The 72089-nt window shown below is 40.4% G+C and overlaps 2 protein-coding genes and 1 long non-coding RNA gene across 5 annotated transcripts in view; 1 reads left to right on the top strand and 2 right to left on the bottom strand.

Moving 5' to 3' along the window:
• Positions 1-7319: 7319 nt before the first annotated feature.
• LOC122667836 lies at positions 7320-27832 on the bottom strand. Its single transcript, XR_006333868.1, has 3 exons — positions 27821-27832; positions 20433-20437; positions 7320-7485 (listed from the first exon to the last, which is right to left on the bottom strand). It is a non-coding gene; the product is annotated as an uncharacterized LOC122667836 (long non-coding RNA).
• Positions 7520-38262, top strand: LOC122667835 (nuclear poly(A) polymerase 4-like). Of its 3 annotated transcripts, none has more exons than XM_043864284.1 (12): positions 7520-7719; positions 7810-7887; positions 19101-19208; positions 33731-33793; positions 33885-34046; positions 35825-35938; positions 36027-36089; positions 36178-36507; positions 36587-36751; positions 36900-37887; positions 38034-38120; positions 38222-38262. In XM_043864284.1, exons 1-11 carry the CDS (start codon positions 7603-7605, stop codon positions 38069-38071), a joined length of 2226 nt encoding a protein of 741 aa, XP_043720219.1. In that variant the 5' UTR covers positions 7520-7602; the 3' UTR covers positions 38072-38120; positions 38222-38262. The 3 variants fall into 3 exon arrangements, with proteins under 3 accessions (XP_043720219.1, XP_043720218.1, XP_043720217.1); XM_043864283.1 differs by having other exon boundaries at positions 36900-37883; positions 38044-38120; XM_043864282.1 differs by having other exon boundaries at positions 36900-37883; positions 38044-38262.
• Positions 38263-71326: 33064 nt separating this feature from the next.
• The window catches only part of LOC122669305 (protein DETOXIFICATION 52-like), a 1710-nt gene continuing 947 nt past the window's right edge, over positions 71327-72089 (bottom strand). The window contains exon 1 of the mRNA XM_043866051.1: positions 71327-72089. This exon is cut by the window's right edge and continues 947 nt beyond it. Coding sequence (XP_043721986.1) covers positions 71426-72089 — 664 coding nt within the window. The 3' untranslated portion in view covers positions 71327-71425.

Genomic DNA, 72089 nt, shown 5'->3' on the forward strand with positions numbered 1-72089 from the left:
CTCATATTAGGCAACTTGGATCTCAATCCCAACTCTCTTAGGCTCCAAGAAACCTTCCCTAAGGTAAGAAAACACATGCCCATATCTCATTGACTCTTGCCTTGACTTTACACCCATCGTCAATGCAAAGACACCAACTTTCGATAATCCGGATCACACCTAGCATCCCTACACGAATTTGGGAGTGCACAAACCCCTCTACATCTATAAATACACTTCCTCTCATGTTGAGAAGGGTCCCTAGTATTGGCAACGGTGGAAGCGAATCGATTCAAAATCAAGTTAAAAAAATTTAAGCACAAGGATCTCATTAAATACATGAACATCATACTAACCTTGATGGGGATGGAATTGTCACCTAGAACACACAAGTAGCGTGTTCCTCCAAAGGAATGCATCACAATGTCACGAACATCAAAGTTTGCTTTACTCTCCGATGGCCAAGGCTTGAGGTTGAAGAAGGAGACTCTTATCTTTTCAACCCTCAACTCTCTAAAATTAATAGCAATTGAGAACTAACGATTAGTCATTAAAATTGACCTAAGTCTTCTCTTTTAAAGAGAATGATTATTTTGAAAATTACAATCTAACGGTTCAAATCATCCCAAGTGGTGTGATTCTAAAGGGTAGCCCTTTAAGTTATCTATATTTGCACATAAAAGAATCTATACAATAAAGTTTTCCTCAATTGCATAAAAAAACATCTCTACAAAAGGAGTAACCTGAAAACCCCCAATCGGTAGATATTTTATTACTCTCTCTCCCCACACTACTGTAGACGCTAAATTTTGTCACCTCCCCAATGATGACGACAATCAAACGCAGAAGACTGGCAATGTCCCTGAAAACCAAACATTATATCAGAAAACATTTCCTCATGTCTTGTAAAGCGTATATCATGCGCGCGACCCCCCCAGGCAGTCCCAGACAACATGCGTAACCCCACGAAACAGTGTCACGGTCGCAACCCCTGCAAGGCAGTGCCCTGCACTGCAAGGGTTCAGTCCTAGGGTTCTAGGGGTCCAACCTTAAACCCAAGATGAGGAAAGATCAATCCATGGAGGTATTCTCATTTAGAGTATAAAGAGAGGGAAAAAGGAGAAGTGTAGCTTACCTACAAGGGAGAGAATCAAGGATAAGCTCTACTTCACAGTCCTCGAGCAAACTCCCCCTTCCATCTCTTCTTTCTCCTTCCTACTACTTCCTTTGGATTTCCTTCTTCCCATAGCTCAATCTCTAGCCCTTCCACGATCTCTTAGCTCCTCCCCTTCCTCCTTACTCAATCTCTCACCCTTTCCCTTCTCTATCTCTCGGTTTCCCTAACTCTCTCTCCCTCTTTCTTTCTCATTTTCGTTTTCAGCAAATGGAGAATGGGAACAAGCTAAAGAGCTCAAACCTCCCTTGTATAATTAAAAAGGGCCTTAGGGCCTGTTTGGTTATGACCAAGCTTATAGCAACTCATTATTTGATTAAGTTAAGCCTTGTGGGCCCACTTACATGGCCCAATAATGCAAGGGAAAGATAGGGGTCGGGTCCACAATGTTTGGGATGCAGTACAAGTGGGTCCCACAAGGTTTCCTTCATAAAAGGACTTAACAGCATGAATGGACTTTCGAACGGACTCATCAGCAGTGGGTCCATTCGTAAATCTGTTCATACTAAAAGTGTTAAACAAGAACAATAAAGTCTTTAGGCCTTGACCCGCACTTCAAGGACTTTGAGGAGGGTATGTATACATAACTTTTAGGGTTAAAAGCTTACTTTTGTGTGATCTCATTGCTTACCAAAACGGGGTTCCCATCCTTTAGTTCAAACTTTCCCCTTGACTGTCACGGCCCAAGGTCACAAGTGTTGATAGTTGGTAGCAACGCAACACCAACCAATTAAAATTCAATTTAGCCTGAAAAAATAGGGTGTATTTTGGGTGTAGGTATAACAACTTTATAACGAGAGAAACTACTCTCCAAACTCTCCATCACATTTATGAGCATCCAATGATGCCCGCCAGGAAGAGCTCCTACACCTATAGGGAACCTCGTCCCGATAAAGAACTCTTCATACGGGACTCTCCACATCAGAAATAGAGAAACACTCTGCCTCCTCATGATAGGAGGGCTCCCTCATTTATCACATTAGGACCTCTACCTTGTCGCCACAATCCAAAGGGATCAACCTATAAATGAGAAGGTAACACCCCACAGAAGGGGATCAAACTGTTGAAATTCTAATTGTTTCATCTGTTTGCTAAAGAGACCTAACTTAGGCATCGAAAAATCCCTCGTCGGCTCTCATCTCCCTTGTTTGTTTGCTATTCTATGCAGTTCCCCACTCATAGAGGACCAAATGGAGGTTTCTTAACGCAACAATAGCAGTTCATGTCCAATATGTAGTTGACTCCCTTTCATGTATTACAATGAGTTGTCATTCTCATGATGAACCCTAATATGGTTACTTTCAAAATTTTAGAAAATCAATCCTAATGATCAATTTTGAATCAACTTGATGGTCAATTCAAGGGTAAAATCTTTATTGCCTTGACACTTAATGGGCATCTGGCATTTCAAAACTTAAATTGCGCGTAAACTTGACAAATGACAAAAAAAACTTAAGGTTTATGAATCATCAATCTTAATGTTCCAACATCTCAAAGAAAACATCAAGTACAAAAGATTTACATGGGTCTCTATGCCTCACATGTTCTACAAATACATTAGGCGGATGCCCTTAGGGAAAGGGTCAACTATCATCTCATCAGTACCAATGTATTCTATCGAAACACGATGATCCCGAATATTCTCTTTTACAACAAAATACATGATCTCTATGTGTCTATAACAACTCATAGAGCATGTGTTGTTAGAAAACCTTACTGTCGTAGTGTTATCACAAAATATCTGTATAGGCCTTTCAATAGATTGAATAACTTGGAAGTCTATGATAAAATAGCATAACCACGATGCACGAGACATTGCCTCATAGCATGCCACCACTTCTGCTTCCTTTGTTGAAGATGCAATCTTTGGTTGTTTCAAACTTTTCCAAGAAACTGCTCCTCCAACTAGCAAAAATATGTATCCTGAAGTGGATCTTCTCGTATCTCCACATCCAACATAGTATGAGTCTGAATAACCAATCAGCTCTAAATCAAAAACAGGTCGATATGTCAACAAGATCCTTGGTGCCTTTAAGATATCTCAATATTTTTTTTGCTGTTTTCTAATATGATATACTAGGATTCTTTTGAAATCTCCCTATGACACCCACTATGAAGGTGATTTCTAACCTTGTACACACTTGTGCATACATTAGACTGCTTATTATAAACGCATATGTATTATTTCAATATAATCTCTTTGGGACAATCCTAATGTTTTGTTTGATCAGTCCTAGTAAATTTCTATGCCTAAGACATAGAAGGCTTCACCTATATCCTTCATATCAAAGTTACTTGTTAGGAAACATTTCATCTCGTGCAACAACCCAGTATATCATCTTCATATAGTTTCAAAATAATGAAATGACTTCCTTTTGTCTTAATGGGGATACATTGATCAGCACGATTCTCCAGAAAAATCAAATGAAGGTTATTATTAATACCTTCAGCCATCAACTCTTTTTCATTGAGGAAGAGAGCGCTTGAGGCATAGATGCCACATACAATCTTGGACAATTGGTGTGGTTCGGTTTCAATGGCATGTGAACTTTGTTGAGTGCCTTGAGTACTACATTGTGTTCATCGGGGGAGGTCATAAGCAACCCCCATATCAAAATAGTCGCTTGAGTTTTCTTTAATTGTTTGAATATTTCATTTTTTGGCTCCAATGGATTGTTGAGGTTAGCTTGCTTTTGTTTTTGTCTTGCTATATCGACGAGATTAGCCACATTTAGTTCACGTGGCTTGAAGGTTTTCCCGTTACGAGTTCCAATGTCATTACACTCCAAGCTTGGGCCAAAAACTAGCTTAGTGTCGAAAGCAGACTTAAGCTTATCTATGTCAGTTTCGGTATTAAATCTGTCACTAATATATATGATGTTGATTGAATCTTCTGACTCGAGGAGAAATCCTCGGTCTCCCATTTCCTTTTGCCAATCTAAGGGAGATTTGATATCTTCTAAGAACTCCATGTTTGCGATAGTGCTCCATATCTTGAAGAGCTCTTTGGTCTATTTCAACCTTTGTGGGTACTAATTGATGGGCCGTATAAGAGCGGATGGCTCAAGATAATCTTACTCTTCTTCTATTTCATTGATTGTAGAGCTTGAGGCTTCGTGGGCTAGTAAAGGATTACTCACCATATTAGGTTGTTGTTTGATGTGCATCGCAAATTGCCCCAAATCTAATAGATCTTGGATAGTACAAGTATAATGCAATTATCTGTACCACAAAATATAGGGAATCTTCCTAGTTTTAAGGTTGTAACACAAAACATTAATAATCAATGTGCAAACCGTATTGAAGTAGATCCACATAATTAGAATCCAAAGGGAAAAAATATCCTGCTAGGCAGCGCGACATTGTGCCTGGACATGGAGGGGATCGAAATGACGAACCACCCCTATGAAATGCGAAAATCCCACCTTTGTTGATGCCCAGATGTGTGCTTTCATTGGCCCTGTTTTGGTGTAGGGGCCACATAGTATCTTAGAAGAAACTTGGATGTGAAGAAAATTTACTTGCAATGTCCTGCTTGCCACAACACACCATTCCGTGTGCGTGGTGGACAAACGATTAGAATGATCAGTTTCCAAGTGGGACCTATTAGAAAATAGAAAAAAAAAAGATTATTACAATGCTGCCCTCGTGCAAATTTTTTTATACTTTTTCTCACATAATAAATAGTGGGCCATATTGACACACTTTCCTATTTTGACCACGTGATCTTATGAGGACCCCATATGGATGATACTATTATTCTATTCCACATTGGTGTTGCTGGCAGGATCTCTTATTTGCCCTTCGATTGTGTTTGATTGATAAGAAATTGATAGAAAAGAACAAAAAATTATAATAAGACAAAAATCATGACGACACAATGATTGATTGATTTTTTTTTCTTCAAATTCAAAAAAATGTTGAATTTTCTCTTCTTTTTTTTTTCTTTCTATCCAATTTTTGCCAACCAAACGCAGCATTGGGAAACCCTCCCTGAGAAAACAATATCTAATCCCAAATCTAGACCGTGACTATTACAACTGTCCTACGCGTAGGGATTTGGAATTATAATTTTTAATCTGATATTTAGATACAAGTTTTGACCTTAAAAAATGTCGCGAATAATACGAATAATTCTGTCCGAATCTGACTTGAAATTAAAAGTCGAAAAAAGTCACAATATTTTCAAACTTTTTTAAAAATCACGAATAATTCGCCCGAACCAAATAATTCGGTTATGTTTTTTTTTAGGGGGGAGAGTAGAGACTCAACCTCTAGACCTCCTGGTGAGCATGGGCATGAAAAGCACCACGGCTTGCCAATTTAGGCAACTATTGGTGAATAATTCTGCTATGTTAAAAACCAAATTGTATTCAAAATCAAATTAAGTATTTGGGGTTTGGGCTTGTACGGTTTCACACTTTTACTTTTTGCCTTTACTGATCCCAAATGGATTCCTCCTCTTTCTCCTTGTTTCTCCTTCTCTCCCTTAAATTATGGGTAATCATGGACCACCTGAAATGATTCTTGAATATTTTATTCCAAGCTCCCATCACAACTTTATCCTATAAAGTATTCAGCGTTGTTTGAAACTCAAGTACTCCACCAAACCATGTTTTATGTATTAAGAAAAAAAAAATACATACAACCAAAACATGGTCTAATAGAAAACATAAACAGAGGATGGATACGAAACTTGGATAACATTGATTGATGGGCATGGATTATTTTGACAAGCTACAAGCTGTGAGATAGATTAGACAAACTACAACTAAATGTTATGATTTTGATTTTTGTTATGCTTTAGACCATTGTAATTCTTATTATGCTTTTATGGATTATGAAATTGGATGAACTAAAAATTGTATGTATTCTAATTTTTATGTCTTTACCAAAAGTTTTTTTTTTTGTTATATTACTTATATTTTATGCATGTATGTTAATTGATAGATAGTGTTAAATAAAAACTATAAATATTAAAAATAACGTCCGAATTTTTTGCCCCATTTTTTTTTTTTTAAACGAATAATTCTTGAATCCAAATCCAAATTTTATTATGCCTGTGTTTTTTTAATCGAATCTTAGATTAACAAAACGAATTATTCTGAATAATTCTTCATCCAATTAATTTTCAAATCCAAATTTAATAAATAGGCCTGTAGTACTACACACTTTGTCAAAATCGTTTTTTTGCTTTTACCCAAAAAAAGAAAGAAAGAGAAAATTACATGATTAGCTACTTTTGGGTTTTTATTTATAAAACTGTCCACTCTATGTTTGAGTTAACAAAAATAGACAAAAACAAGTTAAGGTTTATAAAATTAGACAAAATAATGTCTCTCCCTCCCATATTTACTTTTTTAGACATTTTTACCCATGTCATTGCCTTCTCGCTTAGGCATCCTCCATTCCCTGCAACCCTACCCTTATCCTAGCCACCGCCATTCTTTGCTACCCCACATAATAGAGGAAGAAAAAAGAGATTTTTTCAAAGGGGAACTGCCAAGGAAAGAAGGATAGTCATTGTTTTGTTTATTTTTATAAAACTAAACTTGTTTTTGTTTATTTTTGTTATCTCAAACATAGGGTGGACAGTTTTGTAAATGAAAACTCAAAAGTAGATAATCATGTAATTTTTCAAAAAAACAAAAAAAAAAAAAACCGTTTTTTACGAAAATTCCCAAAACCAGCTTCCGCTTCAGAATTTAGATAGTCGTGTCCAGCCCGATTCCCGATTAGTCTGCTGCCGCTGCCCCCACTCGGATCCCTACACCTTGGCCTTCCCCCTTCCACACGGACCACACGGTCCACACCCTTCATCTCTCTCGGTTTTCTCTCTTTAATTCCTCCTGCAGCAACACACAGTGGGAACCCGTGAATCCGCTTTTTTGCTTCGCCGGATTTAGGGTTTCTATGTCGCAGATTCGTTCGTCATCTTGTCTACTTGGGTTTCCAGATATCGATCTATGCGCTTCTGTCTCTTTCGTTGTCCCCACTTCGCTCTTTCTTTCTAATAAATGTCCCTTCTCTCTGTGTTGTGTATCTGTCTTTCTAAAAAATCTTCCTTCTGTCTGTGTTGTGTGTGCCTGTCTGCTTGGGTTTTTTATTTATTGTGATTTAGTTTTTTTTCCCCGGTTCATTACTTCTCGTTCTTGATGATTTAATCTTTCGTATTGCTTGAATTCCGTCGGAGAAGCTCATTTTGATGGTTCTAGGGTTTGGTTCAACGATTTCACCGTTATTGGTGTTCCTTCCCTTTCGATCTGATTCCAGCACTATCTTTTATGTGAAACTGTTTGCTCGGGCTTCAGATTCGATCTCTCTCTCTCTTTCTCTCCCCTTTTTGAAAGCTTGGGCAGATTTCTAGTTTTTTGTTCTTAGTCAAGTCTATTCCTCCCCCCTCTTTCTTGGTACCCCCCGCTCTGGGGTTTCTTTTCATTGACGTTGGGATGGCCCACACTGATTCCCCGCCTCCTCAAGCGGTGAAACAGTATGGCGTGACAAAACCCATATCTTCTGCTGGACCTACGGAGGCGGACATTCAGAGGAGCTTGGAATTGGAGAAGGTATGTGTTAGGTCCTTCGGAAAAAAGTTGCTTAGTTGTCTTCCATTTGCTGTCTACGTGCACCTGTTCTAATATTCGTTTGTGTGTCAGTTCTTGGTTGATGCTGGGCTTTATGAGAGCAACGAAGAAGCTGCACTGAGAGAAGAGGTTCTTGGCCAAATTGATCAGGTACTGGTACGTACACACATATGGATTTTCTTATTGATATATTACATCAAACGTGCTGAGCTATCATTCAATGATTCAACCTCCTAAAAGTGTTGCGTTTCATTTTAAAAGCGAGACTTGAAGAAACATGTTTACAGATATCCTCAACTCAAAAAAGAAAATAAAAAGTGAAAAAATAATGTGTTTCTGATCACAGTTGGATAATGAAAGCAACTAGATCATCATTAAAAAAAATGAAAGCAACTGGATGAAAAAGATGTGTCCGGAGGTACAGAGATAATCAAATTTCATGTCAAAAAGAGACTATTCTATGTATAATCATAACCATAGTTCAAGATTTCGGTTTTGAGCCTTGTTTCGACCAGGCTCGAAACCAAAATATTTTGCGATACAATAAATTTTTTTTCCAGTCAAAGCCTGGAAGGTTTCGGTTGCAAATTTTGATGCAGGGTTTCAAGGCCCAAATGGCTAAATTAGGTACTGAAACATCTAGAAAACCCCTTTTTAGGCCCTCTAAACATAGTGGAGCTCTTAGATTTACACACACACACACACACTCTCTAAATGGTAGTTTGACTTCGGACCCTAGTTTAGAGTATACGCTGTATGCTACTGTATTGATTTCTAATATGGTCTATTCCGCAAAAATTTAATACTAGAATACTCACAATACATCAATTGTTATACATCATATATGGTTCATTACAAAGAGAAAAAAATATGGGAGTCAAGAATACAAGCAAGTCACCCCTATGCCCATCTTAGAGTCTGCTGTTGGAAAGTTGAAGTAGAAGGGCAGGCCTTGTAGGTAATGGGAATTTGTCGTCAGCCAGAAATGCATTGAGGGGCTGATAGTTGATTACAAGTCTCAGTTTGCCACGCTTCTGTTCAGCTCTCTTATTTACATAGAATGCTTCACAAGCCCAAGGGGAAGATGTCTTCTCGATGAGGCCTTGAGCTTCTAAGAGGGCAACTTCTTGGCGAGCACTGGTGAGGTGTTCAGGCTTCATACCAGAGTGACTGGCTTTGGTAGGATTTGCATCTTCATTCTTTTTAAAAGGGAGACGGATGAAGAACTTTGGTTTCTGCCAAAGGGGATGATCACACTTGGTGAGAAAGTCTGCATGATTTTCAGCACTGCAACGGAGGAGCAATTGTTCTTTAACATCTGCAATAGGAGTGATTAGTAGCAAATTAGGAATAGTTGTCCAAGGGATGAATTGCTTTTTGTAGCTGAGACCATGTATACTCCATCTGAGGTGGGGTAACTGACAAAGGATATCAAAGCCAATAAGGGCGTCTCGTCCTGGAAGTGAAGATCCTAAGACTGTATGACATAGGGTAAGAGAGGGGAATACTTGAAATCGGACAGGGTTCTTGGAGATGAGGTTGACCGAGAAGGTTTGACCATCGGCTGCAGTGAAGAACTGTTTATGAGGTTTCCAACAATCAGGAGGAAGGACATGGGGAGCTAATATGGTTGTGGAACAACCTGTGTCAAAGTAGCCAATGATTCTGATAGGGCGGTCCCATGTAGTAGGAGAGATGGAGAGACCAGCTTGAGGAAGTGGGGTCTTGGTGATAGCAAAAGTTGGTGACTTAGGAGGGTTAGGAGAGGACAAAGGAGAGGCCATCGGGTAGATGGGGTCAAATCCATCGGACTCGGATTCGGGTGAGGAAGTATCCAAGTCTTCGTCTTCCCAATTTTCAAGGACAAACAGTAAGTCCGGGGAGAAATCATCATCAACAGAGTAAAGGGATTCAACATCTGCATCTGGATCATCAGTGATGGAAAAGGGGGCCAGCATATGCATTAATTTGGCTTGCTTGGCTTTGTCAGGGCAATTGCGAGCAAAATGGCCGATTTTTCCACATGCATAGCATTTGGTAGAGGTTTTTTGCCGAAATTTCTTTCGTTTGAAGAACTTATAGGGCTGCTGCTGAGACCTATGTTGATGCTTACGCTTGAACCGATGAAATCTGTAATTACCATTTTTTTTGTGGGTCTTCTCTGGACGGGAACTGATCTTGGAGAAGTGGGACTTCTTCTTAGATGGACAAGAACAGTTTTTGTCTTTGCATTTGATCTGAAGATGGGATGTGTGACAAGCATCTGTGAGCTTATGAGTGGTCTTTTCCCATTGCTTGAAAAATAGCTGCTGATCACATAACTTCTGCAGAGCACCAAGGATCTCTTGATAGAGACGACCAATAGGAGCTTGATCAATTCGGAGACCAAAATGTTGCAGGGATTTGACGGCCTCTTTTCCCAAAGGTTCTGGGAAAGAATTGAGGAACACTTGTTTCATATTGGGTCATCCAATCCTCCAAGGATGTAAAAACGGTCTAACATCCGTGTATAGTGCTTAGCAAGATCAGCCTTCTGAAAGGAGCAACATTTCATCTGGAAGTACTCCTCTCGGGCCTTGATTCTGTTGTTCTCATTGGGTCCAATCATCTCATTGTACAATTGTGCGATGAAGACATCAATAGGAATCTGAGTCCACTGGAGTTGCCGATAACCACCAAGGGCCATGAACCATTCTCTGAGGGTTCCATGGGTACGGGCCAAGAACTTGGTAATAACAGTGCCGTCAGTGGCTCTAGCAACTAACATTTCTGCAGTAAGCCAAGCATGAAACTTCGAAATCCGCTCAGGCCATATATGAAAAGGGAGACCATCAAAGGTGAATAGCTGTTTAGGGTCCTGATTGGCAAAAGGACTAGGATTAGGTGCCTGAGGGGGAATATGAGGAGGTGCAGGAGCTCTGGGTTGTTGCTGCTGCTGTGGTGCAGTGTCAACTTCACTGTCGTTGCTATGGACAATAGGTTCAGTTGGAGCCTGGGAGGCATCTGGGGGATGGGTTTGATAAGCAGGTAAAGGACTCTGGGAACTGGAAGAGTCGGTGTTCGAGAAGGAGGTAGCAGAGGAAACTTTGGCCATGGAAGATATTCAGCAAGTTTGATCTCAAAGCAGGATTTTGGCAGCTCGGAATTCATCCAGATGACAGGTCCAAAATCGGATTCTGCATTCCCGGTGGACACTTCCAGTGGACAGTTCTCCCCTTTGGTCTTAAGGTGGCTCCTTCCCTGTTTCAACAAGCTATGCTACAGGTCTATGCTTCCATACAAGAACATGCTTTGATCTATATAGACGACATCCTCCTCTTCTCTGATACAGAGGAAGATCATGCTCTTCTACTCCAGCAGTTCTTGGACATCACCATAGCCCATGGTATAATGCTCTCACCCACAAAGATGGAAGTTGCAGTCGACACTATTAACTTTCTCGGTGTCATTATATCAAAAGGACAATTCCAGCTTCAGCCTCATATTGGTCGCTCCCTCCTCGAGTTCTCAGATGGCCCCTTCACTCGGCAAGAGTTGCAGCAATTCCTCGGCATCATTAATTACATGACCGAGTTCTTACCTCACCAGGTCCGATTCACAAATCATCTTCACCGACTCCTCAGAAAGGATGCACCACCCTGGTCCTCTGTTCATACCCAGGCAGTCAAAGATTTGAAAGCCCTGGCCCAGTCATTACCAACTCTACAGATCCCATCTACAGGACTTCTTATTCTATAGTCCGATGCCAGTGATACCCAATGGGGTGCGGTTCTACTTGAAGAATCCCCAGACAAGATAAGACGTGTATGCGGATACCGTAGTGGCATGTTCAAATCATCCGAATAACACTACCACTCCACATTCAAAGAGATTCTTGCAGTCCGTCGTGGAATTGAGAAATTTCAGTTCTTCCTTATTGGCCATACATTCCAGATCGAGATGGATATGACAGCTTTCCCCAAAATGTTACGATTCAAGGCGGCTCCTCGAATCTCAAATTGCATTACGATGGGCACAAAGGGGTTCTCATAATGGTCTTTCAAGGTTCGTCACATCAAAGGCAAAGATAATGTCCTTGCAGATTTCCTCTCTAGGACCAAGAAGAATTTACCATTATCTTCTTCCATCCCTGCCCTTTGCATGCCCCTCACTCCTGGAGCTTCCTCCTCATCTTCTTCAGCTCCACCACAACCTGATCCACCTGATCCACTCCTTGACCTCTTACCGGCTCTCCCAGCATTCCTCTTCAGTAATATTTCCCTTCGTACCCTCAGGACCAATAGTATCTCTACCTATCAGTCCGTTCTTATCTCCATGGTCCATCATAATGGCCTTAAGTATGATTGGGTAGTCTGTCTCCCAGACTTCCCTTTCCTTACTCCTTTCACCATCAACCCGCCCTCTTGATAAAGAACCATCACGTTGCTCTCACCTTCAACCGTCATACTCTCTATCACTACCTCCCTCTTCCACCATCTTCTCTAAAGACTTTGCTCCAAAGACCCCAGTTTTAGCCCGTTTTCTCCGACTTTTCGCCCATACCTCAATGGCTTCAAGATCTCTGCTCTTGATACGACTTGTCACCTATATTTTCCATCGACTCCGATTTCATCCATCATCACCGGTCACACCTCCCATCTTGATCACAATATTTATCGACCTTTTCCCTCCTGGCACATTGAAGATCTCTCATCGTGATGATTCAAGCTCACAAGGACGAGGTACACCTTCAGACCACCTTGCTCTACAACCATGTTGACCCCGCAACTCTACCCTGCTTCTCCGCAAGACTCGCAGTACTTGGGATGTCAACAACGAGTTACAATTTCGACACCGATTAGTGCATATCATTGTTATTGCCTTTGTCAAAAAGTAACCATGGTTTGGTAAAAGTCCAAAAGTAACCATGGTTGGTTTGTAAAGTCCAAAAGTAACCATGGTTTATTTGTTTGGTTTAGTTTGCTTGTATTTGGTATGTTTGCCTATTTAAGCAGCCCGTCTGCTCAGTTTGTAATCAAGTTCCGCAATTAATAGAAAACTCTGAATATGGTGTCAGAGCCTTGTGAGTAAACCCTTCTTGCTTCTGTTCGACGGAGCTCTGCTCCCTGGCCTCTTGTCTGTGATGATGATGATGTTTTATATTTTGCAGCCTAAGTATGCTCTGCAGTTGCCGTCTTTGACGGATCCTCTGCATCAGAAATAGGTGTGTGTGGTGTACTGTTTGTCTTCTTCTCCAACCAGGTTGGTAACGTCCCTTGAGTAAGGTGTGGGTCTGCAGGCAGAGACCGCTCTAAATCCCGGCACACTCGGGTTACCTCCGGTCTGGTCAGAGAAAGACACTATTCGTCATCCACTATGTTGACTGTTTCCATCTCATAACAGATAAAAGGCTCGGTGCATCTCTGAAGGACGGAAGACATCTCTCCTTCTATCATGAGTTTACAACCTCCTACTGCTCCTGTTACTCTTAATTCTTCCCATGCCTCAAAGGTAGACTACTTATATGAACTTAATTATACCCCGGCTGAACAGCAAATTCACCCGACCAACTTCCCCATCATAAACCCTTATGATGTTTTCCCCCAGTCTTCTACCTCAGTCGCCAGGAAGATCAGGACGATCATATCTCCTAAAAAGACTCAAGGTCTAAAGGAGTACGTCCAGGCTCCTCCTTTCTCACAGAATCAGGTCACTGCTAGTGGAAAAGAACAGTATTTTCCTGTGAACATCAGTCCTGAGCTGATCAGGCAATGGATCCAGTTAGGTTACACCCATCTCCATCTTGGTGCCGTCAAGATAGCCATTACCTTCCATGGTCGCAAGGGTCTCCCAGTTGCCATGCGCCTTAATCTTCTGGACACCAGATTTCGGAATTTCCCTCATGCAACCATCACGGACGTTCAGACCACTCTGAACGATGGCACTGTTTTCTACACGGTGTATCCTAATTACAATATTTCTCTGCAAGATCCGAACCTGCCTGATGCTTGGCAGTTTTTGATTCAGTTGACGGGTGCGCCTCAGAAAGAGATAGCGATAGCAGCCACTCTTCACTACCAGATCTGCTACAGACTCCAAAACCATGCCATGAACCTCAATACTGGATTCTCCAGTAATGATGCAGCCCTGTTCGTCCAAATCGGCGAGGATCGGATCCCTACTATTACATATGTTCCTCGACAGATCGACAGAGCATCCCTGCTCAAACTCATCCCTGAGTCATGGATCACGGCGTACGAGTCTACTCATAACATCCCAGCTGCTACTCCACCTCTGACGGCTACAATCCATGTCTACCAGCCTCTTGAAGATGGCCGCACATTTGTCACATATCCAAAGCCTGCTGATATGTGTACCATGTTTCCTTCGGCATCCCCATCCTGGTTGGATGACGTCGATGATCTCAAAGAAGATCCTTAGCCTCCTCCACCTCCGAAGCCAAAGAAGAAAATGCGCCAGTCAGATCTTCTATGGCTCTGCTATCAGGCCGGCTGTCCAAATGTCGGACCACTTGGAGAAGATCGTGGCAGATACCAGTTTATCGTGGATTATGGCGATAGCAAACCCTGTTCTTTGGGTTGCTGTTCTCCGCCACCAGCTCCATCTCCTCCACCGGTCACGCCCTACTGCAAACCAGATTTACCTCCGGCTCTGCCTTCCCCTCCAACGGCTCCCCCGTTGATGTTGTGGCAGACTCAGATCCAGCAGCCCATTCCTTGTTTTATGGCTTCTAGTTCAGAAGGGATCAGCTGGAATTTCCCTCCCACTGCTGACTATGAAGATGCTGATCGCAGCCGCCACAAATGGAAAGTCACTCCCCCTAATGTTCTTGACAACATGGGACAGATGGCTGCCAATTCCACAGTTGAAGCACAGCTTAATTGGCAGGCAGAAAATGCTTTGGTCCAGAACCAGTATCTGAACAAGCTTCTTTCCTACCAGGAGCATCACACACTTGCTCTCCGGCAGAATGAATCCGACATCCGTTACCTCAAAACACGAATCGAATCCCTCCACCAAGAGCTAATGACTATAGCCATGACGGTGAAGGATTCCTCATATGCCTCCTTTTTAATCTCTGGCCGAGAAAAGGAAAAGAAACTGTTGGAAGAACAGCTCAAACTGGCTCAAACTCAACCATTCCCGTCAAGCCCCACTCTCTTCCCTGAATCATTTACAACCCCTATATACCATGAGTACTCAGCTCCACATAGCTTCCCAACTGCTATGTTCAAGGAGTTACAGGACCAGCAGAGACATCTAGCCACCCTCAAAGCCAAATCCTCAAAACCGAAGCGATCCCATACATCATACCCTGTCTCTTCCCAACCTGTTTTTCAACCCACTCCTATTTCCCTGCAAAAACCCATGGTTCAACCTACTTTCCAACCTTTACCTGACCAACAGACAGGATCCTCTAGTTTTGTTCCCTGGGTTCCTCCCAGATCAAAACCTGATACCCCTGATTCCGCCTGTCCTGTTATTCCTCTCCCAGAAAATACTAGTACCCTTAGTACTTTCCTCACTCAGTTAACCCTGTAAGGGGTACATGACCATTTGTACTTTGGGGGTACATATTTGTCATGTACACATTAATATGTCCTGCGACTTCTTTTATTTTAGTTGTTATTTAATATCTAATTAGGTTTTTTATGAGTCCTAGATAGGTTTGATTCCTTGAGACTTACTTAGACCCTAACTCTAAGTTGTACTTCTAATTTCTTTATATTGTGATGATCTCCTTCAAGTTCTAGTTAAAGATTCATTTTTCATTTAAGTTTCTCAATCAAACAAGCTGCTGCCAAGGTAATTCTGCAACAACAGTGAATTTGATCCATCCCAACTCTAACCTTTCTTCTTCTAATCCTCTAAACCACCAAACCCTAACATCCCCTCGATCTCTGAACATCATTCCCATAACCTAAATTCTGCCCAGACCAAACCAACTGTCAAAACAGCCTACAAATATGACCGATTATCCCTCGTACCCTCCTAAGAAAACCATTAAAGTTTGGTTAACTTCTGTCCAGCCAAACCCTAGAAATCCATCTTTTCCTCTTTTCAAAAACCCGAAACCCTAACCATAATTTCACTAAAAACCTATTTTTGACCTAGCCAATTCACCTGTTCATAACAGATCCTGGTTTACTGGCTCCAAGTTGGTCTTCTACCAATCTAGAACTGCATTAGAAGGGGTGGGGTGATAGCTTTCATCCGATTCTGTTTAGTTCTAAGAACAGCGTCTTTCTTTCCATCGTATTCTTCTTCTTCATCTTCTGATCGTTCTGGTTTATTAGTTCTGATATTGTTACAGAGTCCTAATACCACTTCGAATTCCGACTAGGATCAAAACCACTAAAATGTTGTTGCTGCTGATACCAATGCAAGTTATTTTTAAAACAAAAAATAAAATCCGATTCTGTGAAGCCATCATAGATCGGGCTATGGTTTGTAACATATAAAAAAGTTGAAGCCCACAACTTTGAATCTTATACAAATCTTCAATCAACACAGCAAATAATCGCTTCTAATGCATTCTACTACCCAACAACTTGTTCCATGCTTGTACGGGGGTTTTTTGGAAAAAAAAACACCAATATCATAGTTTTCCCAAGGTTTCTTGTTGAAACCAGCGAAATGGGTCAAAATTCATTCGAAATATTTGCATTTAGGGTGAGGGATGGGTATGCTAGCACCCTATGTGTCTATCTCTCTCTTCCCCCCTTTGAAATGACTCCCTTACCCCTCAGAGGAAGGGAGTGATAGACACATAGGGTGGTAGCATTCGGTATACCGCTAGCATACCCAGCCTTTCCCTTGCATTTCTTATTAGGTTAAAGTATCGGTTTGGTCAAAATTTTATCAAAACAATATATATCGTCAAAATTCGACCAAAATCTTGTAGTCATTCAGTATCGCACTATATTTTGTTTCGACAAATAAAGGCTGTACCCAGTGCACAAGGCTCCTGCGTTTAGCAGGGTCTGGGTAGGGTCAAATGTACACCTCTGTTTCCAGGACTTGAACCTGTGAATGTTGAAACAAAATATTTCATGCAATTCCGGCGAAATTTTGTGAGATCTTGAACTATGGGCATAAGAGATAAGCATTTTGCATTCAACAGAGCTTGTAATGGAAATTCTAAAAGTTCAAATTCTAATTGTGCTTATTATGAATTCTGAAGTGGGGAAGCAGATCTCTGCTGTTCAGATTTCATAGTGGAGTAGTTGTGAAGACTAGAATGAAACAGAGTAATTACTGCCTTGAAGGCTGTTTAATAGATACCTTTGGTCAAACCTGTCTAGCTAGTGTTGCCTAAGTAACAAAATATTTTTGTTCCCTCTCTTGTTTTGGCCATTGTGCTTATACTTTCTTGAGAGTCAAGTGAGTAAACCCTTTTAGGTAGGGTTGCCGTATTGACGAATATTTCTGTGCCCTCTCCTGTTTTTAGCCATTGTGGTTACACACTTGCACTGTGTTGTCGGTCAAGTGAGTAAACCTGTTGAGATAGGGTTGCCGCACTAACGAATATTTTTTTTCCCTCTCTTGTTTTTAGCCACTGTAGTACACTTTCTCGTCAGTCAAGTGAGTAACCCCTTTTAGATAGGGTTGCCGTATTAATGAATATTCCTGTGCCACCCTTGCTTTTAGCAATTGTGGTTATACTTTATTGTCAGTCGAGTGAGTCTTCCAGAAAAGCCAGCAGTGAGAGGCACAACCGCTTGCTTTGTATTTTGACACTATCTTTTAAATATGTCATTTACCAATTTACCCTTGGTGGTGCAATAACTGGCTTATTCTCAGGGGCATTCATCTGTGAAGTGAAAGCCAATTCTGAATCGAATTTACAATACATTTGCAGAACTGTTTTGTGGAAAATCCTCTTGGAAGAAAGGAACAATTCAAATGAGGTGTTTGTTAATGAAGCCAAGAAATGTTCTCATACAATCGTCAAAGGACCATTGAATGCTCCTTAATGTCACCTCGTCACTTCACCAGAGTCACTTCTAAAACCCTCTGCTATGTGCCCTACCAGAAAAGTTCTGATTGGACAACCAGAGAGTATGCTGAAGAAGGAAAAAATAGTCGTTTCCTCAAAATAATTAATGCAGTAAATATCTATAATGAAATTACACAACCTACACTTGACATAGCAGTTAATTGTAATACTTGGGATCAGTCACTTAAATCTGGTTCTGCAATTCCGCTCATTGTAGGATCATATCCTCGGGATGTCCTGGAATGAATTTGAAGCAATGGATTTTTCAGAATATTTATTATAGCTTAATATGTTTTGATCCCAGCTGCCAACCTGATGCTAAACTGCTTTACTCATGTTTTTACCTGGCTTTTCAACGGATCACAAATCCAAGTAAGTTGTTAAGATGGTGAAGAAGCTGTACTTTTCCCAGACTGAGTGATGGAAGGAAAGACGACGTGAACAAATGTAACGACGATATATTTATGATGCTCTCCATGTGGGAAAGGTGTTCAATTTTTCTTGATCTCTTCTTGAAAAATTGATGAAGCAGAACATATTAGTTTGCATTTTCTGAAATTTACCTGCATCAAACACCCAGTGCATATTCGTGTGACCGACGCATGCTGGTAGTTTTATAGGAGAACTTTAATGTCTCTTCTCAATGCTTATTACACGACATACCATGCTGTTTATTTATTTTTCAATACAAATTTTCTTGCTTTAAGTGCATTGCTCTTCTGTGGCATAGTTACGGACTTATGGTCACTAAAAGGGTGTACCCAGTGCATAAAGCTCCCGCCTGGGGAGGGTCATTATGTACACAGCCTTACCCCCGCTTTGCAGAGAGGCTGTTTCCTGACTCGGACTCATGACCACTAGGTCGCAATGGAGAACCTTACTGTTGCGCCGAGGTCCGCCCTCTAATTAGGGTCACTATTACAGCATTAATTTATCATGATGTAAATCACTGGAAAATTCTGGGGGTTGCATTCAAGTTATTCAATTCGAAGTTTCTTAATTATTTACCTTTGAATATTAGAAAAATATATATTTATGTCGTGGAACCAGTGAACTCCTTTTCTAGAGGATATTTTTCTGGAACTGAGCTGTTATGCTTACCTTTGAAATTTTTTTCAAAAAATGTTTGACTGTTGTTGATCTGAGCTGAATTTTATTATTTGTTTCTAAGATTTCTCTGAAGTCAAATTTACATGAAGTGGCTGAAGTTTGCATGTGATTTACCTATGGATAATTGCATAATTGCTGAGAAATGGTTCCCCTGTTTATTTATGAGATTTGATTGCATTTGACTTATTCAAATGATTGAACAGTTTTAGCTATTTGTGTTTAATGTTCCTTACCCCATCCCACACTTTTTTAGATTGTAAAAGATTGGGTGAAGCAGCTAACTCGACAGAGAGGGTATACTGATCAAATGGTTGAGGATGCAAACGCCGTGATATTCACGTTTGGGTCTTATAGGCTTGGGGTAAGTTTTAGAAGAAGATACTTTTGTTTAAAAAATGCTTATACTTAAACTTGACTTGGTTTTGAAGTTTGCAAAATTGATGGTGATGTAAATATTAGCTCTGTAAAGTTGCAAGGTTTCCCAAGATAGTTTTTGCTTTATGTTGAAGGGACTGGTATGTGATATGTAATGTAAATCTGATTAGGACCTTAATGAAGACTCTAATATGATGTGGAACGACATCCCTACTTATACTGACTGTAGCTAAATATATTTTAGGCGAATCTGAAGGAAAGTGACATTCATCTAGGGAAACTTGTCGGTTGAATGATGAAGTTCAAGCAGGCAGTAAGGCTTAAGAAATCTAGTTTGAAAAATTGGCAAAGGACTAAGGATTAGGAGGATGATGCTGTTGCGTTAGCATGGCTGGACCAGAACCACCTGCTTTGGAGACCCAAGCCAAGACACAATCGGCCCAACCCAATTTTTGGGTCTAAGGGGGGGGGGGGGGCGGCTGGTAAATATTTGGTAGAGATTTATTGGTATAATATGTACTCATTTAGTTGGGTAGATTACGTAGGACATTATATTGTGTTGCCAGTGTGAGTTTAATTTAATTTCCTAGTAGAATAGGTTTCAATTTTCAGATGACTTTCTTTTTATTTATTTATACATGTGTAATCTAAGATGGAGTTGATCAGAATATAAAAAACAGAATTGGGATTACGTATTGTTACTGGCATAGTGTGGTTGTAGGCCATGGGCCTTTTCTTCCTCCTTTCCTCCACAATTCTGAGTTTTCTTTTGTCCGGTACTCCTTTCCTATTTGTTTCTACTCACTCACCGTGGGGGTATTCTGGTCATTTTACAGTTGTATTTTTACGTTCTTTGTACTTCCTAGTTAAGTCGGCTATGCTAGGGGTATTTTTGGTCATTAGTATGTAATCTCTTCTATTATAAATACAAGGCTTGTTTGATCATATTGATCACTGAAGCAATTTCTCTCTAATTCAGATATGCTAACATGGCATCAGAGCAGGTTTCGGATTAGGGCAGTCTCCTTTTTCCCATTCTCGATTTCCCCTTCTGCTCCCTTTCATTCTTGAGCTCTTCTTCCCCTCTTTCCCCTTTTGTTCTTCATTCTCCCACTAGGGCAGCACTGATGAGGTGATCTACAGATTCAGTTGCTGCTCTCCATCACCTCATTCAATGTTATAGAATTTTCAGATCGATAGGAGCTTGTACTCTGACTGCGACTTTTGAAGACTTCAAGGTTTTTGGACTGATTCAATTTACTCTTACAAGGGATCTCTCTCCACATTGTTGAAGCTCAAGAACTGTAGCAGATTCTTATTGGACAAGGTTCTATCTCCAGCCATATTGCGATTTCTCTCCCTGATTGATTTTGCTCTCATAGTGGTTTTTTTCTTTCAAAACCCCGCAAATATCGATCTTGGGGTTTTACTTTTTTGTTGATGCTGACTTTTGGAAGGGTGATTCAGCACTACTACAAGTACACTCGATCCAAGTTTCAGCTCACTACATTGGTTTTTTGATTGCACTCTACCCTACATCGATCTCACCCGAAAAAGTCGGTCTAGGGGATTGCCCTATCTGGTTGCTGCTGGTTTTGGGGGACAACTTCCTACATGTAAAGAGGTTTCTCCTCCAATTTCCAGCTCTTATCTTGGAGTATTTATTGGATTTTTCATCACCATAGCCCCTTTCTGCGATTTGGGTTTCTCTGCTGCATAATGGCTGGCTCTGAAGTCCCCACTGGCACTTCTGCTGCTGATTAGTATGGTTGGAATGACACCCGTGACCTTCTCCTTAATCCTATCAAGCTGGATGGGAGCAATTACTTGATAGGGTCTCGCTCTGCTTACTTTGCCATTACTGATCGTGGGCTTACTGGCCATATTGATGGTACTACTGTTATGCCAACTGAAGCTGGTCCTCTTCTGAACAGGTGGATCTCCAATAATGGTATCCTAATGTATTATTTGATTGGCTCAATGCAATCAAACCTTGCAAGTAGATTTCTTCTTCTTGATACAGCTGCTCAGATATGGTCTGCCTGCAAGGAAACATACAAACCACTTGGTAATGATGCCCATGTTTATGAACTCCGGAAGAAAGTCCTTCATACCACTTAGGGGGAATTATCTGTCTCCAAGTACTATGCTACTCTTCGTAGCCTTTAGCAAAAGTTGGATCATTTTTCTGATTACCATCCTTCCACCCCTGGTGATATTGCTGGTTACAAGAAGCATGTTGACAAGATATGGGTCTATGACTTCTCGGCTCGAATAAATGTGGATTATGATCAGATTCGGGTCCAAGTGTTGGGTCACTCTCCTTTTCCCACACTTGAACAATCCTATGCCTTGGTCTCCTCTGAAGAAAATCATAGGGCTGCTATGTTCCATCCTCTACCTACTGAAAGATCAGCTCTCCAGACTGCTTCCACGGCGATCCCTGTCACTGTTGGAAACTCCTCTTCTAGTGATTCGACCAAGGGCATTGTTACTTGTGAGCACAGTAACAAGCCCTACCACATCAAAGAAAAATGTTGGAAACTTCATGGGAAGCCAGCGGAATTTGAAGCCAAACGTGCTGCCAAGAAGAAACCAAACAAGAAGGCCCATCACTCTAAGTCTGTTGCTACAGCCCCGACTACTGACACTGGTCTATTACTGGTCTACAGGCATTCTTATGTATGCTAAAGACTTTCGTTGCTGCTGCCTCTACTACATCAGCTATTGCCAATTCCCCTACTCCTTCAGGTTCAAACTTTGCTCGGTCAGGTATTTAATATGGTGGTCATTGTGCTTCAGTAGCTTCCCATCCTTGGATCATTGATTCTGGAGCTACATATCACATTACCGGATCCTCCAGCCTTTTCCATTGCTATTCTCCCACTTCTGGGAAGGACAATGTCAAAATAGTTGATGGTTCCCTTTCTTATATCTTTGGAAAAGGAATCATCAACTGCACTTCATCTCTTCCTTTGTCTTCTGTTTTACACATTCCTAATTTTACTAATAACGTTTTTTCCATTAGTAGTATTACACGTGATCTTAACTACAAAGTAACTTTTTTCCTTCCCATGGTGTTTTTCAGGATCTGGCCTCGGAGAAGACAATTGGATTGGGTAAAGTACACGGTGGCTTGTACCTGCTTGATGATGGTCGTCTCACTCCACCCCCATTATCTTCTCCACACCAGAACTCCTTAGTCTCTTCTGAAATTTACCAATGGCAATCTAGATTAGGTTACCCTCCATTAGGAATTTTAGCACTTTATTTCCTACTTTCTTCAAGAAATTGTGATAAGAATGATTTTTTTGTGAGGCTTGTGTTCTGGCCAAACAGACACTCTCAACTTATTCTTCGAAGTTGTCTTCTTGATTTTCTCTTACTCTTGCATCTTGTAGGATAGAGCAGAGAGATATTTTCAAATCCTTTCTTGCAAGGAGTTTGAATGTGACTTGAATAGCTCCCACATGAACAAATTTATAGCCTTCCTTTCTGGCTTTGTTCATTTCAGCAATATCCCCAAGGAATATGCTAGTTTCTTCAGAGGAGGCTGTTACATAGACTTCTACTCTTTTGAATTTATGTTTCTTATCGAAACTGAATGATGAGGTATGGTAGATTTGTTCATATTCTTTTTTTTTTGGTGAATAACATCTATTATCAAACCCTAAGAGGGGGCAGGGGAAAAAAGAGGGGAAGGGGATATACAAAGAGAAAGGGGGGGGGGGAGAGAGAGAGGGGGCAACCGAGAGCCAACCTACGCAAAATAGAGTATCAAGAGCCCAGGATACAAAAATATTCTTGCTCCTTGGGGTATCAAGAATGGATCTATGAGGGATAAAACTGAGCTTGGAGGAGACATCAAAGGAGATGGCTTTCCAAATCATATCAAAAGATCTAGAGTTGGAAGTCCATCTCCTAAGATTCCTTTCCATCCAAATATGGTAGATAGCTGAGCCAAAAACAAGCTTTCCGACAGTGCCACATATAGTGTCTCCAGTAAAGGTCATGTCCAACTAGAGCCATTCCCTATCAAAGGCAAGTGGTCTCCTGCAGCGCAACCAAATGATTGTAAGGGCTTTTTTCCAGATGGTAGAGGTAAAAGGGTAAGCAAAAAAGAGATGGGCTATGTCCTCAGTGCCATTCCAACAAAAGATGCAAGAGGGGGAGACATGTATGTGACAATGGAGGAGGAAGGCTTGGGTTGGGAGGTGAAGACTGAGGGATCTCCAAATTGTGAAGCTATGGTGAGGGATATGGCCTTTGAACCAGACTAACTTGTGCCAAGGGACAGAGGGGCCAAGGTTCCTAACAAAGTTCCAAGTAGGAGCTAAAGAGGCTATCGGAGGAGGGAAGCCAAATAACCTTATTCGCGTGAGCAGCGGGAGGGGGAGAAGGGGGGGGGGGAAGGGACAGCCAGATCTGAGAAAGGATAGTGCGAAGGGAGGAGGCCAAGAGCCCTGAGAAATAATGACGGATAGAGGGGCATATTTTGGAATGCCTGAGGAGTAGATCGAACTGGCCCAGAGACATTGTAAAGGACTCCAAGAGGGTGCCAGGGATCAAGCTAAAGGGAGGTGGAAGATCCGTTGATAATGGAGGAGGAAATGGCTCTAAGGGCGAGGGGGCGAAGGAGGAGAATCTTGCGCCAGATCCAAGAGGAGTCAGACGGGATGGGGACTGCCCGAAAAGAATCCTTTTTGAGAAGGTGGGAGTTAACCTAGTTTACCCAGATGGAGTCATGCTTGGAAGAAATTTTCCAAATGAGCTTGAGGATACCCGCGGTATTGGAGTCGCGGATGCAGCGGATGCCCAGGCCTCCTTCAGCTTTGGGGAGGCAAATAGATTTCCAACTGATTGGGTGGAGAAATTTGGAAGCTTCTTTCCCTTTCCAAAAGAAGGCACAAAGAAGGTGTTCCATAGCCTTGATGGTGGCTTTAGGAATACCATAGATACCACACCGGTAGATGTAAGAAGCTTGGAGGACCGATCTAATGCACTCAGGTCTGTCAGCATAGGATAGGAGTTTGCCTTTTCAGAGCTGGAGACGCTTACGGATGTTGTCGAGCATGGGAGTGCAGTGATTACTAGAAAGCCTAGTAGGGATAAAAGGAAAGCTAAGATATTTGACAGGGAGGACTCCAATGGAGAAGCCAGTCAGATTCCGGAGGGTCTCTTTGTCAGACTCGGGGATACCAGAAAGAAAGATTTTGGATTTGAAGAGATTAATGCGGAGGCCAGAGAGTCTCAAAGAGGTGGAGGGAAGCATAGTTATCAAGGCAGCAAGGCGACCATGGCATTTGAGGGCCTTCCTAAGCGCCTTGGCAATAAGGCGGCCTCAAGGCGTCGCCTTGGCGAACAAGGCGTTCTAGTCGTTTTTTTTTATATGACCATTTTATTAGGCATAAATAGCATTTTAATTTTTATATAATTCTACTTGTATCCTAAATAAATATGAAAGAATTGAAGTACATAATCAAGGAATTGCAAAATAGCATAATCATGACATGTCGGCTAAGGGGGTAGGGCATATCTACAAACACCGTAAAGACCTCTATGGAAAAGAGGGAAAGATAAAACGAAAAGACCTCTCTCCTAAGTCCATCCAAATGCAGCCAAGAGAGCGGCCCAATCAAAAGTTCAAAACCATTCATAAATATGAAATATTTACAAGTTTTGGTCTTGTGATCACTTCATTTTAGTCCAATAAAGAAATCATTCAATTCTGTGAAAAAAAAAGGAGGGAAAGAAAGAAAGACAAGATTGAATGAAGTTTAAGGAATTGTTTGTTACTCCAGAGTCCACCGTCCTCTTTAGAAACAAACAAAAGAACATACAAGGCTGGAGATGTCGATGGAGAGTGGAGAGGTTAGAAGGGGTTTAGGTTTAGAAGGAAGAAAGAAGAAAAAAAAAGCACATTACTTACAAGGCTGGAGATGTCACCGCCTCGCCGGACGCCGGTGGAGGTTAAGGCTAGACCGCTGGATATGGAGACGTTGATGGAGAGTGGAGAGTTTAGAAGGGGTTTAGGATTAGAAGGAAAAAAAGAAAAAGAAAAGCACAATACTTACAAGGCTGGAGATGTCACTGCCTCGCCGGACGCCGGTGAAACCTTCGGGGACTGAGAGGGATAGTGAAAGCTGGACTGTTGGAGATGTCGCCGGTGGGGGTGGAGGTTGCTTCTCTCGCCTGTAGGGGTGGATGCTGGAGATGGGGGTGTCGATGGAGAAGAGAGGTTAGAAGTTAGAACTTAAAAAGGGGAAAGGGGTTTAGATTTTAGAAGGAAAAAGGGGAAAAAACACGAGACTTACAATTAGCCTCGTCGGACGCCGGTGGAGGATGCAGACTGAGAGGGAGGACTGAGAACTTGAGAAGGAGTCGAAGGACTGAGGGCTGAACTCTGATAGAGTCGCTGCAAGTCGCCGCCTCGCCGGACCCCGGTGGAGGATGGGGACTGAGAGGGAGGACTGAGAAGGAGTCGAAGCCTTGAAGGACTGAGGTCTGAGCTGAGCTCTGTCAGAGTCGTTGCAAGTCGTCGCTACGTTGCTTCTTTTCTCTTTCTTTTTTTCTTTTTGATTTTGGTATGTCCTGCGAAGGTGATTAGGTGAATAGAGTTTGGCATTGGTATTTAGGTTTTGTTTTTTTTGTTTTTTTGTTTTTTTTAAGTTTAACATATGATTCCATACTTCTTGCAGCATTGAACCAAAAATGTACAACCAATGACATATTTTCAATTAGAATAACTTAAGTACATAAAAAAAGTTAACAATAAAACATATAAAAAAAAACACCAAAAAGCGACTGCCTTGCTCACAAGGCGTACTAAGGCAGCGCCTTGGTGATCAAGGCGGTCGCCTTTCTTACATACCATAAGGTGCCCCATCGCCATACCCCCAGATTTCTGCCTGGACACCATGGCGACGCCTTGATAACTATGGAGGGAAGACATGATGGCATAGATGGAGGAGTGGGAGGCCTTTGAGAAAATCATCGATTCAGATCCTCTACGGACTGAATAGTAGCTGGAATTGTCCTGCCTTGCAATTTGGGCTTGACACCTGTAAAGTAACAAATCCAACGGTTACTTTTTGAGATGGGATAACTTTGAGTTAAGCCATTGAATGCATCGATGGACCAATCCGAACCGGTTGGGTTTAATAAACCGGTCCTTGGTTTATCATTTTAACAAAACAAACCCCATATCCTTCCCCCCATTTCAAATCTGAAAAAAAGTCCATCGATTCTGCTTCCTCTGGGAATCCTAACCTAGCCTAAACCTCTTCTCCCTCCTCTGAAATCCTGGGTGAAGAAATCACCTCTGTGAAAGCCTTCCTCTCCAACGGCGCATCTCTCTCATAAACTCGACAAACCCCATTCCCCCCATTTCAAATATGAAAAAAAGTCCATTGATTCTTCTTCCTCTGCGAACCCAAACCGAGCCCAAACCTCTCTCTGTTTGTGTGTGTGGAACTAAAAAAATCATGGTGAATAGTTTCTATTTTAGGCGAAGGTTTGGAAAACAAAAATCACTATACTTAGGTTTCTTCTTGAATCATGGTGATTATTGTTATTGAGAAGTTGGAGTTTCTCCATTCATGGCGGACCTCAAAGAACGCCTCCTTCAGTCGAGGCCCGCCTTCGTCGATAAACCTCCCCAGAAGACCCTCTTCGTCTATTAACCCAAGAGAACCATCTTCTCGGACTTCGGGCTTTGGTCGCCCGCTTTTGCAGGGAATGGATTTTATGGGATTGAAGAAGGTGGGCAAGGCCTCGGGTCATGGATTCATGTTAATACTTCTGGGAATTCTTAGATCATTGAAATGGGTGAAGGATATGGGGTTTGTTTTGTTAAAATGATAAACCAAGGACCGGTTTGTTAAACCCAACCGGTTCGGATTGGTCCATCGATGCATTCAATTTTTTAACCCAAAGTTATCCCACTTTCGAAAAGTAACCGTTGCATTTGTTACTTTACAGGTGTCAAGCCCAAGTTGCAAGGCAGGACGATTCCTGCTACTATTCAGTCCGTAGAGGATCTGAATCCGAAAATCATCAGGTCGTCAGCAAAGGCAAGATGGGTAAGGTGGAGATGAGGTGAAGGTCCCTTTTGGTTTGGAGACTCCTGGAGAGGACTTCCAAAGCCAGAGAGAAGAAGAAGGGGGAGAGGGGGCATCCTTGGCAAATGCCAAGTTTAGGTTTGAAAAAACCTGCGGGGGAACCATTGACAAGGACCGAGAAGGAAGGAGAGGCGAATGCCAAATTTGGTCAAATTCTATTGACGGTATCTTACCATTTTTGACCTTTTCTTCAAGTCCTTGGTATTCAAATTCTTTTAAGTTTAGAAGATGCCATTTTGGTTTGATTCCTAATAACCTTTTCATTTTATTCTTTTCTCGTTTGGGTTTGACGGATTTGTCTGTCCACTTAACATACTTGGGTTCAGGTATGCTAGAGAAAGGAACAGTCTGGAACTGCTGTGCCGGAATAGGGGTTGGTTTAGGAATAACCACTTGGCTTGCTATGCATTTAGCTATGCCGCCTTCATATAAGGCAAGTTGTTTGCCTTTGTCGATTCTTTCTAGAAGTGTGTTGCACTTCTGGATTTCTTCTTTCAGGTCATCTATCTTGCCTGAGAGACCATCGACGCATTTGTCTAATTCATTTAGGGCTCCTATTTCCCAGTTGTTTTGGGAAATTATCCTCGGAATTGCCTCTGAGATTTGCTGAGTCGAGGCCTTGTAGCCGTCTACTGTGCTGGGATCTCTGATTTTTATTTTAGAGTTGACTCTTTCGTTGAACTCGGTCATTTTTAGGTGTACCGGTTGATTCTTTCAACTAGAGGATCAATTTTCTTAAGGGTAAATCACACTGTGATCCCCTGAGGTTTGTCTTAAATACAGTGCGATCTCCTGTGTCGTTTAAGTGGACAGTGTTAATAATAAAATGTAAAATACCAACTTTACCCTTCTAACATTTAATACCAAAAACCTATTCAAACCCCAGAAAACAAGTGAAAACTTATTTTCGTTTTAGTTGAGCCGTCGTGGTTGTTACGTTGAAATAATGGCGGTTGTTCTTGATCCCTTTGCTTCCGGTTACATCTCCACTGCTCCTGCTGGCTGAATGGTAATTAATGGAATGCAATATTGTAGTTTTTAGTAACTTAACTTGGAAAAAGACAAAGAATATGGGCGTCAGTAATGAATGGTTGAAGAATCATCTTCAACTTTTGGAATTGGTCACAGTAAAGCACAAGAGGGGAAATCAAATTGCAGCCTCTGGAACCGTCTCAAACAGCTTGAAATCTCCAGATTTGGTGTCCCCTAGGTCTTCTGGAATGATCCAAAACACCACAGCTCTAGAAATCAAGTGGTCTTTGGACTACAGATTTCTGAAATTGAAATCAGCGGTAACTGCAGGCTTAGCTTCGGTTCTGGTAGGTTGCAGATGTCGCTAGAAATTGGGTTTTTAATATCGAACGAAGGGATTTAGAGAAAGAGTAATCAAATTTTACGGCCTTTCAGTTGTCAATGTTCTGTTCAGATTCTCCTGTGAAGTTACTGCAATTCCAAGAAAAATAGTGATTTGGGCCTTTAAGAGCTGAAGAAGGAAAAGGGAACAGAGGAAAAAAAGGCGAAAGCATCGTTTGGAAAAAGAAGAAGAAAAAACGGAGGAATGGATGTTAGAAGATGGATATGTGGGCTCTTCATTTTGATTCTGTTTGAGGTCTCCAGTGTCTCTGCTTCTGGGGTATTCACTAAGCTTTACTGTTTTCACAAAATTCTCAAGTCTAGAAACATTAAATTCGCCATTACCGTCGATCAGTTGCGTTGAGCAGCACTCGTCCCCCATAACTGATCCACAACTTAAACTCAGAACAAGAAAAGAGGAATTAAATAAAAAATTAAATGGTTTCCAGTATTTCTTTTCAAACTGTTGTGAACCGTGTTGAACAGAGAGACTAGAATCAGAGATCAAACCCTTAAGAGAGAGAAGAATTACCTGAGCTAAGCGAGAAATCCAAAACAAAGACACAGATCGTTGCCACTCCCTGAAAAAAAACCCGAGAAATTGGAACCCTAGATGTGGGAAGATTCGACATTCACCTGCAACCATAGATATCTCAAATCCGTCGAGGAATAATTAATGGCGAAACTGGAACCAGACGAGAATTGAAAAGAGGTGACTGATTTGAGTAGAATTACCTTCCTCATTGTCGCAGGTCGTTGCAGGTCTGGATGACTGATTCGAGGTGTAGCAGGGAAGGGGGTGTGAAGTTTTAGGGATGCCCTAGGGGCAAAATGGTAAGCTCACACCTCATTAGGGGGTATATTAGTCATTTGAAGGCAAACTTAACTAACACCGTAACACCTAACTAACAGAGTGGGGCTGACTCCAACAATTAGCCTAAACTCAGGGGTTGCGGCTGTATAATTTAGAAACACAGGGGGGTCGCTCTGTATTTAGGACAAACTTCAAGGGATCACAGTGTAATTTCCCTTTTCTTAATTAACAGAAGGGTTTCCCTCTGCAAATCAAGAAGTTGTTCAGCAAGCTTGCGAATTTCTTCTGCATGGTTGTTGGTTTGCTTTTCTATAGGCTTAGGGTTATCAGGATCAAACTTGATTTCCTTGACTAAGTCTTTTAGAGTAGCAGTTGTTTTATCTAAGGTTTGGATTATATCCCTCTTAGATTGTTTATCTGATTCTAGTAGTTTGTCTACTATTTCAGTACTGATTTTACCTAGGATTTTCTCCTGGTTATCAAGAATCTGTATGAGTTTTGGATGCTCACTAATTCTTTCTAAGATCTCTGTTGCGAGGTCTTTATTTTTCTTTTCTTTGTTAGATCTCTTTTCAGAATCTGATCTAATTTTTCTTCTAAAATTTCTATTTTCTTTTGGAGATAGTCCTGGTTTTTCCTGACCGTGTTATTTGGGTCTGGTGTTTCCTTGTTTGAAAGTTTTTGTGTTTCTTTCTTTGTTTCAAGGGTTAAGTCTATTACAGGCTTTCCAGTAGGTGTGTTGGGTTGATTGAACCCAAGACAGTCTTTTGTATACTTGACTTTGTCGTATACAGTATTTAGGATACTACAAGCAGCACCAATAGATGCTTTGTCATCTTTGACATGGGCTGTATGTCGTATTCTTTGAAATGATTGTTAAACCTTTTAACACAAAATTCTTCAAACTTTTTAGCTTTTGATGTCTCGATGAGATTTGAGATTTTTGACATACCAGTTTAGGAACTCTAGTTCAAATTTTGGTTAGAATCTTTGTTAGGCTCTGATACTAATTGGGGGAATGGGTCTGGGTTTCAAGAACTAGTTAAGCTCACCAAAGCAATTAAAATCCAATTATAAGTAAGCAGTAGCAATTCTGTAAATAAATGGAAGTCTTGGACTCTTGAAATAAAGGAGAACAGCAATAAGGACTGATCGGTAATTAAGGTTGAAAAGGGATGGGCATTTTGGGATTTCAGAAGAAAGAATGGAATAGTGAAATCCAACTTAATAAAGGAGGGCTTAAATGTAAATAACAGTGATGCCAGATCTGAAGACTTATATTCGTATGAAGAAGAAGAAGTCCAATCAGTCCAAGTAGTAGTCTTTATTAGTTTTCTATATTTAGTTTTATTTTCATGCTTTTTGTGTTTTAAATTGAACGATCTGAAGACTTATATTCGTATGAAGAAGAAGAAGTCCAATCAGTCCAAGTAGTAGTCTTTAGTAGTTTTCTATTTTTAGTTTTATTTTCATGCTTTTTGTATTTTAAATTGAACCGATCTAAAGCTGGTTTGAACCAGTGGTTCAATTTAAGTGGAATAAATAGATTTCTTTTATTTTGTTTTAGTGGTCATGTGACAACTTAATTGTCCCACTCCTCTCCATGGTTTTGAGAGAGGAGGTGCTGATGTACTAGAGTTGGCTTAGGGGGGGGGGGAGTGTCCTACTCCTAGGCTGAATAGGAATTGGCCTTTAGACCCTTTAAATAAAGTCAATCGCGGGGCTCCTCTTTACCTCACAATTTGAAAAAAAATCAACTCTCAAAGCTTGTCTTCTCCAAGAAGATCTTTGTCTTGTCTTTGATCAAGGCTCTGACGGTATCGGTGTTTGATCGATTAACACCTTGTGGTGGGAAGCCCGGGTGGTTTGTTTGGTTACATTGTCTTCTCCATTACTGTGCTACATTCAAGTTCTGGTTTTAAAGATTATTCTACATCAACAAATCTGTTTTCAAGTTTGTTCTTCACCAACAAGTCTAATCCCCCAAACCCTAGGTCCCTTTTTTCCCTTTTCTTTTCTGAGTTCTACACCATTCCAGCTCTAACCAGCTGCGGGATTCCTCCCATATTGAGATCAAGTACTCTCCTGTCCTAGTGGGAAACTCTTTCCATATTGAAGATGGTTCTGCCCAGCCTAACCCTAGAATCTCCACTTTTTCTCCTCTCTAACCCTAACCCTAATTTAACCCATTTCACCATACCCTTGCTGCCGATTCAGTTTGCACCCACTGTTTTGCTAATTTGAATTTATTTCATTACTAGAATTAGTAAATCAGCAACCTTAGCGTAAACCTAACATCTAAACCCTAACTTCCATAAACCCTAAACCTAATTTACCCTTTTCCGATAGTTTAACCCTAATCGAGTCATCCTTTGAAACAGATTCTGGTTTTGTTTTCTAGTTTGATTAGATACATTCTAGAACTACATTAAACCGAGGTTGTCCTTGCAATTAAAGTAGAACTTCTTTAACCCACAATAGGAACCTTTAACCAGCTGTTACTCAGACTCAAAGAAGATGATCAAACTCTCTCTTCCCTTGAGCCTAAACCCAATAAACTGCAGGATACGGTTTATAATCCCCTACCCTCTTGTTCTAAGCCAATACCAAACAGAAACATCAAGGATTAAAAGGGAGATAGGTCTGCAATTTGATCTGGTGGTAAGGCAAGGGACCAGATCTGAGTTTTAGTTTGAAACTCTCTGCTTAGGAAGTCTGATGGTCAAACTTTGCAACTTGGATGTCCCTAGGGTAAGCATGTAGCTCCCTGTTTCTGAGAATGAAAAAAGAAAAGTCAAAGAAGATCTACCCAACTAGATAAGGCTGACTGTTACTATTACCCATAAACAAGTTATCATATTGGCAGGGTTCAGATACTCAAGGAGAAAAGGAGAATAGAAGGTAGAAGAAGATTAGAATGGATTATAATAAGAATAAGAGAACTAACAAAGGGAGATGGAAGAGATAAGAGAGAGCACCTGAGAGGGGAAGGTTCAGAATCGCAGGGAAGGAGGAAGACTGCCACATGGTCAGCAGTCGCACCACACCAGAAACAGTAAATCAAGACCCAAAATTTCTTAATTTTCTCTGTCCAATCCATTGGTTACAGATCGGATCATGCTGGGTCAGCCACGATTATACTACTGCATCAGATACGGTAGTGATTTCCCATTACAGTTGGGTTACATCAAGAATAGGCTCCAAGTCCGTATTTGTTTGTGCTAAATAGATGAGCTGACTAGAGAAATTGAGGATCAGATCCCTAGGTGTTTGCTTTTTGCTGCTGATAATGTTTTGGTGTATTGGGAAAAAAACCCTATAAATGCAAAATTGGAATTATAGAGATCAACCTTAGAATAAAAATTGTTCATAAGATAAGTAGAACAAAAATAGAGTATATGGTTTGTAACTTTAGTAACTATAGGATTGTAAGTGGGGTGAACATTGATGATAGGGAGGTGTTGCAAAGTGAAAATTTTAGGTACCTAGGTTTAATCATAAATAAAGAAGGAGAAATAGAGGATGATGTTGCACTAAGATTAGAATAGGGTTGATGAAGTGGTGTGATGCGTTAGGATTGTTGTGTGATCTATTTACTCCTTTAAAACTCAAAAGGAAAATTTTATAGGACAGCTATGTGGCTATCAATGAGGTATGGTGCTGAATGTTAGGCAGTGAAGAAATAACATATGCACAAACTTAGTGTAGCTGAAATGAGGATTTCAGATGGATGAGTAGCTCAATTTTATCTGTGCCAAGGAAAAGCAAAAATTGGGGGGGGGTATATTTTGGCCGAGAGTATGAAAAGAAGCCCTTGCTAATGCAAAATAAGAAAAAAAAAACTAAAAAAAGAAGTTAATATGGTTTTCCTTGTTATTGTGATGATTTTCCAATTGTGTTGTCCCTTTCACGTCACTTGTTTGCTAGGCTGATCAATTTTTAAAAACCTTTGAAGCCTTATAGACACATGTTTTGCATTTGGTCAAGGAATTTTGTACCTGTATTTTCATGCATACAGAAGAAATTCACTAGTTCTGCACAAGTCTCATTCTTATTGATATGCATGCTTCAGCTTTGGGAAGGAGGCTTCTGCTGATTTATTTCATACCTTGCTATCTGTGTTTTTTTTTCCTCGCTGAAGTGCTTATCATCATCAATAATTTGGTTTCCATTAATGACATCTTTAATAATTTTACCCTGATCAACTAATTGTGCTGGCAGGTACATGGTCCTAGGGCTGACATAGACACTTTGTGTGTTGGGCCTTCCTATGTGAATCGAGAGGTGGATCATAGATCATCTTATTTTATTCTGATTAGTTTTATAAACCTTGGCAAGTTTCGGGGTTAAATTTGCTGGCATTGCTTTTTTCCAGGAAGATTTCTTTATTATTTTGCATGATATCCTGGCTGACATGGAAGTAGTTACTGAGCTTCAACCCGTTCCAGATGCTCATGTTCCTGTAATGAAATTCAAGTTCCGGGGAATATCTATTGATCTTCTATATGCTAGTATCTCTCTTTTGGTCGTCCCAGAAGTAAGTCTGTATTAGAATGTATCTGCCTTTTTAAATGATTTCTTTTTGTGATGCGACTCCAATGATTCCTTTCCATGATGTCCAAAGTGTTGAAGCTTGAATGTCAGCTAATGACGTTTCCCCTTAACAATTGTTGTTCTTCCCTATTTTGGTTTTTCTTCGACCCTTTCTCTGCATTGGATTGATATTTTATTTCATTTATGTTGTTTCTGCCAGAAAAACGTGACTCATGAAATTACAGGATTGGACTTGATTCCTCAAGTTTTTCTTCTATGTATAACCTGCAGTTAGTGCTTCAGCTTGTTGATTCTTGTTTCTAGCCCACTCCTTTGCCCCAATGTTCTCTGCTTTCACACTTTGGATGTTGTTCATCACAGCATTTGTGTTGATTACTAACTTTTTCTTTGGGAGCTGCTACTTGTAACCTTGCATGGTTACAATTAGACAGTAAACATGGTTCTCTTTCTGCAGTGGGGTGCATGGACATTCATGGGAGGGTATAGCATTAGATGAGAGGGTAATGATTGAATTTGAGGCTAAAATTTGACACTTGGCCATGCTAGGTATTCTGTAGATATTCAACAGTCAGATTTGCCACATCTTTCTTTCTTGTGTCAGAATCAGAACCAAGGTTACTTTGTCATTGTAATTTATTGAGGTTCCTTTTCTTTCTTTCCCAGCAATGGAGTATTTGACTGAAATGGTTTTAGTTTTCATTCTTTTGGTTCTCAATTTTGTACTCGTGTGATAGTTTTTCTATTTCAATATTCATTTTCCCTTTTGAAGGATTTTCCTTCCATCACTTCTTTTTGTTTTAGTTCTCTTTCTTGGAGTTGTACGTACTTATCTTTTAAATTTCTTCATCAATGATTGGTATTAGTTGTGGCTATTGGGCCATTTTACATTTCTGGTCTGAAGATAAGAAGAATCTTTTTGTGAAGTATAACTCATGCAACTTATTGATGTTGAATTTCACTTATAGTTTCAGTTTTTTATGTTGATACTGAAATCCTATTAGCTGTTAAATTGGAGGTTGTAGGATCAGTATAGTGATTCTGTGCTGCATATTCTTCATAGGTATGTTGTATCCAAACAGGCGTGTTTTTTTTTTTTTTTTTTTGGGTTTTAGAGGGAAGTTACATACAGTAAGTTGAGATCCTTAACATAATTATTAAATCTGTTCTTTGCTTCACATTTTGATGAAGCAAAATGTCTATACTTTGAATTTATTTTTACAAGCGTGATTTGCTGGATGATCATCATTTATGTTTGGATGCTACTGTCTTATTTATGCTCTTGGATGATGTATCTTATAGTGTGCTGTGCCAAGGCTAGCTATTCATGCCTTGGCTGCCTTACATTTTGCTCGTTTTAGTCTGGCATGAATATGTGCGTGTTAAGGAAGAAAAATCCAAACTTTGAGCTTTGCTAGAGAAACATGCTTAGCAACTTAAAGGAGAGCGGTCTTTTCGTCTCTCAGTAAAAGCACGTCTGCTTGCCTTGCTACTTGTAGGGAAGCTGTCTTTTCATTTCCTAGTTAATCATATCTGCTACAGTTTGGAATTCAGCTTCTGTTGTGTGGGACAAATAATAGACATGGAGAAGACTATCTTGCTGCCTTGTTTTTGGACGAGTCTCATTGGATTCTATTGTTGATGTTAGCTTGTTCTCCTTGACTTGAATACACAATTTATTTATCCACCTAACTGTTTACTGTTTTGGTTTAACATGCAAGTGGGATTTTAGTATTTGTGCTTCAATAACTAACTCATGTACAGGATTTGGATATCTCCCATGGATCTGTATTGTACAGTGTCGATGAACAAACTGTTCGAAGCCTTAATGGATGCCGTGTTGCAGATCAAATTCTTCGACTTGTTCCAAATGTTGAGGTGAACATTTTGAGGTGCTTCATCTTGGATTTTCTATTGGTTGTTGACAATCTTTACCCTAATCCAGCGCTTGTTTTGCCATTTGTAGCATTTCCGTACAACGCTCAGGTGTCTAAAGTTTTGGGCCAGAAGGCGTGGCGTTTATTCGAACGTAAGCTGAGTTTCTTGTGGTCCGTTTGTATTACTTTCATGTTAGCCTGACAGTAAAATTAATATTTTCTTGTATACGTTATAATCAGGTGACTGGATTTCTAGGTGGTGTGAATTGGGCTCTTTTGGTTGCTGGGGTATGCCAGCTTTATCCTAATGCAAATCCAAGTATGCTGGTTTCCCGCTTTTTCAGGGTTTATACACAGTGGCGCTGGCCAAACCCTGTAATGCTTTGTGCAATTGAAGAGGATGAACTGGGGTTCGCTGTTTGGGACCCTCGTAAAACCCCCCGTGACAGGACTCATCTTATGCCAATCATAACTCCTGCATACCCTTGCATGAACTCTAGCTACAATGTGTCGACAAGTACCCTCCGGGTTATGATGGAGCAGTTCCAGTTTGGTAATAAGATCTGTGAGGTAAATGTGTGAAATGATTTCTTCCCTTTGGTTGATGTCAAATAGACGTATGATGCTCTTCTCTGGTTTCTGTGTCCAGGAAATTGAACTGAATAAAACTCAATGGGGTGCTTTATTTGAGCCTTACCTTTTCTTCGAGGCATATAAAAACTATCTGCAGGTTGACATAGGTGCAGCTGATGCTGATGATTTGCTTTCTTGGAAGGGCTGGGTGGAGTCCCGGCTTAGGCAGCTTACTCTCAAGGTGCAATCTATGCATTTTGTGCTCTACTATGGATAGAAGATTTGCCACCACTTGCCATCTTAAAACTGTGATGTCATGTGAGGCACGAAGAAAGGAAAAGGTAGATGCAACTGCATTCTGATCTCTGTTTCTCATTTACATTTTGCAGATAGAGCGGGACACATTTGGGATGTTGCAGTGCCATCCTTATCCAAATGAGTATGTTGACACCTCGAAGCAGTGTTCACATTGTGCCTTTTTTATGGGTTTGCAGCGGAAACAGGGTGTGAGAGTCCAGGAAGGCCAGCAATTTGATATACGTGGGACAGTTGATGAGTTCAGGCATTCAGTGAACATGTACAAGCTTTGGAAACCAGGGATGGAAATCTATGTTTCTCATGTCCGTAGAAAGCAGATCCCTTTGTATGTGTTTCCTGATGGGTACAGACGGCCTAGGCCACCAAGGGTTCCAGCACGGCAGGCTGATAAATCGTCTCAAGAAGATGATGAGTGCAGGGATGGCTGTGCAGAGACGAGGCTCAAGAGGAAGAAGGATCCGGAAGTTTCTGATCTGAAGGCAGATGGGAAACCAGAGAAGCGTGCTTCTATCAGCCCTCCAAGACTGGAATCTTTCTCTACTGTTACTGACTGCAGGTCTGGAGGCACATCTCAGACACAGGATTTAGGAGCTGGAAATGTAGATGGTCATGCTGAGTCTGGGTTTTCAGGTAGCAAGTTAGAAAACAAGAAAGGTGCTGCTGGAAATGATGTGCGAACCCATGAACCGGGGAGAGAGACTTTAATTAGCACTGGGAAGCAATTATTTGCTCCCTCTGTTGGTAGTACCCTGTTAACTGAGATGTGCCAGGATGAGTACAAATTAGGGAATCTGGCATCAGGGAAATTGGACAGTGCAGGGGTTGGACCTGGCGTTGGAGCCAGTGGCATGCTGAACAATGCGGTTCGTACTGAGGACGTCGAATCGGTGTCTGTAGCAGGTTCCTGTGAGAATGCAGATTTCTCTGAAGGGAGTGATAACCTGGGGTCTTTGCAGGTTGGTGGCGCATGTGAGGCAGATTCAGACACACTACTGGATGATGGAAACATGAATGGGAGTGGAATTTTTCAGCGTAGTTTGTCGGAAGAGTTAGAGGTGTTTGATCTTTTCTGTTATTCTTTTCATATTCATGCCTATTTGCATATTTTCTCATTGCATCAAGTTTCGATTATAACTGACTCTAGTTCAGGCTTCTTTGAGGAGTTCATGTTGAATCGTATATCTGACATGCATGTGTTTTTTTTCTGGTCTTAAGCCAAATGTTGCATTGGGGATGGTCTTGAAAGCTCGAAGTGGAGTAAGTTCAGATTCTGTCCAGAAATCAGTGATAAGGCATGTGTTTCGAAACTCTAAATTTTCTCTTGGGAAGGTTTGTGCTGTGTTATCTTTATACTGTCCTGTTTGGTTGGTTGGTTTGCTTCTCTTTTTTGCAGGTTGAGCTTGACATCGAAGGCATGAGGACTTGATGCTGCTGCAGACTTCAACGAAAAACCAGCATGTGAAGGGTAAGTATTGAATGAAATGCTGGCTGTCGTTTTGGTTTTAAAGGTGTGCTCGTGTACTTATCCTGCAGAACTTGGAGCTGGTGGAGAAGCGAATGAAGAGAATGAGCTTATGTTCTCAACTTTGCTAGTTGTGTATAGTTTGTAGTCGTCTATTACGTATGTTGTGCAGAGGCTGTTCAACAGATACTCTCTCCGGGGGGAGGAGTTGCATACTTTTTTTTAAAAAAAATTTTATAAATTGGGTGTCAAGTCCTTTGCTCTGGTTTTCTCATGTGTTGGTGGGTGTTGGCTGGAGAGTGTCACGGTTGTTTTCATATCTATATGATAGTTGCCATAATTCGGGTTGAATTTGTACAACAGAAGTGGTGGGTGGTTTGGCGACTCCGTTCTGCAGAGAAAGCGGTGTGGTGGCTAGCTGCTAATCCTAGATGCCTTTGTTTAGCTCTTTCTTTCTCGATTTTGTAAGTTGAATTTTCTCTTAAAAAGAAAAAAACAATTGAACAAGAAAATCAAAATTGCAACAGAAACTCCAATTGAGAGTTCCAAATACTCAATTGAGCAATTTTCTTTGAACTTCATAATCTCCTGTCTACAATTTCATTAAGGATTACATATAGACTTAGAATTGAGCAAGTGTAAGGAAGAAAAGAAAGAGATTTCAATCTCCATTCTTCAATCAGCCTCATGTTCTTTCAATCAGAATTCCACCTTCTCTTCAATTTACCTAAAATACATACTCAATCAGAAAGACACTCTTCAATCAACTTAATATACTAGCTAGTTGATTGATTTTTTATTTATTTAGGTATAATTTATTTAAAAAATTAGAAAATCTCAAATTAGTCCCAATCGTCCCTCTTTTGGGTGCAACATTTTTCCTTAAAATTATTGGGAAGATAAATGATGGATGGTTTATCTCTGTAGGGGTTGGCATTGCTTGGTATCCCTCTTTGATACGAATCGATCTTCGAAGAATCTTAGGGTGCGAGATGGTGGTTTCTATCTTGTCAACTTAATGGTCTAGGTGCAGGGGTACGTCAGGTGTGCATGGTGTAAAGCAACATTCGCTTTAGACCAAGTGCGTCAGCAATTTTGTTTTGCACATCCGCTTTGTGCTTAATGAACAAGGTGAACTCTTGTAAGAACTCTGCCCACTTGGTACGATGCGAGTTAAGCTTTTGTTGACCTGAAATGTACTTCAATGCTCTATGGTCAGTGTATAAAACAAACTCAGTGGATTATGTCTTGCTGCCAATGCTACGAGGTGCGATAAAGGGCATGAAACTCAAAATCATATGTGCTGTAATGTAGCTGTGCATCGCCAAACTTTTTACTGAAATAGGCAACGGGGTGACCTCCTTGACTAAGTACATCCCCAATGCCCAACCCTGACGCATCACAATGAACTTCAAATAGAAAATCAAAGTTAGGCAAAGCAAGTACAGGGGCGGTACTTAATTGCTCCTTCAAGTGCTCAAAACGCAGTTGGGTTGCATCCATCCAAGAGAAAATGCCTTTTTTCATACATGCTATTAGTGGGACGACAATGGAACTGAACTGGGAGATGAAGCACCGATAAAAAGAAGCCATCCCATGGAAGCTTCAGACTTCATGGATGTTGGTGGGAGTCGGCTAGTTTTGGATCACCTTTATCTTGGTGTCGTCAACGGAGATGCCATCACCAGATATATTGAACCCCAGAAATAGGATCCATTCTTTCAAGAAATTGCACTTGTCTACCGCTGCATATAATTTCTCCTTACAAAGCACGAGTAGGATGGCACGAAGGTGCTGCATGTGCTCATTAGTAGATTTGCTAAAAATTAATATATATCATCAAAGTACACCATTGCAAATTTACCAAGATAAGGTTGCAAGACTTGGGTCATGAAACGCATGAAAGTGGAAGGTGCGTTTGACAAACCAAAGGGCATTACCAACCATTCAAAGAGATCGTCACGGGTCTTAAAGGCCGTTTTCCTCTCGTCACCAAGCTTGATCCGTATTTGATGGTAGCCACTTTTCAGACCAAGTTTAAAAAAGATAGTTGCACCGGCAAGTTGGTCCAATAAGTCATCCAACCGGGGTATAGGAAAACGGTACTTGATCGTTATCTTATTGATGGCGCTACTGTCAATGCACATTCTCCATGTTCCATTCTTCTTTGGGACTAATAGGGTTGGAACTGCACATGGACCAAGGCTTTCTTGGATAAAACCTTTGTCCATCAGCTCTGTGACTTGTCGATGTAGCTCTTCATGTTCGATGGGGCTCATGTGGTAGTGGGGCAGGTTAGGTAGTGAGGATCCAGACATCAAATCAATCTGATGTTGAATGCTCCTCATTGGTGGAAGACCATGAGGGAGGTCAGTGGGAAACACATCACTAAATTCCTCCATCAATGGCTTCACCATATTAGGGATAGAGGAATCAACTCCTCCATTGTCCACTTTATTCAAGAGCATGTAGACCACCTGAGAATCATCCAAAACACTTTGCAAATCTCGCAAAGTGAGCAAGTTAGAATTTTCAACAATGGGAGTCTTAATCGGATCCTTGGACGGTGCTAAAACAATTTTCTTTTCATTGTACACAAAAGCATAAGTTTTTTTATAACCATCATGTATAGTCCGCCTGTCAAACTGCCAAGGTCGTCCAAGAATTATGACTTGCATCCATCGGTAAAATCTCACACCACATTTTATCATAATAGGTTAAGGCAATCGAAAACTGAACTAAGCAACGTTTTGATATAGTTACCTCAATCCCTCGCTTCAACCATGTCATTTTGTATGGAGTATGATGATCCTTCACCTCCAATTTCAACTTGCGAATCGCTTCTTCGAAAATGACATTCTCACCGCAACCTGAATCAATGATCAATTGACACACCTTTCCTGAAATGGTACATGCTGAATGAAAAATGTTATGGCGCAGCCACTAATCACTTGTTTCCCGACGAGGTGTCAAGAAAATCTTGCGCATCATAAGGAATTCTCCACAATCAGCTTGTAGAACGTGATCCTTATCAACATCACATGATTCATCATATTGGGGATCCATCTCAGGTTCAGATTCAGCATTATCAACATCATCTTGTTCGTTTTCCAACAACAATCCCTTGCCATGAGGACGAGCTTTGGAACTTTTGCAATTGCTAGACCGATGACCTAGCTCTCCACAAGTGTAACAATGAATGCTAGCATTATTATTAGAAGGAAGAGTAGAATTAGGCCGACCTCTGTAGGTCGTGTGGTTGTAACAATGACATTAGGCTTGCTGTCCACTCCAATAACACGTGTAGGACGGTTAAAGGAAGGATTTATTCTACGTCTTGACCGCGAACGTTCCACTTTGAGGGCCCTTTGATGAGCATCCGCTAAATCCCAGATGTCTAAAACTTCAACGACATCTTGGATATAGGGTTGAAGGCCCCCCAAGTATTTGTTCAAAAGCATCTCTTTCGAATCACGAACAATGTTCCGGATCATCAAATCATTAAATTGTACGGTATATTGGTTGACCGTTTGGTTGTCTTGCTTTAAATGTTGGAATTTTTGGTACAATTCCCTATGGTATCCAGAGGGAAGAAAAGCTTTGTGCATCTTCTCTTCCATCTTTCTCCATTGAGTAATGGGTGCCTTTCCAGCATTAGCACATGTTTACTTTTCTCGTCACCACCATGCTATAGCCTTTCCTTTCAATTGCATGGCAATAATGTCAACATGGCATTGTTCAGGTATTTCCTTGTACTCAAACACCTCATTGACTAATGTTAGCCAATCAATAATATCATCAAGAGAGGACGTACCTGTGAACTCAGAAATAACGCGGTGAACGTTCTTGTCCCAATCAGGATCACGCTGTTCTTGGGGATGGGTTCGATGTTGTGAACCTCTTCTCCTGGGATGGTTGCTGCACCTTCAGAGGATGAAGAATGTGTATCATTTATCTCGTCAGCATGCTGGGTTGTTTTGAGGCTTTCCTCAATCTTTCATTCTCGAAGGTGAGGGTTGTAACTTGTTGACGCAGTTACATGATTTCATCTCTTACATTGATGTCCTCCAACTGAACCGTGTTACCACCTTTGCGACAAGGTGCCATAACAAGGTCCAGAATTGGGCTTTGATACCACTTGATGCAAGCACGAAGCGTGAATTTCAAAGAAAGTGCCAAGAATCGATGGAAGACAAGAAGAAGAGAAGAATAAAATAAATACAAGTGTTGCTCTTTAAGGCAAAGTGTTGTTCTTCTAGACAACAATGAACTCTTCAAGGTTCTTAGACAAGATTCAATTATTGGGTAACTTTAATATTCAAAAACTACTTCCAATAGCAACGATGACTTACATATATATAGGCAAGAAAACAATTCAAACTATGCCAATAACCCTACACGGTTTAGGCAAGACAAGAAAATACAATTACTTAAATTAAAATAAAGTAATAAAAGGTAATTAAATGCTAGAACCGTGAATAGGCAGCAACCCTTTCACGTTTTTTGCATTGTCCTTGTTAAAAACGTGAGAGTTTGCTAACCTTGGATGACTTGGATGAATTGGCGATGAGGTGCACTCCTTATCTCCTTCCTAGATTCCTTCCTTGTCCATGCAACTTTCCTTCCTCACATTTAGGAAAGATAAAATCCAATATCTTCCTCCCAATTGATAATAGAGCTTCCCATAAATACAAGGATTATTGTGATATACTTTCCAGAAGTAAAAATAGGAGCCAAGAGAAAAAATAAGAAAATCTTCATACACACAAGGGTGGGGGATCCTTGTAATCCATGAGCTGGCCTGTCTAGAAAGAATCCATTTTGATATGATTCTTGATCCTAGCCGATCTCCTAAGGGATTTGGGGTGTGTACCGTTAGCCTCTATGGCTTCTTCATGTAGCTCAGCTGCATCAGTCTCATAGGTGGTCTATCAGACAACGTGATGTTCACAATGCTTTTCTTGCATGTTGTACTTAATGAGGAAGTCTATATGGTTCAACCCCTTGGATTTTAGTATCCAAATAAATCTAACCATGTTTGCAAACTTTACCGTTCGTTGTATGGCTTTAAGCAGGCCCCAAGGTTATGGCTTCATAGGCTACTTCAATTCCTCATTCAGTTCAGATTCAGAGCATTTCAACCCATCTCTTTTCATCTACAAATAAGGTATGCATATTATTTATGTGTTAGTCTATGTTGATGATATTCTTGTTACTCGTAAAGATCCCAGTTAGATTACCGCTCTTCTCCAACGTCTTGCCACTGAGTTCTCTATCAAGGACTTGGGTCCTTTCAACTTCTTTTTGGGTATTGAGGCACTCCCTCATTCTAAATGGCTATTACTATCTCAGTCGAGGTACATAGGTGATCTTCTTCATAGGGTTGGCATGAGTGACTAAAAACCAGTTCTCACCCCTCTGACTATGACTACAAAACTGTCTACCACAAGAGGTGTGCTCTTTTCAAATCCTACAAAATACAGGTCCATTGTTGGTGCACTCCAGTATGTTACATTCACCCGCCCCGACATCTTCTTTGTCAATAATTGTGCGTGTCAATCCATGCATATGCCCCAACCGATGACCGTTGGGCTCTAGTCAAACATGTTCCCCGATATCTCAAGCACACCTAAACTCATGGTTTGCGCATTGAAAAATCATCTCCTACAACCCTCCATGCATTTTGAGATGCGAACTGGTCGAGCAGCAGTGTTGATCACTAGTTTATAAGGGGCTATGCCATTTTTTTGGGCATCAATCTCATTTCCTAGAATTCCCAGAATCAGAAAATAGTGGCTCGCTCCTCCATCGAGTCCGAATATAAGCCGCACACTGATGTGTTCACTAAGCTCATCTGGTTACGCTCTCTTTTTCAAGAAGTTGAGATCACTCTTCCAACGCGTCCCATTCTTTGGTGTGACAGTATTGGCACCACATATCTTTCTGCCAATCCTATTTTTCATGCTTGCACTAAGCATGTTGAGATCGATTTTCATTATTTTTGTAACAAGGTTGTGAAGCAGGAACTTTTGTTGCAATTCATATCTACAATGGACCAAATAGAGGATATATTGACCAAGTCTCTTCCCACTGCTCCTTTTCAGTTCATGCTCGACAAGTTGAAGATCCACTCCCTCGGACCTTCCCCTTGACGAGGTGAATTGAACAAATATTGAGTTTCCCTATTTACATGGGAACCCAATATCGGGTTACCTTAATTTCTCAGTAGGATTCTAATTGCACAATATCATCTTGTAAATCTTTCATTCCAATCTCAGCCGACAAGGGCTCCTCTTGTATATTTATATCAATGAGAATTATTCAGTGTTAACAACCAGCCACCATGTCCACCTTCTGTAAAACACTAGTCAAGATCATAAATTGTTGACTTCTTGTGGCTTGGTACGGTACGGGGCTTGAGGCAAAGAAGCTAGGGCCCAGCTAAACAGGTCTGATCGGAGGGAGCTCGGCCAGTTTAAAGCTCTAGCTTTGGATGCAGAAAGCAAGAGAGTGACTGATGCTGATACAGCCCAGCTGATCTAGCATTAGAACTTCAAATGATTTTGGAGGATTAGTGGAAGTAGCAACCACTCCACTCATCTAGTGTTGTTACAATTACAATGGGGCCAATGGGGCCACTTAGGATAGAATTGACCTAAATTAGTAAAAGGCTGTGAGGTCACAAGAAGACAATGGAGGTCCCATTTCTTGGGGGCAATCTTCACAGGTTGCTTCTTGGACCTATGAGGCTATGAGCAAAGTGAGATGTAGGATGTGGGATCCCAAACTTGAAAGGTTCCAAAAATAAATAATTGGGACAAAAACCCATTTGCTCACTGACCCTTCTCTTAAAGATTACTGAGCTGTATGTGCATGTTCTGACTACAGTAAAAGTTATGAAGGAGACAAATGGACAAGTCTCATTCAAACAGAAGGGAGAGGATGAGAAGTGAACACACAATTATTGAACCAATAAAGCTGGAAGACACAATCTTGTTCATGATGGATGGCTACTTAGAGATTTTCATGATTGAACATTTGTATATAAAAATTGTGGGCATTTTGTTCTTTGCAACAAAGGGATCATTTCCAACCAAATGGTTAGTCACATTTATCCATTCTATTTAGAACTCTAAACTGGTAACAAATTAAGGGACATGTTTGAATCACTCAAGTCTTTAATAAGAAGTTTCCTTTAAAGGTAAAAGTTTGCAGAATCTTCAGATAATGGTGGGTGTTTTAGAAGAGCCGTGACTCTTGCTTGCACCATCTCTAAAGGCATTTCTGTTAAGAAACAACACCCAGGAAAAAACGAAATAAGAAAGAAAAGAAGCAACAAACACAACGCACAACACAAAAGATTTACATAGTTCATCCCCAAGATGGAAAGTTACATCCACGGTGGAGCAACAGAACAAATTTCACTCTCTCTGAAATATGGCAAACCCTCAACCTCAGCCCTCCCAGAGAAAAGAACAAGATATAGAAAAGTCATAAACCAGAAAGTACAGAAATGCCCTTAGAGTCCTCAAAAACCAATCGATCAGGGTCGGACCAAAACATAACATATGTCAAAATACATATCGTTTCGAAGGTCTTGATAAGCCCAACACAACTCACAACCATTGGCCGTGAAGTATTCGCTTTTTAGGCCATCCAAACTCGTTTCGAGGCTGAAACAGCCCTCCAAAGATCTTCTGAACCACTTTCTGAACCAAAATCAAACTTCACCAATAACAATATCAATCCAATCCATCTCTTCAAGGAGAGACTTCTCAAACTTTTCTAAACCTATTCTTCCTTCTTTATCCATTGTGGAATAAGAAGAGTAACCAAGACTTCTGTAAGAAACATGTTGACCACACATCTAGTTGACACTCGACAGAAAGTTAATGATTTGGAAGAATATTACAAACTGTCTTTGGGCCATGGGTCGTACAATGAACTTTTTTAGCCTTCTCCATTAGCCTCTCTCTCTATATGGGCCTTCAACCAAAAAGTTTTTTTAGGCTTTTAATTGGTTCTTGTTTTTAAACTTGTTTTGAAGACAAATCTCACGGTCAATACATGGCCCACCAAGTACCAACAACTCTCTCTATAGCTGTCAATCAGAAAAACAAACACACACAAAAAGACAATGACAAGCATGCATGTTTTGTGTTTTTCCACTTTTCATGTACGAATATGTGTTCTGATCACATCCACATCTACAACTTTGAATGGGCCCAAGTGTTTAGCCAAAAAAAAAAAAAAAAAAATGGGCCCAAGTGTCCATCTTAGAGGGGATAAAGATGATGGATGAGTACAGTAACATAAATAGAATATATATGTATGGAGCCATATGTGATGGGGATGGAATCCTGTTGAGGGGACATGTCATGCAAATTTGAGAGAAGGGCATAGAAGGGAAAATTTAGTACAATTTATGGAACCAACTACTGTTGCTACTTCATCTTCACATGAAAAATAGTCAAGATAAGTGTCTATCTGTATCCACTTGTTGCTTGGGAGGTAGACAATTTCTAGAGCTATGCCTTAATTTCCCCTACAATGTTAGTTTCTTAGACAGAATTTAAAGGTATTTTCTTTTTCCATCTAAACAGTTACAATGGTGACACTGACTTGAGAGATTGAAACTAGGGCATCTAAAAGTCTCCTAAAGAATGAAATAAAAATAAACCTCTAAGAATAGCTAGGATTTTTAGAAGAAGATGCCATTCGTTTGATGAGAAATAAAAAGGAATATTGAAAATTCAAGTGGCTGAAGCCGAAATAGTTACTTTCGAAGTAACAGAAAAAGAAGCAACGACTGGAGTGGGAGAGTCAGAGTCGAAAAGAGGATTCCTCATTTCTTTCTCTCATTCAAAACCGTGCATGAGATTTTCATCTCGCACGTTTCCTAAGTGATAAAAGAAAAGAGATGAGTTCTTTCTTTTCTGATTACCTTCTCGCATATGTATAAGACCGAATCTATTCGGCTCTATGAAGATAAGGAAAGATTTAAATATTAAAAAATAAAGGGTATATTACCCAACACCCCTTGGTTTTCAAACGAAACTCAGATCACCCCTTGGTTTTTGAAAAAACTCAAATCACCCCCTAGTTTAGACCCCAATATGACAAATTAGTCCCTACTATTAGTTTTATGCTGTTAACTGATGATGTCAACCAGTTAAATAAATTTAAATCCCTAAACTACCCTTGACCAATGTTGAAGATGAAGGAAGAGTAGTATTGTAAATTTAATTCTAATGTTTTAGTACAAGGGTAAAATAGTCCTTTCACACCAATAACTAACAACAGACTAACATTGTTACTGTAGAGGGATTGATTTGAGTTTTTTCAAAAACCAGAGGGTGATCTGAGTTTCGTTTGAAAACCAGGGGGTGACGTGTAATTTACCCAAAAAATAAACAACAACAACAACAACCTAGCTTAAGTGAAGATAAGGGAGATTTCAAAAAAAAAAAAAAAAAAAAAAATGAAAAAAGAAAAAAGAAACAACAACAAGAAGAAGAAGTAACCTATGTGAAGTTAAGGGGACAAATAACATGAGAGGAAGGGGGAGGGTCACATTAGTTGAAGGACTGGGGAAGGGTTGGGGGGTTATAAGTTTAGGGACCATAAACAAGGTTAGCCATGTGAGAAGCATGATGGTGAGGAATGATGTTGTCTTTCTCTCTTGCTTTCTTCTGGCAACCATGTCTCCCCAACTCTTAGAAATATAACTTCAAGAATCCTTTTTTATTAGATACAATTTGTGTAAGCCAATCTTTGTTTTAGATGTATATTGTACAGTTCTTTTTGGCTTCCATTTTTACAGTTACTTTAGGTTTCTGTATTCTCACGCACGCGTGTGCAATCATAATATCAACTAGATTTGTGAATAAAACAGCCCTGATTAAACCCTTTTCTAGTACCCTAATGACTTGTCACTATTATTAAGTTTGCAGTAACTTTGGATCAAATTAATTAAATCTTAATTAATCAATAGAACTGCTTAATTTTTTTGTAGTAACGCTATTGGACAAAAAGTGGTGATTTCATAATACAATTGGATTGAAGTATCAGTAGAAGAGATGATGACCAAATGCACAAATCCTCGGACTAATTATATGTTTAATTATCTAATATTAGATCTAAAAACTAATCTTGTAACACATGATTTGAGGAATATTATAATTGTTAATTCCTGTTTGTGGGTATTTGTTAATTCGAATTTAGGTGAGTTGCATTGAACAACCATGTGATCATCCAGTGCAATTAGCACGGGATTTTCTTAATTTAATACTAAAAGAAAGACAAGGGTAAGGTAGAAAACATAGTTGGGAGCATGCACGCATGTGGTTATGTGATCTGCAAGGCCTACTTTTAGTATAATTTCATGAACCTCGTAGTAACTTTTTTAGTTCTAAATTGAGCAATAAGGAATGAAAGTGCATGGAAGGCTTATATGCAATAGGAATGGTGTTTGGGAAGCGGATTTGGCAACCATTGGAGGTGGTTAATTACTACATCATGGAAGGCTTTTCTTGAATTTCAAGTGGAGATGGATATATACACAGAGCTTACATACAAGACCTCTTACTACAACTTCCATGTCAACTAACTGTTAAGAAAACAACGCCTAGAATGGCGATTTGTAGAAGAAATACGAAAAACAGAGAAGAACAAGTACACACAAACACACAGGATTTACGTGGTTCACCCCCAAGATGGAAGTTACATCCACGGTCGAATAACAGAACGAATTTCACTATTTTCTGGAAATGTTACAAAACCTCTCTTTTTAGTCCTCTCAGAGATAAGAACATTATATAGAGAAGCCCTAACCCGAAGAAGTGCAAGAATACCCCTGGACCCAGATATTGCCAAACCGAACAGGGTTGGACCAAAACATAATGTATAACCCAAAATATACCGTTTCGAAGATCTCAACGAGCCCAACACAACACCTAGCGTTTGGCAGGGATGAACGCCATTTTTCAGCAATCCGAGATTGTTTCGAGGCCGAAATGGCCCTCCGAAGATCTCAACCGCACATACTAGACCCAAAAATCAGGCTTTACCAATAACACTAACCAACCTTAGAGTCCTCCACCTCAAGATTTTGTGAAGATCAATTGTGATGCAAGCATGATTGTGAACACATCAACTGGCGAATTGGTAGTCTCATCTCCTTCCACTTTCAACAAACTTATCATTGGTGAAGCAATTGTCATTCGAATTGCTTTGTTTGAATGCATTTTTGAGGGCTTCGACAACTAATTGTGGAATCCGATAATAAGGATGTTGTATCTTATCTACAAAGGGCAGCCATCCAATCACCGTTGGAGTTTAGATCTGTTGCGGCAGAAAACTGCAATGGTGATTGTATGAACTGTGGATGTCGGTAGACCTACAAGATTTTAGAGATAAGACAAAAGCGGTGAGAGGAGATGCGCTCTGTGGGGTACTCTTCGATGCCTAAGTCAGTTTTTCGGCAACAATAGAGAATTGTGGAGTGAAATCACGCAGCTTCGAGTTTGATCCATACCTGCTCGAGTGAGGCTCTATTTATAGTGAAATACCTTGCATTGTATGGCACTGGTGAGAGTCCTTCTCTGATTCATCGTCTTGCCCAAGTTAGTAGTTTCCTTTTGGGAGATGGAATGGATATGGAGAGTCCCCCTTGTGGTAAGCTTCTATTTTTGGAGGTCGTGTGATGACTCCCTTTCATATTTGGAAATTGAATCCTGGATATGTCGTGCATTCTAGGGTCACGAGATTGGCTATCTTATTCTGAGTAGGATAATTTTGGCAAGTACCAAGCTTGATGTTGGTTTCTATTTTCGGGGCTTATGAATTGGTAGGAATGATCCATGTGTCACTCCATGAGTGGCTGGTTCATTTTTCTCATATCAAGATCAATTGAGGAGGATGTCCTACATATTTCTTCATATTTTGTTAATTGTAATTTTCAGTTTATTCCAAGAGAGATTAACAGCATTGCTAACTCCCTGCTTAGGGGGCCCTATCGATATTATGTACAACGGTTTGGCCCAATATCAAATGAAAGTGCGTGGAAACCACACGTAGGCACAGAAAGGCACATGAGAGAGAGAGAGAGAGAGAGAGAGAGAGAGAGAGAGAGAGAGAGAGAGAGAGAGACTTTTTTAGCTCTTAACTTGAGCAATAGGAATGAGAGTGCGTGGGCACCGTGAGAGAGAGGATGAGGAAGGCTCCTCGTGCATCTTCTAAAGGACTTTCCATTATTTTTCATTAGTTCCTCCGTACCATCAAAACTTGGGTGTTCATCTCGCCCACTTTTAGGGACAAACTCATACATCTTTCCCATTAAAAAAAGAAAAAGAAAAAGGTTAAATACAGTTAAAAATAGAAGCCTAATACAAAAGATGGAATAGCCAATAGTTCAGGGTTAAGTCGAAGACTATTAATTGGTTCTGTAAACTAAATTATTTTAAGGAGTCTTTTGGGTTAATCCAAATGCTTACTGCCCCCCTTCGCCTGAAAAAAAATTACAGAAAACAAAAAGAATTCCTTAGATCTTAGGATCTATAGGAACTCGGAATGCTCTAATCAATTTAAAGCTTAAGTATTACTTTAGTTGGTGAGATATAACATTGTTTAATTAAGACAACAATTTTATCACTAAATTTAAGGGGAATAAAAGGCATGTTCCTAGTGACCGTTATTTGGTATTGAGGCTGTGTAGTAATATTAATCACCAAGTAAGAGATTATAAGAACTTATCTTTATGGTTGTACTATAATACACGTATAGAAGGAGATTAGTGTACTAACTTCCTGACTTGATTTCTACAACATAACAACAGAAGGTGTGGGTTGATTCGTGCCAAATGGTCATTCTCCTTAAGGTTGTAGACAGAGGTGCAATCCGGGTTCCTTGCGAATCAACTTCCTACATAAAACAATCTCTACTTGAGGTTATACCAATAGTGTTGCACTCATTGACTCGGCCACTTTGGGACACCAAGAGTTGAGCCCAATTGAACATAAACAAAACCAATGGGTAGCAAAATCCAAGAAAAATAGTATTTGAGATTGTTTCAACAATATTATAAAAATGGGCTAAACCTCCTTCTATGTATAGGAGAGGAAAAGACACCACCAAGGGTTGTCTCCAAAAGATATGCCCAAACACCATGTCTTTTCCAAAAGACATGTTTATTTATCACTCAAACATATTGATCTATAGCTCTGCCCTCTATATGTCCTAGTGGAAGAGAGTATCCCTGAAGGATTGCTCAACAAGATATGTTTATTTATCACTCAAACATGTTGATCTATAGCTCTGCCCTCTATATGTCCCAGTAGAAGAGAGTACCCTGACGGATTGCTCAACAAGTTTATCTTTGAGGATCAAATGTTTGAACTTCAAGCTATTCCCTTGGAAGAAGAAATTCTTGTAATGATTAGAAAGTTCCGCCTCAAACAATCTTTCCAAAAAAGGAGAAGTCCACCAGCTCTGTTAGTTGCAGCTTCACAGATATAGTGATCAATATAGCGTCTACGACATAAAGAGGAAAAATATGTAGAAGTAGACTTGGTTTCACAAAGGAACATATATTAAGGCCAACAAGCCCCATAGCCTGGATGAGTTTAGCATGGATTTCTTACTGTTCGCCTGTGAGATTGTTAAGGACGACCTTGTTATTGCCATGCAGAGCTTCTTTTTTAGGCCGATCAAATAAAAGAGATCAATCAAACTTTCATTTGTTTGATCCCGAAGGTGGAGAGGGCATGCACAATGGCTGAATTTTGGCTAGTAGCTCTTTGTAACATCCTCTATAAATTCATGCTATTCTTGACAAACCAACTAAAGATCGTAGTGGATGGACTAGTTAGTGAGAACCAGTCTGCTTTTATTGGTGGTAAAAGAATATCAGATAATATCCTCCTTTGTTCTGAACTAGTTAGAGACTTTGATCCTATTTCCCAACCTCTGCAATGTTATAGAAGTTAATTTCCACAAAACCTATAACTTGGTAAGATGGGAATTTCTCAAGGAGGTTAAGAATTAGATGAGATTCCCCTCCATTCTTCATTGTTTGGCTATGCCATGTCTGTCTTCTATCCATTTCTCTATCTTGGTTAACGACACCCTATTGGTTTTTTCAAAAGTAGGGTTGGGCTTAGATAGGGATGCCCTCTCTCTCTCTCTCTCTCTCTCTATTCTTGATAACATTGATCCTTGAAGCTTGTCTAGGCTCATCTAGCTCCAAGTGAATCAAAGGAGGATTCATCTAATCCTCAAGTGTAAAGACATCCAACTGTCCCATCTAGCCTTTGCTGATAACCTTATGATTTTCACTAAAGCAAATGTTCACTTAGGAACATCTATAGTGTGTCTTCTCTCAACCTACGCAGCTATGTCGGGGTTCCATGTGAATAAACGGAAATCTCTTTTGCTCTTGATAGATATGGCTGAAGAGGAGAAAGTTACCTTTAGAGCCATCTCAAGGTTCTCAAAAGGTACCTTCCCAATTAAATATCTTAGCCTCCCCCTAATTGCGACCAATCTAACTTCAAACCACAGTACTCCCATCATGAATAATCATAGGACAAGACTCCAATTAGGGAAAGCTAGATTCCTATCCTATGCAAGTCACTCATATAGAGTTCTTACATTTATTCCATCATTTATAAAGAAGAGTCCTTGATAGAAAGGCATAGATAACAAAAAAAATTCTTATATGCTATCAGTTGGGAGTCAGCGTGTCGGCTAAAAAACGAGGGGGCTGGGGTTGAGAAGAATCAGATATGTGAACCATGTAGGGATCTTGAAACTCATATGAAAATTGACTTCTAAAAATAAGAGTTTATACTTTGACTAGATGTACTCTTGATACCTTAAATAGAACTCTATCTATACTGCCTCCTACCCCTTTGTCGCTTTATGGTCTTGGCACAAAATCCTAAAATGTAGACATTTGGTATCTCAGGTTATCGTGACCAAGTTAGATGATGATACTTCAACCTTTTTATGGCTAGACAATTGGCACTCCTTGAGAGTATTGATTAATGTTTATGGAGATAGTATCTGATATCTCTTAGGATTGATAGGTTCATGAGGGTTTCATCCATCCTCATTGATGGACAGTGGTGTCTGGGCTGAGTCTTCACTCTTAGTATGCTTAAGGCTTGTAGAGCTTGTGAGGGGATTTCTATAAGACCATGGGGTTCTGAGGATCTCGTGGTGTGGCAAGCTTCTTACTCAGGGGTGTTTCACCTCTTTATCTGCGTGGAATCTAGTGAGATCTTTAGCTGAGAATAAGGGTGTTAAATAGTCTGGTTTCGATTAAACAATATAGTTATGTTTAAATCATTTAATTAAACAACCTCAATTTTGAAACTATAATCGAACCATTTATTAAACAATTTCACGGTTTCGTTTAAACGGTTCAGTTCAGTTTTGGTAAACGCTTTATGTTTGATTTTGGCACATTTATGTACATCTAATAGTGTTAAATGGTCCGGTTCGGTTTAAACCATTTAATTAAATGGCCTCAATTTTGAAACCATAACCGAACCTGTAGACACTGATTTTTGTCACCCCCTAATTGGTGTTGATGACAACAGGACATGGACGATGGACGACGCACTCTCCCTCTTTCTTGACCCAAGATACCTGACCCATAAGACCAAGAACCATGCTGAGCACAAAATGACCCATTTTAGGCCCAAAAACAAGAAAAAATGGCACTGCGCCCCCACGACGCCGTAGATCCCCGCACTGTGGGGATATGTACCGGATTGCTACGGCTCCATGAGAGGGTGTGACATCAGCTTGCTGACGTCACACACGGCGCCGTGGAAAAGTCCCCCCATGTCCACGACGCCGTGGAAGACTTATCTGGCCAGGAGAGAGAGGGGATCCCTCCCTATAAATAGGAGGGTCCCCCTCCCTCATTTCATAAGGAATTTTGGGTAGAGAGACCCTCCCCAAGTGATTTCCGCCCTTTTTGTCTCATCTTTTTACCCTCTTTTCTCTCCTTTCTCTTATGAGAGTGTGAGTGAGTGAAATTTTCTTGGTCGTGGATAGATCCTTCGATTATCCCTTCGAGCATAGAGCACTCCTGCTCCTAGGCGTTGTTATCCCGTCAGTGCACGGATAACCGTCAAAACCCCTTTATTTCAGACGTTATTTTATCTGTTTTCTCCTCTCCAAATCATTTGAAAGAGCCGTTATTCTACCCAGAAAGAATCGACGTCAGTCCATTCGTCTATCTCCCCTGAGCCAGGGGAATACAACCATATAGGTATAATTACTGCATTCTTGTCGATTCAATGTAGTCCTTTCGTATTTCATCGTTTTAGTCCGTATTTCTCATATATGTAATGTAGTTTATTATGTTTTAGTTCAATTCATAGCATCTGAATATAGTTCATAATATCCCCCATCCCCGTAATAAAAGAGAGAGAACATTCGTCCTTATGTAGCATCTAATACAGAGAGACCGGCTTCGGCCGGGCGAGGTGGGTGCATAACACCTTCCCACACTCGTAACCTAACCCCTTACCCGAACCTTTGGTCAGACCATATGGAGTCATATAGCCCGATTCCGTTCACAACAGATAGGGCTACACTTAATGGGTCCTAGGCCCTAACCCTAGGTGGCGACTTCACATTATATTAGCATATTTTAATGCATGATCCTAATCCCCCATTTATCAATATTATACATTGACAATATTATCTATTATCCATCCATATATATATATATATATATCAAACCCATGTCACCCATAAGGTTGAGGAACCCTCGTCCCAAAGACCACGGTACTTACAGTGGCGACTTCACTGGGGATGTGAGTGGACAAACGTACACTCGAGGTCAAACTTTCTAAATAGGTGCTATCAATAACTGACAGAATGTTCTCTCCAAACTTTTATGTAAAAAAAAAAAATAAAAAAAAAAAAAAATATATATATATATACAAAATAAAAAATAAAAATAAAAAATGTACAAAACAAAATATAAAAAAAAAATAAAAAAAAATAAATACCATAATATGTTTGTCTTGGCTAACCCCTGTGTGTACTAACCGCATCATGCATAGTGCTCGAAGTGAAATCAAATGGCGAGGGTACTCCCTGTCGTGTCTTTACCCCTGGGGAGGTGAGGCACGTCATACTAAGTACTCTAAGATCGGATGATAGCCGCTTCCTGTACCACTTTCTTGCACACACACACTGCATGGGAACCCCTCTTACCCCCGTAGTTAGTCGTTGGACCCCATGAGTAGTCATGGGTAATTCGCGGTGAAGCTACAATCCTTGATATTTACTGTACGAGTTTAGAATCACCAGCGAGGGTATTCACTAGTGTGCTGTGGGGTGCTTTAGCTACCCAAAAAAGGCACTAGCTTGATTGCTCTGAGACTGTGTGACCTACTCTCTAGGTATATTAAAAGAATCACGTGCCTGCAATTCGCGACCACGAGCGATAGATATATCGGTTCTATCAAGGGTGACCCTTAACTGTCCTATTAAGCCTACCCATTACATGCATCATGTAGGAAAATAGACCATATACGATTAGGGTTCGACACAAACTAACCCTTGTTAGTTATGAGAAAGACCGAGCTTAGGGTTACTTAACGATTAACCTGGCTTTATTACGAGATGCCACCGAAGGTAAGGAATTCCATCGTCCCGTGATGATCCCTCGAAGAAAAATGGAAGTCCGCTCCCATAGAACCTTACATGTCCCTCGAAATGAGAGCATCTCATGTTGAGCCCAAACACAATCATCAGTAACCCGATAACTAGGGTCTTTCTTTTGTCTGTTTTTATATGGTGTGAAAAAAAAATAAAAATAATACGCTTTGGGGACGATGGCATTTGAAGTAGGGTCTGAGAGAACTTCTACAATGTCAGGAACTCCAAAGACAACTTCAATTACTTGAGCCAAATACAAAAAAAAAAAAATTTAAAATAATAATTTTTTTATTCAAGTAAATTCCTTGTGACCAGAAATAATTCTCTCTGAATTTCCCATCAAAAAAGAATTTTTTTTTCCTCTGACTTATGTAAAGCACAATTCACATAAAAGGACTTCCAGTTACCCGCGTGAACCCGTTATGACAATAGCCTAACCCAAATTGGTCCGGTCCAATCCAAAGGTGTTCAGGACTTCCCCTTTTCCACTCAACATCGTGAGGCAGAGTTCGATTAGGCTTTTCTCGGATAGAATCATCATGGATTGGTTAGGCAATGATCCACCCTAAGTACAGTTGGGTCGATAAATGAACCAATTACAGGCTGAGATGACAGAGATGAAACAACTTATGGTGCAAGTCTTGCAAACAGTACAAGACATGTCCCAAGGAGGCATAATACCCACTCTTGGGGAGCCGGAGTGTGCTTAACCAATGACCCCTAGGGTAGTCCCGACAGTGTCTAGGTTACCCGCCAGGATTGTGATGGAAGAAGAAGATGCCGTGATCAACGCAACTCAGGAGTATCCCGAGACTGAAAGGGAGCGTATGATGAGGGAGAAAGTTGAAAAGCTTGAAATTGCTGTCAAGGATACGGTTCGCGAGGAGCCTGAAGATGACTTGGTGTTCTTCCCTGAAGGAAAGATACCCGAAGACTTCAAATGGAAATTGGATAAATTTGATGGTTCAGGTGATCTTAAAGCTCATCTCAAAATCTTTGCTATAGTGGCTAAATCTAGGGGCTTCACGAAAAATCAAATGGGGCAGACTTTTCTCTATTCGCTTGCTGGACCTGCTTTGCGATGGTTGACACAGTTGGATCAGGCACAGACTCAGACTTGGTCAACGGTGGTGAAAGCTTTCACAAAGCAGTACTCATACAACACTGAAGTGGATGTCACACGGAGAGAGTTGGAGACACTAAAGCAAGGCCCTACTGAAGGGTTCTACAATTTCATTATGAGGTTTAGAGAGAACGCCGTAAAGATGTGGAATCGCCCGACAGAAGCAGAACAGGTGGAGATGATCCTGGAGAATCTGTATGGAGAATATCACGATTGCCTTTACTACCAACACCTAAAGACTTTTAAAGAGGTAATGGCCGTAGGGAAGCGTATTGAAGACAAGTTGTTCAGAAAGGCACATGTCCAGTATAGCCACACAATGCAATATCAGAACCAAAATTCGGAGGCAAATATGGCAAATTCAAGACAGTGTGAATTCGCCGTTTTGGGTGTGGCTAGGTCTCTTGCATATGCTGAATTGAAGAAACTGGGACTTTTGGACACGGTTCCTCCGCGACCGGTCAGGGATCCTCCACCAACTTGGTATGACTCAGATCAATACTGTGACTATCACACCCAAGAGGGGCACCCCATTGATGAATGCATTGCACTTGGGCATGCTATCCAAGACCTACTGGAAGCAGAAAAGTTCAAGCCAGGGGCAAAACAATAGTCTGTTAATCAGACAATCAATGCCCTTGAAGAAGATTTAGAAGGGTTTGATCCCACCTCTTTGATCCAAGCTTTGCCGGTTCCTTTAGAAGAGGTATTGACAGGTCAAAAGTTTCCATCAACGATGTTCGCCCAGGATGTCCATGAATCCTCTCTTCCTTCAACAACCGATAGGACCAAGCTGAATAGATCTGAAGGCCATGAAGAGATCAAGAAAGAAGAGGTTTTGGCAGGATTGCAATCTCAGATTGACCTTTTACCTCTCCATCTCCAAGAATAGATCATGCATCAGGTCTTACAATCAAGGAGTGAAGATTGCCTGGACTTATGTCATGAAGTTACTCTCCTCAATCATGGGAATGGTGACCTCCGAGGACTTCCTGTCCATCCAGATTATCCTTTCTTCAATATCTTTGGGATAAGAGATCTCTACCAGTTGTCTACTGAAGCCCTTTGTTTCCTTTTGTTCCTTTGCGAAAGGTACGTGATAGCATTCAGTTTTCGTGTTCCAGAATTGTTGACTTATATGACCCAGGACGAATTGCATCTAGAATTTATCCCTCCTCAGTCAAACACAATGAAATTCCTTCTTCGATTTCAGACACGGACTCAATGGCTCGAGCAATTGTTCAGTTGTGCAAAATGGAATGTCCTTTATACCCTCCATAATCCTTATTGGATACAGGAGTTGCAAAAAGAACCAAATGCGCATATGATCATGCGTCGACCTCACTGCACTTTTCATTTTGGTACAACATTCAATTTGATGGATTTCTTTAATAGAGGATACAGAAAGGATGATTGGGTGAAGATAAGGAATCATTTGTGTGAGATTAATGGAGTCCCCAAGGAGCAGATTCCTCTAGGATTATAGGAAAATCCTTTTGATGCTACCACCAGTTTTAAAAGGGAATACTTCTTTTATATTACCAGCATGCAAAATAGAAGAATCGCCGAAGATAGTTTTTCATATTCATCCAATGGAACAGGGGCATACACTGATTAAGGGCATCACTGTCGCCCGAAGGCATTAAACTACGGTCATTAATTTGACGAGCATTAGTCTTGTTGACTGAAAATAGTTCCAGCACCCGGCTCTGGTTAGAGGGGCACCTTTTTATAAACTGCACAGTCCCGTGACAAAGCAGACACAGTACGTCACTCATGTGTAGGCAGGATCGCACTGAAGACATCATCGGGTCTGCATCCCTTAGGTCTTTAGGTGTTTTCTTTCAATCGAATTTCCTTCTGTAAACTCGTCCACTATGTTTTCCACAGTTATCAATGAATACGTTTCTTTCCCATTTGTCCAATCCCTTTCTTTTTTCAATTCATCCAAGTAGTAGTTTGTGATGATTTCATGACTGTTGGTAAAAAAAAAAAAAAAAAAATTGCTACCCATTTTTTTTAATGTCAAAGTCTTGATGGTCAAAGATCTGGAGCTTCTCATACATCTGATCCCCTTCCAGCTAGCCGGAAGCCTAGATGAAGATTTCATCTCATAAAGCCTGTTAAGGGAGGCCCCCTTTGGCTGCTAGTCATCTCAAATAAACCCTGAGATAGCAAAATCCACTAGTCCCCCAGTTGTGCCTTAGCCGTTCTCTTTTAAAAAAAAAAAAAAAAAAAATCACTTTGGCCCACCTACACCTCATTATCCATATATCCTCTTGCTTATCAAAATGTCCCATTGGCTTCTAGGGTCCAACCGGAAGAGGTCTCTTGGTGAAGTAAGATGTCACAAGGGCAATATGTTTTCGAAGGATTTAAAAAAAGAAAAAAAAAAGAAAAAAGAGTAGCTCTGTCTCCACAATCAAAATTGGGCCAATCTCAAAAAGAAAAAAATTTGAGAATTAAAAAAAAAAAAAAAAAAAAAAAAAAAAAAGAAGAAGAAGAAGAAGAAGAAGAAGAAGAAGGAAAGAAAGAAGAGAAGAGAGGATGCATTGGCTCAAGATAGAGCAGGTAATTGGGAGCATTTGAACCATGGGGCAAAAATAGCCACTTTTTCTTTGGAGACAATATTGTCAAAATTATCAAGGTTGAAATTACCAAAGTCTTCAGTTAAGACACGAGAGGGATTGCCAAGCTTCTCGATTACATTACTAAAAGAAGAAATTCCCCAACAAGTTTAGTTACCAGAATCTTGGTAAAAGTTTTGGGAGCAGAAGTGTTGAGTCATGGTTAGACCCTAGGGACACATTTGAGCCTTTACCATCCTTTGGAACCTAGTCCTAAGCCCCATTACAACCTAGTAAAGCCCTCCCTGGCCAAATGGTGATGAGACTCTCGTCCACCGCTTCAAGCTCACCTGGCTATGATGGAACTTAATCATCAAGGTTTTGACATTAAGGCATCTTTGTCCTGAACTACGTTCGACCTGATCCCTTTTCGGGATACGTAGGCAACTTGATGAAGTAATAATCAAGTTCGGTCCTCCCACATGTACAGTTTTCCATTCGTCCATATACAACTTTTCATTTTTGCTCACTTGCATCATATCTATCATATTTCTACCAGTATCCCTTTCTCTTTGATGCGATCTGATGATGTGAAAAAAAAGAAGCACGTCTACCAAGATCATGAAGATTTATGAAGAGATGATTAGGGGATTAAATGCCAGCAGCATTGTACTCACCCTCTTAACCAGTAAGATGACTAGAAAAATCAACTTGTCGCTGGGGCAATCTCTATCCAAAATAAGAAGGACAAATGAGCATAAGAAAAAAGATTTTTTTTGGGGGCAATTCACCAGGCAAGAGCATGTGAAATTAAAGGGGCATGTTGTCCATGAGGATCGACTCCCAATCATGAAGAGTCTCAGCCTAAAAGATAAAATGACCATACAAGCAGAGAAGGATGATACTGTCTGGGATAAAATGCCATGACTCTCTATGAAGGAAGGGAAGAGTGACCTATCCACCCATCTTGTTCATACACATTCTCTCAATTTACCCCTTTGACTTGCTTTGTCAAAAGTTCATTCAATACCCGTTCGAAGTTGGCCAATCGATGCTCATCGAGCCTACGCGTGTAACGGGGATGTGCATAATATGCCTATGTGAAATTGTGTATTACTGTGTCAGAATGTGAATAACCATAAGTTTTCAAAATAAATTTCTCTCACAAATGAAGTTGTTTCTTAAAATAATAATAATAATAATAATAAAATAAAAATAAAAATAAAAAAATATAATAAAAAAAAAATGTTTGATGGACAAGTGTTTGGTAACGTATAATTCTGCACTAAGCTTTTGTGAAGGAAAAGTGTTGTGCAACACAAAAATGGAGAATATCTGGTAAGTGTCTATGTTTGTATATGATTACTTTTCACTTGCTTGTATTGATTACTTACATAGGGTTGTGTTTTCCTTTTTGCATGACATAATTTGCATTAGGACTGTGATTCCCTTTGAATGCAAAAAAATAAAAATAAAAAATAATAATAATTTAAAAAAAAAAAGAAGAAGAGATTACTTGCATAAGATTGTTTTTTTTTGTTGCATTTTGGACCATAATGCAACTACCTGAGTTTTAATGGTAGACTTCCTTTCCATTGTCATCATGGATACTGCACATGCATACGATTGCATTTTCCTGACCAATGCCTTGATCATATACCATCTGAATTCTTATTTCCGTTGCACTCGCGTGCAACCTACTCAACCAAGCATGACAGAATTCGTATACAGTCTGGGCTCTGATCATTTAGTTCCATCGGACCCTCGTACTTACTGCACTCACGTGCAGTTGGATTATCTGATCACTGTTGAATTCATGTACAACTTGATCTCCAATGATTTGGCCCCATGAACAGTTTGACCAAGTCCTTAACCACTTCTGCACTCATGTGCATTTGGTTTTTTGGATCACTGTTAGTTTGATCTTTCAGTTATACCAGATTCACGTATGGTTTCGCACTCTCGTGCAATTTAATCCTTTTGATCCCTGCTATACTCGTGTATAGTTCGATTACTATTTGAATCTTCTGGTCCCAGCTGTACTCGCGTACAAATTGATTGAACCTTTGACCCTATTGAACCCTGCTATGCTTGTGTATAGCTTGATCATTCATTGATTTTTTCGATCCCACTATACTCACGTATAGTTTGATCACTCTATGACCTTTCTGATCCTCCCTATACTTGCGTGTAGTTCAATCAATCTATAAATCTTTCGGTCTCCATTGTACTCGAGTACAGATTGACCCATCATCCTGATCCTCTTTGTACTCGTGTACAAGATTGATCCATTACCTGATTTTCCTTGTACTCGTGTATAAGTTAATCATTAAGATTTTTTTATCTTCACTATACTTGTGAGTAGTTCGATCATCCCGTGAATCTTCAGTCTCCATTATACTCGTGTACAAGATTGATCCATTATCTGATTTTTCTTGTACCCGTGTATAAGTTAATCATTGACATTTTTTGATCTTCACTACTATCCCAAGTGAATCTTCGGTACTCATGTGATTGATCCATCTTTGACCTCATTGTACCGTGTACAAGATTGATCCATTATCTGATCCTCCTTGTACTCATGTACAAATTAATCATTGAACTTTCTAATCCTCTCTATACTAGCGTGTAATTCGATCATCCCATGAATCTTTCGGGCTCCATTGTACTCATGTACAAATCGATCCTTTTTAGTCTAAACCCATGGACAATTTATCATCCAAATCATTATTTTATCTGGCCACTACCGGACTCATGTATGGTCTGATTGTCATGATCTCTTGACCACTTCTGCACTTGCGGGTACTTTTGTCATCCAACCATTGTCAAAACTCGTGAATAGCCTTTCAGATGAGACCTGTCCCTCACTGAAACCATATCTTTCCCTCGGAATGATTGGAGTGTGTCGTTCCATAGGTCAGCCAGATCGGCTATCAGTTCGTCATACCATTGTCTTAGATTGATCGAAGAGTGGCTTTCCACATGCCATCATAGACAGAATGATGTCTATACCATGCGAGCACCTTCTTTGTGCCACAATACTTCTTCGGCATAAGGAGGGTCTTACCCTATAGAGCAAAAAAAAAAAAAAAAAAAAAAGAAAACCTAAAAAGTAAAAAAAAAAAAAAAAATTCAAGAAAGGCCCTGAAAAGGGGAAAAACCCTAAATATTGAGGAAAAATCCTCTTGCATCATGAATTATACTAACTCTTGCTCAAGATGTTAGCGCCAAGCTTAGTCGAGTCCTCTTGCTCATAATCAAGATCAATCAAGTCCTCTTGCTCCTAACTAAGATCAATCGAGTCCTCTTGCTCCCAACCAAGATCAATCAAGTCCTCTTGCTTTCAAGATCAAATGAATTCTTTCAAGATCAATCAATCGAGTCCTCTTGCTCCCAATCAAGATCAATCAAGTCCTCTTGCTCCCAATCAAGATCAATCGAGTCCTCTTGCTCCCAACCAAGATCAATCTAGTCGTCTTGCTCCCAATCAAGATCAATTGAGTCCTCTTGCTCCCAATCAAGATCAATCGAGTCCTCTTGCTCCCAATCAAGATCAATCGAGTCCTCTTGCTCTCAATTAAGATCAATCGAGTCCTCTTGCTCCCAACCATGATCAATCGAGTCCTCTTGCTCCCAACCAAGATCAATCGAGTCCTCTTGCTCCCAACCAAGATCAATTGAGTCCTCTTGCTCCCAATCAAGATCAATCGAGTCTTCTTGCTCCCAATCAAGATCAATCGAGTCTTCTTGCTCTCAATCAAGATCAATCAAGTCCTCTTGCTCCCAATCAAGATCAATCGAGTCTTCTTGCTCCCAATTAAGATCAATCGAGTCCTCTTGCTCCCAACCAAGATCAATCGAGTCATCTCAATCAAGATCAGTCGAGTCCTCTTGCTCCCAATCAAGATCAATCGGTTTATTAAAAGATTTCATCATGGTTAATCGCCTATTTGGCAACTCTGGTCGAGTGGTGCCTTATTTAGGTCTTCAATCGAGCGGTGCCTTATCACCCTCAAATTTGATCTTTTTACCAAGTGGTGCCTTATTTAGATCTTCGGTTGAGTGGTGCCTTATCGCCCTCAAAATTCTGTCCCCAGTGGAGCCCCTCATACTTGATCTTTTGGTTGAGTGGTGCCTTATCTAGATCTTCGGGTCGAGCGGTGCCTTATCACCCTCAAACTTGATCTTTTGGCCGAGTGGTGCCTTATCTTGATCTATGGGCCGAGTGGTGCCTCATCTAGATCTTCGGGCTGAGTGGTGCCTTATCTTGATCTGTGGGCCGAGTGGTGCCTTATTTAGATCTTTGGTCGAGCGGTGCCTTATCACCCTCAAATTTGGTCTTTGGGCCGAGTGGTGCCTTATCTAGATCTTAGGTTCAGCGGTGCCTTATCACCCTCAAAATTTGATTGAGCAATGCTCACAAGTTAGAGATTTGATTTTTTCAAGTTTTTCTTTTGAGGATTATCGAAAGATTTCATCGTGATTAAACTGTCTGTTTTTACCAACTCTGTCGCCTTTGAACAAAGCGTCAGCAGTACATGCTCTTGGTGACAAAATTAGTCGGTCTTTTATCTTTACCCTTCGGCTATTGGCACAGGCCTCGGCCAAAGAGGGGCAAACTATAGACACTGATTTTTGTCACCCCTAATTGGCAATGATGACAACGGGACATGGACGATGGACGATGCACTCTCCCTCTTTCTGGACCCAAGATACCTGACCCATAAGACCAAGAACCATGTTGAGCACAAAATGACCCATTTTAGGCCCAAAAATAAGAAAAAATGGCACTGCACCCCCACAACGCCGTGGACTCCTTCCACGACGCCGTGGGAAGGATTCCACGACGCCGTAGACTCCTTCCACGACGCCGTGGGAAGGATTTCACGACGCCGTAGACCCCTTCCCACAGCACCGAGGAGGTGTGTACCGGATTGCCACGGCGTCATAAGAGGATGTGACATCAGCTTGCTGACGTCACATACGACGCCGTGGAAAAGTCCCCCACGGCATCGTGGACATCTCCACGGTGCCATGGAGGACTTATCTGGCCAGGAGAGAGAGGGGATCCCTCCCTATAAATAGGAGGCTCCCCCTCCCTCATTTCACAAGAAATTTTGGGTAGAGAGACCCTTCCCAAGTGATTTCCACCCTCTTTGTCTCATTTTTTTACCCTCTTTTCTCTCCTTTCTCTTATGAGAGTGTGAGTGAGTGAAATTTTCTTGGTCATGGATAGATCCTTCGATTATCCCTTCGAGCATAGAGCACTCCTGTTCCTAGACGTTGTTATCCCGTCAGTGCACGGATAACCGTCAAAACCCCTTTATTCAGACGTTATTTTGTCTGTTTTCTCCTCTCCAAATCATTTGAAAGAGCCGTTACTCTGCCCAGAAAGAATCGGCGTCAGTCCATTCATCTATCTCCCCTAAGCCAGGGGAATACAACCATACAGGTATAATTACCGCATTCTTATCGATTCAATGTAGTCCTTTCGTATTTAATCATTTTAGTCCGTATTTCTCATATATGTAATGTAGTTTATTATGTTTTAGTTCAATTCATAGCATCTGAATATAGTTCATAATATCCCCCATCCCCGTAATAAAAGAGAGAGAAAATTCGTCCTTATGGAGCATCTAATACAGAGAGACCGACTTCAGCCGGGCGAGGTGGGTGCCTAACACCTTCCCACACTCGTAACCTGACCCCTTACCCGAACCTTTGGTCAAACCATATGGAGTCATGTAGCCCGATTCCGTTCATAACGGATAGGGCTACACTTAATGGGTCCTAGGCCCTAACCCTAGGTGGCGACTTCACATTATATTAACATATTTTAATGCATGATCCTAATCCCCCATTTATCAATATTATACATTGACAATATTATCTATTATCCATCCATATATATATATATCAAACCCATGCCGCCCATAAGGCTGAGGAACCCTCGTCCCAAGGACCACGGTACTTACAGAACCATTTATTAAACAGTTTCACGATTTCGGTTTAAACGGTTCGTTTCAATAAACGCTTTCGATTTGATTTTGACACCTTTAGCTGAGAAAGTGTCATGGTATGAGGTGGTTTGGTTCAAGAATAATATTCCATGTCACAACTTTATTTTGTGGAGGTTACTCATGAACTCCCTCCCAACATAGGCTCCCCTTCCTCTTGTACATGGTCCATCTCCATAGTCTTGTTATTTTTGCTAGAATATTGGAGGGCATTCAACATTTATTATTTAGATCTCAATTTTACTCAAGACTTTGGGGAGGTATTCTAAGTAATTATTGACCCAATAATTGAAGGGTGGTGGACCTAGAGGGAGAATGAAGGTAGAATAGAAGGGAGTTCAAAGGGAAGTCCATTATTGATTCAATGGGCAAGGTTGCTTTTGTAGATTCCTTTGAACTCCCTTCTAATCTGGGAATCGATCTCCTTTGAAGTCTCTTCTAATCTAGACCTAAACCTGAGTCTAGAACTATACATCAAATATGGGAATCGATCTCCTTTGATGTTTAGGGAAAAGTACATACCATCCTAGGCTATTGTATTGACAACACCAAAAATATATTCATCGTTACCTCTTGGGAATTATCAATTCCACCTGTGGACCCTTCAACTTCTCCAATCTTAAGAGTGGTTTAAGTTTGTTTGTATAGTTTTTTTTTTTTTTTTTCCTTTTATTTGGCTCTCTTGGCTTCCTTTATAAGGGGTTCCTATTTGTTTCTTGGCTTTATTGAATATATTTTTTATGGGAAAAGGATGGGCAAACTGCCAGGGTGCCCAACATGTATCATCCTCTTTCATCCCCCTTTGGAAAAGACTCCTTTGCTCTCATGTGTCCAACCCTATGATTGGACCAGCCTCTAGCTTACCAAAATCTGGCGGCACACCCAACTCTATGATTAGGAAAGACTCCTTTCCCCTGGCAATGACTTCCTCTCACATTTTCACCCTAATGGTACACATAACCCCCTACCCAACCTCGTAACACCCCTCAAGTGAGGAGGGAATGAATCCTAGGTCTTTGCTATCAACAACGGGGAGATGTTACTATCATGCTAAGTGTGATAATTCAAAGTTCAATATTGTGATCTTTTATGTGATGGTCAGTGGAATCAAAATTTCATTTTTAGTGTTTTCCTATAGGGTGTTGTTCGTGCTATTGTGTCCACTTTAGTCCTTCCTTCTTCTTCTGAGGATTAGTTATGTCCTTTATCTAGTTGTGGTAAACTATCAACCTATTTCATGGTTAAATATTTATTTAATAATGATAATAGGCATAACCAGTTATGTGTAGAAGGAAAATATGGAAGTTGTTGTGGAAACTTATGGTTCACCCTCCTTTTAAAATGTTTTTGTGGAAGGTCTTAATTGATGGTGTCTACTAAGAATTTTCTGAAACAAACTTTATTAGTTGATTCCATATGTTCTTTGTGTAAGAATGGTAGTGAATTTATTTGGCATCTTTTCCTCTCTTGTTCAGTCTCTAAATACTTCTGGTTTGTTGAGCCATTTGGGTTACATACAAAATCTCTTCATTCTTCTTCCCTTGTCGAGTTAGTTGATATTTGATTTCTTATCCCTCTCCGACTCTCAGTGAGAAATTATGGATTTTTTTTTTTCCTGTTTTTTTGATTGGTAATATCAATTTATTGAACAAATAGAAAGATAACTACAACTCAAAGGAAACCCTACTATAAGAAATAGGGACAAAATCCCTACACTCAGAAGACCCCAAAACCACTAGGCCAGAATGACACCAATAAAAACAAACCAACCCCATGAACAAGGAAAGGAAAGACAACAAGGATCAACACAATGGGACCCTAGGTCTCTCAACCCATATTGGATGCACTCTCCATTTCTGAACAAGGAAGAGGTTCCTAGGGAATTGCTTTCCCTTAGGAATATCAGTTCTACAACTATCCTCTACATTGGCTTTGATATCTCTAATGATGCACTGTAAAGTCTTTGTCTTGTTGCGAGAAAGACAGAAGTTTCTCTCCTTCCAAGTGTGTGCAACTGTGGCAATGAACACCAGCTTAGCAATACAAACAATATAATCCTCCTTGAATGTCTTCCCAATCCACCTTACTTCCACCAGGATACCAACCCCTGGAGTTCTAGCTAGAGAGCAAAGACTCAAAATATCTCTCCAATTTTTTTTGAAAAAGGAGCACTCAAAAAATAAGTGTTCTCTACTCTTTAATCCCGCCTAACAAAAGGTACAATAGGGAGTAACCAAGACCTTACGCTATCGGATCTGATCCTTAGTAAGGAGCCCATCTACCAAACATCTCCAAGTTGTTGCCGATTGTCTTGGAATACAATTCTTAAACTATATTGAAGACGCCCAATCCACCTTCAGAGCAGGACATCTCACAATGTTCCAAGCTGATTTAGTTGAGAAGGAACCTAAAGGGGAGGAAGTCCAGATGATGGAATCACCCCCAAGTCATCAAGTCTAGGAATTCTGTCAAGCTGACCCCAAACTAATCTAAAAGCCGATGAGATGGGGTTCCCATGGTTTCATCTACCATCAACCAAAATGGACCGCACACACGCCAATCTATTAGAACCTGCATCATATCGAATGCGGTCACCAAATTGAGAAGCACCCCTACAGGGTGCCAAGGGTCTAGCCATAGCAATGTAGACAATTCATTCCCAATGAGGTGATGAATAAAAGGTTCAGCCAAATCACGTAATTTCAGCATCTTCCACCAAACCCATGAGTAATTTTGAATCGGTTGCATAGTCCAAATGGAAATCCCCTTTCAGGTATCTATGCTGAATCCAACTCACCCAAATTGAATCTTTTTTGGAGGCCACCCACCAAATTTGCTTTAAAATTCCTGCCACATTAATATTTTTAATATACCTCACCCATAGGCCTCCCTCATTTCTTAGCTTGCAAATATCATCCCAAGTAATGTAATGGATTTTTCTCTCCATAGAAGGACCGGACCACAAGAAATTTGAGAACATCGATTCCAACTTCTTGATCACATGCCTAGGCAAGCCAAATAACCCAGACCAATAAATGTATCTACCTTGGAAGATGGATATAATAAGTTGAAGGCGACCAGCAAATGAAAGAAAGTGATCGAGACTTCCAACCTTCTAACCTCTTTCTAACCAAGTCAAAGAGAGGGGCAGAATCACTAGCTTGCAATTTTTCGAAAATCAATGTAACACCTAGATACTTTATTTGAAGTTGGGCCTCAGTAAAACCGATCATCTCCAAAGATTTTCTTGAAGCTGAGTATTCACCCCACCAATGATGATAACGGATTTAGACTCATTCACCTGAAGACCCAAAATATTAGAGACAGTACTAAGAGTATCCATAACCGCTGACGTAGAGACACAATCCGCGTTAAGGAACACCATCAATTCATTTGCAAATACTAAATGGGAAAGCAGCATAGGTTTACACCTAGGGAGAAGTTGCACCCTTCTTTCTAGCACATCATTCTTCAACATCATAGATATACTTTCCATAGCTAGAGTAAAGAGGTAGACGGATAGCGGATCCCCTTGTCTAATCCCCATACAACCAACAAAAAAACCTACAAGGCTACAATTTCCAAGAGCTGAAAACATGGGGATTATCACACATTGTTTCACCCACAATATAAATTTAGAAGGAAAACCCATCAACTCCATCATTTGGAAAATATAGCTCCATCTCAATGAGTCATACGCTTTTTGGAGATCAATCTTGAGAATGACCACAGGAGGGGAATATTTTTTATTAATCCCCCTAGCCACATCATGGCAAACCAAGTTATTATTGGCAATAGATCTCCCCTTAATAAATGCTGATTTATTAGGAGAGACTCAAAGCCCCATCACCTTCTGAATCTATTGGCTATAATCTTAGACATGAACTTGTAAAGGAGATTGCACAAGACAATATGTCTGTAGCCATTAAATCCCGCAACATTATCAGACTTAGTAATAAGGCAAATGAAAGAAGAGTTCACTGACGAGGACATGAAGGAGTGATTGAAGAACCACTAAATCGCTGCAATGAGGTCTATGCCAATGTTATTCCACACATTCTTGAAAAATCAAGCATCAAATCCTTCCGGACAAGGAGACTTATTGTTCTTGCAGGATAACACCATATTCTTTATCTCATTAGCAGTGATCTCAACCACCAGGAGTCTCTATGAGGATCTTCAAGAGTCTGATTCTCCTGTAAGCTAAAAACGAATCCACCCCCGTCCAGAGATGACCCAAATAAGATAGAAAAGAACTAGACCATGTCAAATTTAATGAGGGCAGGATCTTGAGTAGTCGTTCCATCCTTTCTAACCATTTCTAGGATTTGATTGGTATTCAATCTACAATTGACAGCTTTATGGAAGAATCCATTATTGTCGTCCCCTTCAACCAATCAATACTAGATTTTTGATGCAAAAAAGCTTGCTCATCTCTCAAAGTTCCATATAAGAAGACTTTGCCTCAGGGGGTCAAAATTTAGAGAACAATGAATGAATTGCAATACCTCCTCCTTCTCCTTAATTCTCAAATGCACATTTCCTACAACTTCCTTATTCCAAGACTTCAACACCTTCTTAACATTTTCCATTATGGGTCCTTTTTGTTGTTGTTGCTGTAAAAATGTATTATCTGGCTAATTCATAATAAGTTTGTCTTTGGTAATATCATTCATGTCCTTTCTTTGATTGTTAAAATCATTAATAAATGGATAGTATGATTCTAAGATTGTTCTAGGTTCTCCAACTGGTATTGTGCAAGATTTGCAACAGGAAATGGACAAAGGATTCCAGAGTGTAGAAATTTGGATTGTTGACAAAGAGATGGTAGAATGGTTAAATCAAGGATCACATGATGGATGGTCATGGGATAAATATCGTTTTCTATTAGATTTTACTTCATGTACTAAGGTATTAGATGTATCTTTTAAGTGTGTGGATTTTAAATGTCTTTAGAAACTAGGGTAAGGCTAGACAGAGTTAGTATCATGGAACTTTGTGGACTACATTATTAAATTTTTGTTTATTAACATTATTTCCTTGTTTATCATAAAAAGCTGAAAATTTAAAACTCAACATCCACGATTATGGTCTTCCTAATTTTTATTGCAATATGCAGAGTCTTCCTCTTCTGAATGGGCATCACATTATGTATTGGAGATATTAGACTATCATGAATCCTTTACTACTTTCTTAAATTATTTACTATGATTTTCTAGGTAGGTACTCTAAGGCTGCATTTGGTATGCATTATTGGAATACATATTATGCTGATTTGTATTTGAGAGGATAAAAATGCATTCTGAGATGATAAAAACAATGTAAATTCAACCTAAAATTTAGTCAGAAATTCTTTTAGAGTGAACATATGATGGAAGGAAGGGCTCCTCATCAATTGAACAATTTGTGAAGGTTGGTTGTTAGTCATATGTGTAGCATTTGACCCCACATCATCAATGAGTTAAAAAGAAAAAGAAAATATTGAAAGTACAGAAACAATGCAAATGAAACTAAAGAAGAAAACAAAAATTTTTCTCTCTCCCACACACACACACACACACTTTTCTTTTCTGATAAGCGCGCGCACACACACACACATAAATTATCAATAATTCACAACCCAACTCAATAAAGAATTGGGGAAAAAAAAGGAGATAGAAAAACATGTAATTACACATGCTTGACCCTCTTATATATGATTTTTAAAAATTTTTAAATTTTTTTTTAAGAAGAGAAATAATTTTCAGATTGGAGCGATTTTGATTGAGATCAAGGGCTCGTCTTCGCTGCCTCGTAGTTCAGTTTCAACGGATCCTTCTCCGCAGGTTAGTAACTGAGCTCGTCGTGCTTGAGCATCCCAATCGGTGGTCCCCACAATGTACAACATGAGCCCAGCACAGCAAACCTGAGCCGAAAGCAAAGCGAACCAAAGCCCACAAAACCCAACCCCAAGCCAAAGCCCAAGCCCAACTGCCACGGGCATTCCAACCAAATAAAATGCGCCGAGGTTGATGTTAGCCGCCGTGCTGGGTCGAGCACTCCCTCTTAGTACCCCACACCCTACCGTCTGTGGACAGTTCCCAAGCTCGCATAACCCTAGGATCGGCAGCGCAGCAGACGTGAGCCGTAGGATCTCGGCATCCGTAGTAAACATCCGGCCCCACCTATCCCTCATCCCAGACGCAAACACCATAGCTGACAACCCCATCATTGCCGCCAATAACACGGCAACCACCGCTGATGCCCTCGCCTTCCCTGGACGGTTGGCACCCAGCTCGTTCCCTACACGTGTCGACACGGCAAAGCCTAATGAGGATGGGAACACGTAAAGCAGTGCCGTTGTCTGGATGAGAACCCCCATAGAAGCCACCGTCGCTTCCGGGTTCGTGAGAAGACCGCACAACACG

The sequence above is a fragment of the Telopea speciosissima genome, chromosome 7 (assembly GCF_018873765.1).
Source record: "Telopea speciosissima isolate NSW1024214 ecotype Mountain lineage chromosome 7, Tspe_v1, whole genome shotgun sequence".
Taxonomy (NCBI): Eukaryota; Viridiplantae; Streptophyta; class Magnoliopsida; order Proteales; family Proteaceae; genus Telopea; species Telopea speciosissima.

Coding starts and splice junctions, on each gene's coding strand:
- LOC122667835 (XM_043864282.1), top strand. CDS start 7,603: ATGGCCCACACTGATTCCCCGCCTCCTCAAGCGGTGAAACAGTATGGC. Junction 19,209..33,730: donor TTGGGTCTTATAGGCTTGGG/GTAAGTTTTAGA, acceptor TTGTGCTGGCAG/GTACATGGTCCTAGGGCTGA. Junction 36,090..36,177: donor GGCGTGGCGTTTATTCGAAC/GTAAGCTGAGTT, acceptor CGTTATAATCAG/GTGACTGGATTTCTAGGTGG.